The sequence below is a fragment of the Triticum urartu genome, chromosome 2A (assembly GCF_056163025.1).
Source record: "Triticum urartu cultivar PI428250 chromosome 2A, HENAU_Tu73, whole genome shotgun sequence".
NCBI classification, from domain to species: domain Eukaryota; kingdom Viridiplantae; phylum Streptophyta; class Magnoliopsida; order Poales; family Poaceae; genus Triticum; species Triticum urartu.
Window position 1 is genome coordinate 47,530,772 of NC_141874.1, and position 72,089 is coordinate 47,602,860.

Here is a 72,089-nt window from a genome sequence, read left to right on the forward strand (position 1 = left end):
TCCCCAAGCAGTTTTGCGAGAGGTGCTTTGAGCAAGGAGATCGAAAATGGTAGCAAAGTGGGCTAGAACTCGTGCTTGAGCTGGTTTTTCATGTTTGTGGGAGGAAGAAGAAGAGGATGGGTGCAGGAATAAGTGGAGGAGGGCCACCATGGGCCCACGAGGCAGGGGGGCGCGCCCTCCACCCTCGTGACCATGTGGCAGCTCCCCCCGCGGTGATTTTTGCACTATAAATCCTCAAATATTCCCGAAAAAACCATATTAAATTGGCATGGCAATTGGAGGACTTTTATTTTCGGGGTATTTTTATATTGCACGGATAAATCAGGAAACAGACAGAAAAATACTATTTTTACTTTATTTCCACTAAATAACAGAAAGTATAAAGAGGGTACAAAAGGTTGTGCTTCTAGTTTCATCCGTCTCATGCTCATCAAAAGGAATCCACTAACAAGGTTGATCAGGTCTGGTTAATAAACTCATTCCGAATAACATGAAACCAGAGAAATTTCGAATAACACTATGTTACCTCAACGGGGATATGCACATCCCCTATAATAAGAATATCATATTTCTTCTTAACAGTAGGAGGAGTAAATTCAAAACCTCCAAATATAATCGATGGAATTTTTCCAATAGAGTTGATACTATGAACTTGAGGTTGTTTCCTCGAAAAGTGTACCGTATGCTCATTACCATTAACATGAAAAGTGACATTGCCTTTGGTGCAATCAATAACAGCCCCTGCAGTATTCAGAAAAGGTCTTCCAAGAATAATAGACATACTATCGTCCTCGGGAATATCAAGAATAACAAAGTCCGTTAAAATAGTAACGTATGCAACCACAATAGGCACATCCTCACAAATACCGACTGGTATAGCAGTTGATTTATCAGCCATTTGCAAAGATATTTCAGTAGGTGTCAACTTATTCAAATCAAGTCTACGATATAAAGAGAGAGGCATAACACTAACACCGGCTCCAAGATCACATAAAGCAGTTTTAACATAATTTCTTTTGATGGAGCATGGTATAGTGGGTACTCCTGGATCTCCAAGTTTCTTTGGTATTCCACCCTTAAAAGTATAATTAGCAAGCATGGTGGAAATTTCAGCTTCCGGTATCTTTCTTTTATTAGTAATGATATCCTTCATATATTTAGCATAAGGATTAGTTTTGAGCATATCAGTCAATTGCATACGTAAAAAGATAGGTCTAATCATTCCAGCAAAGCGCTCAAAATCCTCATCATCCTTTTTCTTGGATGGTTTGGGAGGAAAAGGCATGGGTTTCTGAACCCATGGTTCTCTTTCTTTACCATGTTTCCTAGCAACAAAGTCCCCCTTATCATAACGTTGATTCTTTGATTGTGGGTTATCAAGATCAACAGCAGGTTCAATTTCTACATCATTATCATTACTAGGTTGAGCATCATCATGAACATCATCATTAACATTTTCATTAGGTTCATGTTCATTACCAGATTGTGTTTCAGCATCATACATAGATATATCATTTGGATTATCAGGTGATTCAGCAATAGGTTCACTAGAAGTTTGCAAAGTCCTATCATTTTTCTTTTTCTTCCTTTTAGAAGAACTAGGAGCATCAATATTATTTCTCTAAGAATCTTGCTCAATTCTTTTAGGGTGGCCTTCAGGATACAAAGGTTCCTGAGTCATTCTACCAGTTCTAGTAGCCACTCTAACAGCATAATCATTTTTCTTACTATTCATTTCATTGAGCAAATCATTTTGAGCCTTAAGTACTTGTTCCACTTGAGTGGTAACCATGGAAGCATGTTTGCTAACAAGTTTAAGTTCACCTCTAATATTAGCCATATAATCACCCAAGTGTTTAATCATATAAGCATTTTGTTTTAATTGTCTACCAAAATAAGCATTGAAGTCTTCTTGCTTAAACATAAAGTTATCAAAACTCATCCAAGCACTGACTAGCAATTTTAGTAGGAGGGACTTCAGCTTTATCATATCTATAGAGAGAATTTACCTTTACTACCTGTGTCGGGTTATCAAGACCTGGAGGTTCTTCAATAGGTAATGGATCAAAATCATATGTTTTTTCAATAGGCGGTAAATTAAGACCATGTATTTCTTCAATAGGAGGTAAATTCTTAACATCTTCAGCTTTAATACCTTTTTCTTTCATAGATTTCTTTGCCTCTTGCATATCTTCAGGACTGAGAAATAGAACACCTCTCTTCTTCAGAGTTGGTTTAGGAATAGGCTCAGTAATTGGAGCAGGAGCTGGCTCAGGAGCTGGCTCAGGAGGTGCCCAATTATTTTCATTTGTCAACATATTATTCAATAGAATTTCAGCTTCATCCGGTGTTTTTTCCCTGAAAAGAGAACCAGCACAACTATCCAGGTAATCTCTGGAAGCATCGGTTAGTCCATTATAAAAAATATCAAGTATTTCATTTTTCTTAAGAGGATGATTAGGCAAAGCATTAAGTAACTTGAGAAGCCTCCCCCAAGCTTGTGGGAGACTCTCTTCTTCAATTTGCACAAAGTTGTATATTTCCTTTAAAGCAGCTTGTTTCTTATGAGCAGGGAAATATTTAGCAGAGAAGTAATAAATCATATCCTGGGGACTACGCACACAACCAGGATCAAGAGAATTAAACCATATCTTAGCATCACCCTTTAATGAGAACGGAAATATTTTAAGGATATAAAAGTAGAGAGATCTCTCATCATTAGTGAACAGGGTGGCTATATCATTTAATTTAGTAAGATGTGCCACAACAGTTTCAGATTCATAGTCATGAAAACGATCAGATTCAACCTAAGTAATTATATTAGGATCAACAGAGAATTCATAATCCTTATCGGGAACACAAATAGGTGAAGTAGCAAAAGCAAGGTCAGGCCTCATTTTATCTCTAAGAGATTCTTTACTCCATTTAATTAATAGCCTCTTGAGTTCATTTCTATCTCTGCAAGCTAGAATGGCTGCAGAAGCTTCCATATCAAAAACATAACCCTCGGGAATAGCAGGCCTATCTTCATCATCACTCTCATCAATATATTCAGATTCAATAGTTTCTTTCTCTCTAGCCCTAGCAATTTGTTCATCAAGAAATTCACTAAGGGGCACAGTAGTATCAGGCACAGAAGTAGTTTCATCATAAGTATTATGCATAGCAGAAGTGGCATCATCAATAACATGCGACATATCAGAACGAATAGCAGAAGCAGGTTTAGGCATCGCAAGCTTACTCATAGCAAAAGGTGAATCAAGTGCAGAGCTAGATGGCAGTTCCTTACATCCCCTCGTAGTTGAGGGATAAATTGTTGTCTTAGTGTCTTTCAAGTTCTTCATAGTGTCCAGCAGATATAAATCCCAAGTGACTCAAAGAATAGAGCTATGCTCCTCGGCAACGGCGCCAGAAATTAGTCTTGATAACCCACAAGTGTAGGGGATCGCAACAGCTTTCGAGGGTAGAGTATTCAACCCAAATTTATTGATTCGACACAAGGGGAGCCAAAGAATATTCTTAAGTATTAGCAGTTGAGTTGTCAATTCAACCACACCTGGATAACTTAGTATCTGCAGCAAAGTATTTAGTAGCAAAGTAATATGATAGTAGTGGTAACGGTAACAAAAGAGTAATGAAAGTAAAAGCGATATTTTTGGTGTTTTGTAGTGATTGTAACAATAGCAACAAGAAAGTAAATAAGCGTAAACCAATATATGGAAAGCTCATAGGCATCGGATCAGTGATGGATAATTATGCCGGATGCGGTTCATCACGTAACAGTCATAATATAGGGTGACACAGAACTAGCTCAAATTCATCAATGTAATGTAGGCATGTATTCCGAATATAGTCATACGTGCTTATGGAAAAGAACTTGCATGACATCTTTTGTCCTACCCTCCCGTGGCAGCGGGGTCCTAATGGAAACTAAGGGATATTAAGGCCTCCTTTTAATAAAGAACCGGAACAAAGCATTAGCACATGGTGAATACATGAACTCCTCAAACTATGGTCATCACCGGGAGTGGTCCCGATTATTGTCACTTCGGGGTTGCCAGATTATAACACATAGTAGGTGACTATAGACTTGCAAGATAGGATCAAGAACACACATATATTCATGAAAACATAATAGGTTCAGATTTGAAATCATGGCACTCGGGCCCTAGTGACAAGCATTAAGCATAGCAAAGTCATAGCAACATCAATCACAGAACATAATCGATACTAGGGATCAAACCCTAACAAAACTAACTCGATTACATGATAGATCTCATCCAACCCATCACCGTCCAGCAAGCCTACGATGAAATTACTCACGCACGGCGGTGAGCATCATGAAATTGGTGATGGAGGATGGTTGATGATGACGACGGCGACGAATCCCCCTCTCCGGAGCCCCTAACGGACTCCAGATCACCCCTCCCGAGAGGTTTTAGGGCTTGGCGGCGGCTCCGTATCGTAAAACGTGATGATTTCTTCTCCTTTATTTTTTTTCTCCCCGAAAGCAAATATATAGAGTTGGAGTTGGCGTCGGAAGGTCTTCAGGGGGCCCAAGAGGTAGGGAGCGCGCCCTCCCCCATCCTCGTGGACAGGGTGTGGGCCCCCTAGTATTCATCTTTGGCGAGGATTTTTTATTATGTTTTATAAGATGTTCCGTGGAGTTTCAGGTCATTCTGAGAACTTTTGTTTTCTGCACATAAAACAACATCATGGCAATTCTGCTGAAAACAGCGTCAGTCCGGCTTAGTTCCATTCAAATCATGTAAGTTAGAGTCCAAAACAAGGGCAAAAGTGTTTGTAAAAGTAGATACGATGGAGACGTATCAGCCCCGTAGCCGGAGCGGGAGGTGTCGGTGGCGGGGATGGTCGACGGGATGAAGGCTCTGCCCCTGATGCACCCGGAGACGATGTTGTCTTACATCGACCAACGCATGGCGGAGAATGCGCTAGTAAATAGCAAAGGCACCGCCAGCCTAGCTGTTGTAGCCGAGGTAAACAACGCCTCCTATCCTTACACTTGTAGCTTTGATTCGACGAGCACTTGGTTGTGTGGTCCCTGTGGCTAGGGTTTGATTTCTATTCGTCTGCGATGCAAGTTGTGTTTGGTTTTAGTTAGCTTATAAAGCGAAAAAAACAAAGCCTTGTGATTATGGCAATTTGCATACGCATCACAGTTTAGTTTCCTTCTGCACCAGCATGTTCATTTGTGGTTTAGATTATGCTATGAGCTTTATGTTGTCTGATTTTCTTTGTTTGAGTAGGAAATTAAATCCCATTAAAATTGGTCGAATGCCCAACTACCTCGTAAATGTTATATCTAGAAAGTATATTAAACAACTAGGGTGAAGAATAAGAATAGAGTTAATGACACTTTTGATACATAAACTTACACTCGATGTACAACTTCATACATAATCTTGAAAAATGGCAAAAATCGATCCTACAACTTGTGTTTCGGATATTTGAGTACATTTCCGTTAACTCTTCCTCTTCGTTAAACACTACACCCCAGGAGGCCTACGCTCCATACCTGCATGTGGGTCCCACCCCAGGTGGCCCATGCTCCATACCTGTATGCGAGTCCCACCTGTCAATAGCAAAGAAGGAAACAGAACATGAAGCCTTGTGATAATGTATGAGATAGACTATATTTATACTGTTGAGCAAAATAATTGTTTTTTATGAGTGAGCAAAATAATTGATTTGAAGCCACTAGATACTGCACGGGAATTTTAAAATGTTTTTTTCTTGATTTCAAATTTTGCATGAAGGACCGACAAACCTAGTCTCTGGAAAATTTAGAAATTTTCGTTATTTTTTGTTCAAATTTTTTAAACAAATTCTGAATTCAAAAAACTTATAAGTTTATGTACGATGGAGCATCAACATTTTTTTTCGGTTTGCATCAACGTATATTTTTTGTTTTGTAATTCAAAATTGGCATGGGGGTTTGCAACTTTGCATTAACGTATTTTTTCAGTTTTTAAATTCAGAATTTGTTTGAAATTTTTGAAAGAAAAAATGCTGAAAACTTTAAGATTTCATGACCCCTTTGGAAAAAAACCGAAACCGAAAAAGAAAACTTGTTGAAATCCCGTGTAGTGTGTATTTTTCTCAAATACGCATAAGCACGTTTATCATGCATCAGAGAAGAAGCGGCAAAGAAGCCGGGTACAACACTTTTCGGCCGGCACAACGCTAATCATGAGGATTAGCAACCACACGCACCACCCAAACTACAAAACATGCATTACCTAGATCAAGCCCAAGCCGATGGCCATGAGGCAAATCACAGAGCTACCAAGCCGCGTCATAACCAACGTCTAAGACCTCTACAACATGACAAAGACCCGAAGCCAACACAAACCAACGTACCCAGTGGGGAGTCCAATAGGGGGGCTTCAACAGGCTCTAGCCTATCCTCCAAAAATACAATTTTTTTACTACTACACTTCTTCCAACCCAGTAACCCAATCTCTTGGTCTCATGCTCTCAGCAAACAACACCAAATTAGCGGAAAACACATCGAGTAGGCACACATGAGAGCGAGATGACGCACACTCACACTCACGCGATGCCCGATGGCTGGCCGGTCGAGCAAAGCCGGCAATTCCAAATTTTGTCTGTTTAAATGGGCAGTACCAAATATAAAGTCTAATTTGATTAAAAAAATTCAGAACAATTACAGTAAATACTATGTACATGTTTTCAGTAGCAAGCTGATTTTTTTAGCTTATTTGAAGAAAAGGTATTCTGAGATAGTGGCTGTATTTTGCTAAACAATTTCAAAATTTGGTTCAAAATTTGATATTTAAAAAAACATCCAGCAAATACTACATGTTTCCAATAGTAATCTAGGAAAGTTTGAGCTTGTTTGAAAAAAAGGGAATGGGAGATAACGACTATTTGGCTAGACAGATTTAAATTTACATCCAGCATTTGATATTTTTTTTAAAATGCCAATAAACAATCCATATTTCTAGTAGTATTCTGGCAAAATCTTAGCTTATACAACAAAGGATTAGGAGATAATATTTTTTTCTCTTCATAATGAGTCATTTTCTCGCCGTTAACTTTGAGCCCACCCTTCATTTTCTTCCTGGATTCGCCACTGAACGTATACCCCCACCCATTTGCACCAAGTGGAGGTCGGCAGGTGGAAGGCAAGGCCTGGACAGACCTAGAGAAGGCATCATCGAGAGAGAGCACCAGCGATGATGTACATTGCACCTCAGAGGCTCCAGATGTCGTCGTCGTTTGTATGCTTTTGTATGGATCTAATGTTTATAGTATGAGATATCCAAATGCAGAGTAGCAAATTTGAGACATGACCGATCACTGTCCGCGAACGTACCGATAGGCGTTTGACGGGCCGAATTCGCTGTCCGTGGTCGTAATTATCGAAAAAGAAATAAGAATCACATCGTGCCTCGTGGAGTAAATTACACGCACGGTCCTGGAACTCGCCGGCCTGCTCCAAAACACTCCCGCAACTTGTGGATCACTCCAAAACGGTCCTCATACTTGCCATTACGCTACACATACGGTCCTGCATACGTTTCAGCATACGCTGGGTGCAGAGACGGGTGCCACGTCATCCTCGTGAGCGGGTCCAGCCGGACCGCTTAAATCAGATCGTAGCCACTCGGGATAGTCAAATTTCCCCTCCAACCCGAAAATCCCTAACCCTTAATCCCAAATCCTCTCCGACGCCGGTGGCAGCGTGGGCTCTCTCCACGGTCGCGGCGTGGTTGTGCGCCGCACGCACCGCGTCCCCGATTTAATCGTACACTAATCATGCATCAGGAGCTGCTGCTTTGTTTGCCATGGTTTTCCATCCCATCTTCCCATCCCCTTCCCTTCCCTCCCCTTCCCTTGCCTTGCTTGGGTTTTCCTTTCCGGTCGGCGGCTCCCCTCATCATCTCCTTCCTCCTCCTCACCTCGCACTCGCACTCCCACTCTGCCTCCCTGCTTCCTACTCTACTCTACTATAATGTAGGTCTGTAGCCCACCAACCACGCCCCCATCCATCCATCCATCCCCCACCGGACCGGACTGGTGGAAAGGGAAGGGAGGGGAGGGGAAATCGGCGGGAGGATGAGATGAGAATCTCCTTTTCTCTTCCCTTCTTCTTCTTCTTCTTCTTCTTCTTCTTTGGATCCACCGCCCGCTAATGCCGCCTAGCCGCCCCGATTCGATCCATCACCACCGCGCACACACACCAAGGCAGTGGTAGCGCTCGTGCCACAGAGGCCGGAGATTCGCCTGCCCTCCCTCCCGGCCTCCTCCTCCTCCGCCTCCTCCGCTTAATAAGGAATGTAATTTGTGGCTGGACGGGCGGACGGCGCAGGTCCGTAGCTTTTATTTCTTATATTTTTATATTATACTGCTATACACACTAGTATAAGTTCGTACTAGCTTTTATTTACTCGGATTTCGTTCCTGACTTAATTCATGGAATTAGCTATCCTGTCCTATCCTATGCCTCCCTCTCCCTTCCTATGCGTCCATACTGTCTGTATCTAGATTTTGGATTCTGCTCTAGCTGCTCAATAGTACCATTCGAGCAAATAATCGGCAAGCACCATACCACCTGCTGCTAATTTGCTAATCTGCTATGCTACCTTGTACCATCTGTTCTGAATTCTAAACTGAATCTCTTTTCTTATCCGGTTATCGCCAACCAGTTGAGCAAGCTGTAGTCCCCGATTCAATCGTACACTAATCATGCACGCAAACGTGTACGATCAAGATCAGGGACTTACGGGAAGATATCACAACACAACTCTAAAAACATAAATAAGTCATACAAGCATCATAATACAAGACAGGGGCCTCGAGGGCTCGAATACAAGTGCTCGATCATAGATGAGTCAACGGAAGCAACAATATCTGAGTACAGACATAAGTTAAACAAGGTTCCATAAGATGGCTAGCACAAATTGGGATACAGATTGAAAGAGGCGCATGCCTCCTGCTTGGGATCCTCCTAAACTACTCCTGGTTGTCAGCGACCTACACATCGTAGTAGGCACCATATGAAGGAAATATGCCCTAGAAGCAATAATAAATTTATTATTTTATTTCCTTATATCATGATAAATGTTTATTATTTATGCTAGAATTGTATTAACCGGAAACTTGATACATGTGTGGATACATCGACAAAACACTGTGTCCCTAGTAAGCCTCTACTAGACTAGCTCGTTAATCAAAGATGGTTAAGTTTCCTAACCATAGACATGTGTTGTCATTTGATGAACGGGATCACATCATTAGGAGAATAATGTGATGGACAAGACTCATCCGTTAGCTTAGCATAATGGTCGTTAAGTTTTATTGTTATTAATTGCTTTCTTCATGACTTATACGTATTCCTCTGGCTATGAGATTATGCAACTCCCGAATACCAGAGGAACACCTTGTGTGCTATCAAACGTCACAACGTAACTGAGTGATTATAAAGATACTCTATAGGTGTCTTCGAAGGTGTTTGTTGGGTTGGCATAGATCAAGATTAGGATTTGTCACTCTGTGTATCAGAGAGGTATCTCTGGGCCCTCTCGGTAATGCACATCACTATAAGCCTTGCAAGCAACGTGACCAATGAGTTAGTTACGGGATGATGCATTACGGAACGAGTAAAGAAACTTGCCAATAACGAGATTGAACTAGGTATGAGGATACCAACGATCGAATCTCGGGCAAGTAACATACCGATGACAAAGGGAATAATGTATGTTGTCATTACGGTTTGACCGATAAAGATCTTCGTAGAATATGTAGGAACCAATATGAGCATCCAGGTTCCGCTATTGGTTATTGACCAGAGATGTGTCTCAGTCATGTCTACATAGTTCTTGAACCCGTAGGGTCCGCACGCTTAACGTTCGATGATGATTTGTATTATGAGTTGTGTGTTTTTGGTGAATGAAGATTGTTCGGAGTCTCGGATGAGATCACGAACATGACGAGGAGTCTCGAAATGGCCGAGAGGTAAAGATTGATATATTGGACGATGGTATTCAGACACCGGAATAGTTTCAGAGCGTTTCAGATATTTTTCGGAGTACCGGGAGGTTACCGGAACCCCCCGGGAGAGTAATGGGCCAACATGGACCATAGGGGAGAGAGAGGGGAGCCCACAAGGGGTGGTGCACGCCCCCCCCCCCCCCCCCCCCCCCCCCCGCCCATGGGATGTCTGAATTGGAAAAGGGGAAGGGAGCGCGGCCCCCCTTTCCTTCTCCCTCTCCCTCTCTCCTTCCCCTTTCCCACTTTGGCAAAGGAAGGGGGAATCCTACTAGGACACTCCCCCCTTGGCGCGCCCCTCTAGGCCGGCCGCCTCGTCCCCTCCTCCATTATATACGGGGGCAGGGGGCACCCCATAACACAGGAGTTATTCTCTTAGCCGTGTGCGGTGTCCTCCTCCACAGTTTACTCCTCCGGTCATAGCGCCGTAGTGCTTAGGCGAAGCCCTGCGTGGATCACATCATCATCACCGTCACCACGCTGTTGTGCTGACGAAGCTCTCCCTTGACCCTCTGCTGGATCAAGAGTTCGAGGGACGTCATCGAGCTGAACATGTGCAGAACTTGAAGATGCCGTACGTTTGGTACTAGATCGGTTGGATCGTGAAGACGTTCGACTACATCAACCGCCTTAACCTAACGCTTCTGCTTTCGGTCTATGAGGGTACGTAGACACACTCTCCCCCTCTCGTTGCTATGCATCTCCTAGATAGATCTTGCGTGAGCGTAGGAAATTTTTGAAATTGCATGCTACGTTCCTCAACAGTGGCATCCGAGCCAGGTCTATGCGTAGATGATATGCACGAGTAGAACACAAAGAGTTATGGGCGATAATAGTCATACTACTTACCACCAATGTCTTATTTTGATTCGGCGGTATTGTTGGATGAAGCGGCCCGGACCAACATTACATGACCACGTTCATGAGGCCGGTTCTACCGACGTGCTTTTGCACACAGGTGGCTGGCGGGTGTCTGTTTCTCCAACTTTAGTTGAATCGAATTTGACTGCGGCCGGTCCTTGTTGAAGGTTAAAACAGCACACTTGACGAAATTGCCAATAAACAATCCATATTTCTAGTAGTATTCTGGCAAAATCTTAGCTTATTCAACAAAGGATTAGGAGATAATATTTTTTCTCTTCAAAATGAGTCATTTTCTCGCTGTTAACTTTGAGCCCACTCTTCATTTTCTTCCTGGATTCGCCACTGAACGTACCCTCACCCATTTGTGCCAAGTGGAGGTCGGCAGGTGGAAGGCAGGGCCTGAACAGACCTAGAGAAGGTGTCATCGAGAGAGCACCAGCGATGATGTACATTGCACCTCGGAGGCTCACCCAGATGGCATCGTCGTCGTCGTCATTTGTATGCTTTTGTATGGATCTAATGTTTATAGTATGAGATATCCAAATGCAGAGTAGCAAATTTGAGATGTGACCAATCACTATCCGCGAACGTATTGATAGGCGTTTGAGGGGCCGAATTCGCTGTCCGTGGTCGTAGATCGAAAAATAAACATGAATCACATCGTGCCTTGCGGAGTAAATTACACGCACGGTCCTGGAACTCGTCGGCCTGCTCCAAAACAGTCACGCGACTTGTGAATCGCTCCAAAACAGTCCCCATACTTGCCATTACGCTACACATATGGTCCTGCATACGTTTCAGCATACGCTGGGCGCAGAGATGGGTGCCACGTCATCCTCACGAGCGGGTCCAGCCAGATCGCATCGCTGCGTTATTCTGCAACTGCCCCGCTGATTGTGTGCTGTTTCCAGTTCGAGCCTTCACCTTCGTCGCTCTCTGTTATTCCTCGATGATGACAACCATGGCTCGCGGAGGTTGGTGGTGATCGACGTGATCGCGGATACGAGAGGCGGTTGTTCCCGAGGATTTTGCCAGCTGGCGACTACATCGTCGTCTGCCGCTGTGAATGGCACCGATGTCACCTATTCAACGACACAGTGGCGGCCATGTGCCCACATATGGTAAGACTCAACCACCCTCCATAATCTCTCGCATTTTCTTCATAAGTACCTGTATTATGACCGTGTCAATCATTTTGGCCAGATATGTTATACAATTTAGGTACTTTAGGCGCAGGTTTAGTTACGGTTTAGGCAAATTCTTAGGGTTCTTTGTTGGATGCTAAAATTGGTGTTTTTCTTTTCGTCTTACAGAAGAAGGCACTGATTTTTACACCATTGAGTTCATCCATGGAGGAGTTTTCTCTGGCGCTGGATACAGTAGGTCTTATATGAATGGTCGCAAGGTCTGCTATGACTACTGTGATGCCAGTGTTGCCTGCATGGATACGTTGTATGAATTAATAGAGGCATTGGGTTATGAGACTGCAGGCAGAATAGACATACTATTGCTGCTACCTGGAATGCAAATAAATGAGGATGGACTGAAATTAATATCGACGAACAATGACACATATTGCATTGGGAAGTTTGTTAGGGAGGGGCACAAATACCTTATGTTCTATCTAGATCATGATGGCTCTTATGGTGAGGTGGATGGGATGATGATGTAGCAAATCCTTGTACACATGTTCCTCCTGTGATCGGTCCAACGAAGAGCAAAACAATTGACTATACTAGTCGTCAACCCGTGCATTCGCACGGGCTAGTTTAGTAACCTACAATTGGATGAAGTTTTGGGACTAAATTTCATTTAGTGGGAGTAAGGTAATCAAGAATTCCCAAATTTCTATTGGAACAACTCCATCTTGTGCAATGACCACATATGTTTAATATTCAAATCTAATCTTTGTCAAAATTTATTACTTAAATATAGAATGTGAAATGATGCGTATACTCCAATGTTCTCTATCTACATCAAATAATCAAATTATTGAATCACCTCTAATCTTGGTATATAATGCCTTTAATACACTAAAAGTAAAACTTCTGATTGTTCATTCACTTGACATCTACTCGGACCAGTCTCTAGAGTAATTAAGAAGTTTACTTTAGATATAAGATGAAAGAGCCTCACAGAATGAACAACAAAAAATAGTTAGATCTTTTATAGAGAAAAGGAATAGATGCACACATCACAGACCATTTTTTAGAACTTTTTATCTTGTTCCGAAATTTTCTCATAAAAAGACAAAAGCCCAGTCTCCAACAGATATAATAAAATTATGTATAGACAAAATAGTCATGTGGTTGAGCTTCTGTACATGTTTCGACGATTGAACTTTTGTGCATATCCTTTGCTTCCGTCATACTATAATGTGTCAATCTAAACATGTTCCCTAATAATTAAATACGACTCTCTCCTTTCCGGTTTATAAGGCTCAATTCAAAAATCTCACCAACCTAGGTACATGGTGAGTGGTGGAATGCTTTTTGTAGTTTGCAAAAGCACCAAATTGATGCTCTTGTTTTCCTCAAAAAAGTATAATTATCAATGCATTAATTGCAATGCATGCATGCATAAATTACATGCATTGGTCAATTTTCTCTTAATACTTGCATGCAATGATTTAATGCACCTTGAAATCTGAACATGTGACGGGGAACAACCAAATTGAGCCTTATAAAATGGAAAAACTAAAATTTTGAGATAAGCCCTATAAACTGGAAAGGAGGGAGTAATATATTAGCATAAAGTAAACTGTTTTCGTCTCTATTTTGAATTCACATGAACTTTGGTTAATATGGTATATACAAAAACCTTCCTTATATTGTATGATACCAAAACAAATTATAAATCCATATTGTATTTACCGAAATACTTATACAATATATACCTAAAATCATATTTATGAAACCAAACAAACCGGAAGACATGTCTCATGTCCATTATCTGCCACCCTATATATGTGTTTCCAACGAATTAACATGCATATTATTCCTAACGTGGTAGTTGCCGAGTACTCATGATCTTGCCAGTTTCGTGATCTGGTTGCTTTGTGAATAAGGTAAAAAAATCGGCGTACCTGCCCAGTCTATTGCATGGAACATGAGCATTTTCTGTCTTGCAGATAATAAGCCGTGCCCAACAATTATGCTAGCCTAGGAAACAATTAACTGGTCGTCCTCGTCAGAAATTACACAAAACAAATAGGACATACCTGATCAAAATTAGAATCTCTGGAGAAAATAAAATAAATTGCATATTATCCTTAGAACCTGAAAAAAGAAGTCGAATCGGTTAGTATTCTTATAAAACCATCAAATTAGGCCCAAGATAGAACATGAGAAACAAAATGCACATATAAGATAGGCGTCAGAAGCACAATCCAAGTATAAGGCATCACAAAAAACGAACTGGATTGAAAGATAGCTTTTTCTTTACTCGTACCATGGGTCACACCATAAAAAAATGAGTTCAGCATATAACAATAGGCTTCAGAAATGAAACATCACGGTATACATTTACTCTCAGCAATACTCACAGCTCACAATGCTACTGTTATGCATACCAGAAACCTTGGTTACCACCTGTTGCAAATGGCAATGAAATTTTTGAGAGTGAACAACTGTATCGTTTAGTGGACCAACATTATTCATAGAAGTGAAGCTGAATAAAGAGGACACATGATAGATTAAACTGTGGGTTTTATTGTTTTATCGAGGACAAACTGATTGTAAACCACACATGGTTTCTTAAGAGATTAAGCTACACAGCACATGAAGACTCCTGGTTACTTGTGTCAACATTATTGGTTTCATGCATTTGAAAGTTGCAACAAAAGGCATGCGTAATCAGGAAAAAAGATGCCACTGTATACCAGAAAACATTGGTGCACCTAATTCACAAATAAAATTATCTTTAGTAGATTTTTATGATTTCAAAAGGCACTATGACACCATCTAGAAGATGCATATACTTCAGCTGGCACCTTTGTTTTATATCATTTAGAATGTCCTGTGAAATCTCAATCACTTGTCTCACCAATATTTATCTATGACAAAGAGTATGAGGCAACTTGTTCAAACCAATCATATGGAATTCAACTATTGGAATCTCCTACGGGTCTATCACATCAAAACCAACGAACACGAAAACTTTCTCAAAGACACGTGTCATGCTCCCCTCTTTTTTCTTTATTTCTACTGAAGTCCCGCTGTTACAAAATTCAGGACCAGCTGCACATATACATGCAGCGAGCCAGACCAGTGAATATCCTACCCAACGGCCAAAGCAACCTAAACCTGCTCGCAGAGAACTCTAATCCAACCTGGACATAGCCTGCTACTAACACAACTACATGGCCAAAGTGCAATACCTAGCTGGACATCACCTAGCTCAATATGACACAATTTAGCAACACGTATACATAGGCAAGTAATAATCCTAGCCGGACTATTATACTGGACTGATCAATAGAGGCCAGGGGTTTCAACCTCCTTTCTGGAAAAAAAAAATCAAATAACAGTAGAAATATAAACCTAGCTAACAACTAATCAAGATTATGCTAACATCGACCATGGAGTTGCATATATAAAATATAATCAGGCCAAATCGAGTAGGCAATTAAGGCCGGGCAATAGACAACATCGGAAAAATTAAAGAATATACCTAATTTCAACATCCTCTATCATGCATATTCAGATCTTTCTTCATAGTTGAGTCGACATGAAAGCAACCACTGCAAGGCTGAACACCTGCATCAAACTTTATTTCACTTAGGACTGAAATTTTCATCTGCCATGGATATTTTTGTAGAGTACTACATTGAATAAGAACGGCAAGCTAGAGGAGCACTACTTTAAAGCATCAAAACAAATCACGGTTCAAAATTTCTACGTACAGTGATCTGCAACACGCATGTGTGGTAGCATGTCTTCAAGTAATCGATCGCATCAGCGTGTAATAATTTATCCATCTCCATGGTTCTATATGATTAACTATAACATTAGAGACAACACAAAATAGATCCGTAAGAAAGTAGGAAACCTATAAACCAAACATTACTCTGAACTTCGCCCAAACTTCAGGTTTTGCCACCCGGATCATGTCATGCGAGCTAGGGCAGCAGAGCAAGACGTAGCCATAATCAAATTCGCTAGGATGATCTTACTTTTGGAGTCAAGAAAGAGCAAAATATTCCTGGTCCTTCAGCCATGTCAGAGAGAGAGAGAGAGAGAGAGAGGAGGAGGAGGAGGAGGAGGAGGAGGATGGTAGCAGGAGGAAGAGGTGAAAGCCTATCCGCCATGACCTGGTGCAATTAGATTTGCTGCTGGATCTAACATACTGTGGATGAAAAGAACTAAAGGAGAAAAGAGATGCCAGCGGGGGGAGAACACACCAGGGTTTTGTCCAATGGGTAGAATAGAACGCATGGACTCTGTATATTGTAATTATGTACAGGCTTGGTCAGGTACGTGTGCCGGCTGTTGTATTAGATCTTTTTTTGTGAGGGGGCTGTTGTATTAGATCTTAACCATTAGACTTATTTTTAGGATCTAAAGGGATTAGTTTTTTTCCATTTGGTTTACAACCGAGAAAATTATCTTTTTCTGGCTGAGGATTTTATGATTAGATCTACACCGTAATAATTCGGTCCCACCAGATGAACGTCTCGTAAAATCTAATTAATGTGGTAATTACTTGGGAGTCTGTAATTAGTATAGGTATAGACTTCAGAGCAAAGCATTGTTGTTCAAGACAACACTGCTGATATGATGTATGCATGTGAGAGGAATGTTCAAGGATCAAGCAGGAGCACTAGAAGAGGAACAACTAAGGAGAGCGGAGAATGAAGTAGTGAATCAGATTCTGATGACTCGGATTATGACCCAGAGCTTGTTGATAGTGACTATGACCTGGAGGTTGGTGATGTTGATTTGGTCAATGAAGATGCTTATGGTAATGATGAGAAGAAAGGGAGAACGAAAGGAAACAGCTAGCAGAAGAGCCCAATTCTGAAGATGATAGTCTAGAATTGCCAGATTCAGATGACAAAGAAATGAAGTTCAACTTCAAACATTTCACTAAAGAGGATTTGAACGAGCCCAAGTTTCATGTGGGGCAGGTTTTCTCATCTGTTGCACTGCTAAGACATGCAATTAGGGAGTATAGTTGCAAGGAGAGACTGCAAATCACATTTCCCAAAAATGACAAAACAAGAATTGGAGCAAAGTGCAATGATGGATGCCCATGGTATTTATATGCTTCTTATGATAATAGAACAAGGGGTATAATGGTTAAAACATTTAAAGATGAGCACACATGCAGTAAGAAGTGGCATGTTAAGCTTTCACTGCCAAATACATAGCTAGCAAATTTGTTGATAAGATAAGGGCAGGTGAGAAGATTTCTCTTAAGGGTGTAGGGTCGATGGTTCAGCAAGACTGGAACATGAAGGTGCACAGGCAAAAGCTTTGGAGGGCAAGGAAAATAGCATTCAACATTATCTATGGAGATGACATAAAGCAATACAACTTGTTGTGGGATTATGCAGCAGAATTAAGGAGATCAAACCCTGGCAGTTCATTCTTTTTGGAAGTTGCTGATGATGGCCAATTCCAGAAGTGTTATTTTTCATTTGAGGCATGTAAGAGGGGTTTTCTTTCAGCTTGTAGGCCTGTTATTTTCTTAGATGGTTGTCACCTGAAAACTCATTTTGGAGGCATTATATTGACTGCAATAGGAATGGATCCTAATGACTGTATCTATCCCGTGGCCTTTGCTGTTGTAGAAATTGAAAACACAAAATCTTGGAGATGGTTCTTGAGTGCTCTAAAAGTAGACCTTGGCATTGTCAACACCTCACGTTGGACAGTCATGTCTGACAAGCAAAAGGTAAGCAACTATAAATAATGCTTATGAATGTTTTTTATATATGACATTGATTATGAACATTTGTTCTTTTCTATGACAATGCCTATGAACAATTGTTCTTTTACATGACAATGTTTAGGAATTTTATTTTTGTTTTACTATAGTGCTTGCAAATAGTTGTTCTCATTTCTAAAATGGTTATTAATATTTGTTCACATAACAGGGTTTAATTAAGGCAGTTAGAGAACACTTGAGTGATTCTGAGCATAGATATTGTGTGAGACATATCTGGCAGAATTTCACTAAAACTTTTAAAGGAGAAATATCGAAGAACCAATTATGGAGATGTGCTAGAAGTACAACTCATGGTCAGTGGAGAGAGAACATGGATAGAATGCCACTTCTTAATAAAGATGCTCATGATTGGTTAGAGGAATTAGACCCTAAAACATGGGTGAGGGGATTTCAAAGTGATTTCCCCAACTGCGATGTGCTATTGAACAATAATTGTGAAGTGTTCAATAAGTATATTTTGGAAGCAAGAGAACTCCCCCTTTTGAGCATGATTCAGAGGGTAAAAAGGCAGTTGATGGGCAGAATCTATAGTAAGAAGATGGAGTCAGAAACTTGGCCTGGAACCATATGTCCCAAAATCAGGAAAAGATTGCAAAGGCATATTGATGCTGCAAACACTTGCCATGCAGATCCTGCTGATTTGGGTGTGTTTGAAGTGCAAGACAGAAATAGGTAGTTCAGTGTGGACATCAGGTTGAGGAAATGTAGTTGCAAAAGGTGGGATTTAACTGGAATTCCTTGCTGTCATGGAGTGGCAGCTATGAGACATGAAAAAATTCCACCAGAATCAATGGTCCACCAATGTTACTCTATTGAGACTTACCGCAAGGCCTGTGAGCGCATTATATTGCCATGCAAAGATGCAAGTGAGTGGCAGAAAATGTATGGAAGATAAGTGCTTCCTCCATAAAACAAAGAATGGCAGGAGGAGAAAGAATAGAAGACAACAACCTGAAGAGAAAGAGGGCGGGGCGGGGAGGAAAGTTGGTAGAGGTGGAGCTATTATGCATTGCGGTTATTATGGACTTGCAGGACATAATATAGGTGGATGCAAAGATTTTAAATTGGGCTTAAAACCGAAAAGGAAATTGGCAAAGAAGAAAGTAAGAGCAGAGCCTGAAATTTCCTCCTCGGACTAAGAATATGTGGCCATGACACAGATAATTAACATGAGCAAAACATTTACCTATTTATGCAAATTACTGTACATGAGCAAGATTTACCTATTTGTGCAAATGTGCATGAGCAGGAGGAGAACATGCAAACTATGGGTTTTTCTCAGCAAGAAGCACCTAATTATGAGGCAGAGATCATTACTACCTTACTGGAAGAGGTACAATTACTTTCACACTATCATGCACTTACTATTTCATTCTTTTCTTATGGCAATGCAATGCACTCGTTATTTCATTTTTTTTTCACTGCCATGTAATGAGCATTTCATTTGGTTTTAATGTTGTCAGAGTGTTGCAAGCCGGACCATGGATCCACCTGATGCAGGACCTTTACCATCTTCTTCATTTATTGAAGAAAATGTCCCGAGCCACCCCCCTCAGCAGCAAACGACTGTAACAAAAGAGGTTAATGTTCATAGAAAAGGAGAGGTTCTAGCTCTTGCAAAACTAAGAGCGGCAACTGAAAAAGAGAGATTGTAGATAAAGCAAAGTTTGAAGCAGCTATGGCCAAGATAAGAGAAGAAGAGCAAAAGATTTTGCATGCTGCGGAGAAAAGGAGAGAAGAGGTTGTAGCAAAAAAGCTAGAACTAGAGGAGAAGAAGAAAGCTGTGTTGAGAGAGAAACAGTTGGCAGCTGAAGAAAAAAGAAAACAAATTGAAGAAAGGAAAATAAAAAAATAGCCGTGCAACAAGAGAATAGAGCACTTGCAGATGCCAAAAGGAATGCTCTACAAGCTAGAAAGAAGGAAGCAGACGAAGCAAAAATTAAGAGGGCTGTTGTTGATGAGAAGAGACAACAAGTTGAAGTTGCACGAAGAGAAGAAGAAATGGATTTTTTAATATTCCAGGCAGAGGAGCAAGAAAGGATCAGAGGTTTTCATGAGAGAGAGGATCACTCAAGGGAGCAGTCCTGGTAGGGTCAAGTTCAAATGCAAGGCACATACAAGGACGGAGCCAGGAATTTGATATAGGGGGGGGGGGCGAGTTCCTAACTTGAGCTCTTACATACTAATGAGCTTTGACCCAGCCCAAAAATATTAACACCGTGTAAATGGCCAAAACTGAAACTATGTTTTCATTGATGTAAACACTAGAAGACTACCAAATTGTCCATCTTCGACTAGACAACTTCATTTTGTATTAAATTTATACGGAAAAATCGGTACGATGTACTACAAATTATTGATTCCAATCTGATTTTCATGTCCATCAATCAACGATCATTTATTTTAGACAAAATTAATTAAAATATTTGAAGTTGATGAGAGGGGTCGTACCATGGAGGCAGAGGAAGTCATGCATCTTTAGGTCCATGGTGGCTCCTTGTGATAGTGCTTCCCCTAATCCACTTTATGCTGGCTAAAACAATGATCATGCTGATAATCACCTTCAGCAGAACGAGGGTTGTTCTCTTGGATAGGTTGCACATCGTTTGCGTTTGCATCATGTTCACATGGCTGACAGCTTGAACCAATTGGCATAAAAGACTATGAATTGATTCATCTCTCTTCATCTTCATGTCTACACGAACACAATTAGAGAATCAAAAATTTCCTAATTAGTTTTCCTTGTATGTAGTTCTACGATCACATAAGTATATTATAAGACACAAACTCATCTAATCCTAAAAAATAAACTAACCCTTTTCCTCGCTTGGTTGCTGTCGGCCGGCCGGAATGTGCCTATGGATCTGCGCGACGGCGCTTGCCTGTCGCCTTCCCTTCTTGGCGGTAGATGATCTACTAGGCGGCGGCAATAGCGGTGGCGGCGGCAGCATCAGCGAGTAGGTTTTTCCGATCGCAGGAAGCCAGGAACTAGCATATTGGAAACAAGCGACCAGAGGAAACTACCGTGTACGTGCGACGTGCGTGAGCGTGGGTCCTTCTGTTTCACAGTATATTTGGGCCTTTGACTAGTCTAGCCCCCCCCCCCCCTCCCCCCTTGGAATCATTCTTGGGCACATACATGGTAAAAGATTGGCAAGAGAGAAGTCAACAAGCGGAAGAACGAAACAAGAGATAAGCTGAGGAGGCAAATAGACAAGCCATGCATGACACATCAGCATTCCAGGGAACGGAAAGCACTTCGGATCAGACGCATCAGCCAAAAAGACCATATTTCAGTCTGCCAAGAACTGGTTTTAAGAAACCAAGGAGAACAAGCATGTTCGATATATTTAGGGATGAGAGATGAGCATGCGAAATGATGTGTGGTGTCTTAACTAGCAGCACTATCTTTTACTTTGCTTTCATGCATTTATGATATGGTCGTGTCATGAACCTCTAGTTTACATACTGTTGTCTTTGGTGTGCAAACTGTTGTCTTTTGTGTCATGTATGCAAAACATGTATGATATGTTGAAGAACATGTTGTGTTCTGTTTTTTCCTGTGTATTTTGTGTCATTTCTGCTAGGCGAGTGAACTGATGTTAAATTGGTGCACAGCATGTATTCAACTACTGAACTGGAGTTAAATTGGTACAGATCACATACTGAAATGGTCTGTGTTGTCCTTCTCAGGCACGCCATTTTATTATAGTAGTCAATAAAACAAATCTGAATTATACATGGTCCAAATTCAAAGGATTGCTCAAAGCAATTGTTTTGTGTGTGTAAACTTGGACACACTGATTGTTTATGTTCTTCTGATAGATCAGCCAACTGATCAGCTGTGAATTGCCGGTTGAAACGAGTGCTGCAAAAGATCGTTTACAATTGAACTACCAGCATACAGAAGCTGCAAAAGATCGTTCATAAGCTATAAAAGTTCATCCAGAACCCGCCAGATAGAATAAAAATGCATACCATTCAGAACATCTTACATTGCATAGCATTCTGGCACAAGGTAACATCACATTGTATGACATCTCAGTTCATCAGCAGAACATAGCAAATAAACTGACAATTTCCAATGTCAAAGGATCAACTACTGAACTCCAGTGCCACAGCAAACCATCTTCTTCAGTACACATCAGAGCCGCCGGCGTCGCCGACTCGCCGAAAGCACAAAAGCCTGCTGTGGAGAGCCTCCAGCACGTCCATCCCTGGAGTGCACGAGGATCACACGCGTGGTCTCCGAGCTCCGGCGCCGTGCTTGTGTCTGTGCCTGAGGCGCACAACCTCGAGCCACCGGCGTCGTGCGTGCGTGCGGTGCACAACGTCCAGCCGCTGCTCCGAGCCGCCGGCGTCGTGCGTGCGTGCGGCGCACATCGTCCAGCCGCTGCTCCCAACCACCAGCGTTGTGCGTGCGTGCGGCCCGCAGCCTCGCCCTGCTCGACCGGCGCGGTGCGTGCGGCGCACAACCACGCCGCGACCGTGGAGAGACCCACGCTGCCACCGGCGTCGGAGAGGATTTGGGATTAAGGGTTAGGGATTTTCGGGTTGGAGGGGAAATTTGACTTTCCCGAGCAGCCACGATCTGATTTAAGCGGTCCGGCTGGACCCGCTCGCGAGGATGACGTGGCACCCGTCTCTGCGCCTAGCGTATGCTGAAACGTATGCAGGACCGTATGTATAGCATAATGGCAAGTATGAGGACCGTTTTAAAGCGATCCACAAGTCGCGGGACTGTTTTGGAGATTAATTTGCCACGGCTTCATCCCAGCACTTGGGGCACGTGATATACTTTGTGATATGCAATTCACAGACAAGGATCGTGCCACAATCATTACTATCATGTGGGATATCTGGGTGTCTCACAACAGAAGGACTCATGATCAGGAGATCATTGATCCAGCTACCTCGGTTCGGCGTATTCGTGAGGACCTGGCATTGCTGGACATTCCCCGACAGAGTTTCATACCGCTGCCGGGTCATGGTTGGCGGCCCCCTGAAGGAAACCTTGTAAAGATCAACACTCAACACTGATGTTGCAATACACCGCGATGCTAGCAATGCCGACATGGGGGGAGTAGCCCGCGCTTCCTCGACATTCCTGGGCGCATGGTGCAAACCCCATCTTGGGGTCACGGATCCTTTCATTGCTGAAGTGCTCTCCTTACACGCAGGCGTCATCTTCGCGAAGCTTCGAGGCTACACGCACGTGCGACTGGAATCCGACTGTCTGGCAAGTATGAGGACCGTTTTGGAGCGATCCACAAGTCACGGGACTGTTTTGGAGCAGGCCGACGAGTTCCAGGACCGTGCGTGTAATTTACTCCCAATAGGACGTATGGGTATTCAAGTTACATGAAAAAGTGATGTGAATAACCATTTAAAGTCCCTCTTGCTTTTGCAATGTTGAGAGTTACAGCAAAACAGTGCGGTCTCAAGAACATTACGGTGAGCCAACAGTCAGATAAACCAGAAGTCAAGGCGGTTGGGCACAATCGGTTTTATAATAACGTGGTTTATTCATCGATTAACTACGAATGTCCGATCCTTACAGCAGACACTATCACCCTTGAGTTGATCGAGAACATGGGCTGGGCATTCGAACAAAAAGGCAGCGCGCAACAGTCCGTGAAAGTGAAACCAGAGGAGATGAGCAGAGAAGAAGGCTTACATGAGAAAGGCAAGCACAGCTATGGTTCCTGCCAGCCATGCCTTGAAATTGCAGTAGCACTCTAGGGCAATTCATTGCTCTGCGTAAATCACCGCCAACCAATCACATCATATATACATGCAGCTAAACCCAGACAAATTAAAGAAAACAGCCGTCGGTTTTGGCAGCAACAGGTCAAGTCCGCAGCATGTGTGTGTGCAGCAACTAAGCCTAGTAACATGCATATAACGAGTGAATCTATCTATGCACAGTAGAGACACCCGGATGTACTGTGCGGGTTCATAAGATACGACGCCGACATTGATATGCCATTCTCTGCAAATACTGGCACGAGGCCAGGTCTCATCATTAACCATCCTTTTCCTTCAATATGAACTGAAACACTTCAAAATTGTTATTGTGTATAACATGACTGAATTAATTGAAACATACGTGCAATTAACTAGTTTAGACTGTAAAGTATGGAATACAATTCCTGCAATCAAATAATACGAACTTGGCGCAGGTAGCTATCAAGGTCCTGTCGAACAGTAGGTATGTCGCTCCTCCATGCAAAGCTAAGTTGAGCTTCTGACGAAGCTTTGCCACCTTTCAGTATTAAACTTTTCATGGTGTTGATACGCTCATCCCTCAATTTACTACCGTGCAATATTTGCATGGCCCTCAGAGCTTTTGCTCCAGCCATAAGGAAACTTGCAAATTGCACCTCCCCTATAGTTCCATAATACCCATGAAGTTCCACATATTTGAGATGCTCGTTTAGGCAGATAATTGTATCAGCTGCTGGTTGCCACTGTCCAAACGCATGTTTATCCGTCCATTCAAAGGCGAGGCACTGTGACCATTAAGACAAATGATCAATTAAGCTATTCTAAAATCTAATAAAAAATGAGGTAAAAATTTATATGCTACAATGAACCAACTAACAGTAATAAGTAGAAAACATTCATATTCTAGATGCCAGTTTAACTTAGGTAACCGGCTAAAAATTTGGAACGGCATGACATTACAGCTGTAAAGCCTTAGAACCATATATTTTTTGTCCTATAAACAAGGTAACTCCAAAATCAACAATTACCCAGCCAAAAATCAGTCAGTGGAACAACCCTTGTAACAGATTTTCAGTTCGCACTAAAGCACTCTTTAATTTACTCCCTCCTTCCCAAAACAATAGGAGCCTAAGCTTTTCCAGAAAATCCCAAGATGTAAGGCGTGTTACTACCTCCATCCGGGTTTATTAGCTAGGCCCCCTTGTATTTTGGTTCGAACTTTGACCATCAACAAAACTAACAAAATAAAAATTATATATGATACAAAAAGCATATTGTTGGTTTTGTATTTGCTAGCTCTTAGCCCGCACTAGTTTCTCTCTTACGACTAGTCGGAAATGATCACTAATCATGGGTTCCAGTTAGAACTAGCGCTTGGTGCGCTAGATGGACCTGGCCATCTACTGTTTTCATGGATCAGTCAACCACGTCTGGTAGGATATCATGGAGGGATCGTTAATAACCATGCGCCTGAGTAACAACCAGCCATGCTCTAATTTCCGTGCCAAAATCTTACACGCCTTAGATAATGGGAAAGGAGTAATATTTCAAGAAAATAGCACATTTGTGGCGAACAATCCTGGTAAAAAAACAATTTGTAATCTTAACTCTCTAACTAATAATAAAGCGGCTATTGCTTCTGGCGGTACGTCATCGAAATTGACCCAAAAGTTGCAATATATTACCCACCAATGTCACTTATAAGTGATAAAAAATGTTTCACACAGGAAATCCCTGCATGGGCCGGTCCATGTCTGAGCAGCCTGTTATTTAATTTTTTTTGTCGTTTTCCTTTTTCGCCTTTCTTCTTTCTACTTTAAATAATTTCGGACTTAAAAAAGTTCCAAAAATTAAAAGAAATGTGAATTTAGGATAAATGTTTTGTCAATTCAGAAGATGTTTGGGAATTTTTTTAAAAATTGCATATTCAAAAAAATGTTCGCCATTTTGGAAAAAAATGTTCATGATTTTTTTTAAGTTCACGTATTAAAAAATATTAATGAAATTGAACAAAATTTTGAATTTCAAAAAATGTTCGCGAATTGAAAAATATCCTAAAAATTAACAAACTGTTCATGACTTGCAAAATAGTTTATTGATTCAAAAAATGTTCGATAAATCAAAAAAATGTTTGTGAATTACAAAAATTGTTCCACTAACTTCCAAAATAATGTTCATTGATTCTAGAAATGTTCGCCCCTTCAAGAAAAATGTTCATAATTTTTTTCTATTTTTCAAATAGTATAAAATGTTCATGAATTCAAAAAATGTTCATGATTTTAGAAAATGTTCACAATCTGTAAAAATGTTCAAGAATTGGAACAATTCTCACAATTTCAGATATGTTCACGAGTTTAAAAAAATGTTCAGGATTTTCAAAATTGTTCGCAATTTCGCAAAAATGAGAGTGATAGTGTATCTCAGTGATGTAGCGAAATGTGGTCATGGCCATTGAAGATTATAACTTTTTTTCTCCCATCGCAAAGCACGCTAAGAAAATACGAATTTGTAAAAAAATAAACGGTTATGTTTGTCCGTTTATGGTCATAGCAAAACTGATAAGGTTAAGTAGTTTCAACAGACCACTTGTGCACTGAATTTTCTTTCCAAAAATATCAGAAAAATGGATTTTAAAAAAAGAAAGGAAGTGAACACAGGAATGTAATGTGTGTGAAAGATAAAGGAAGGAAAAATCCTATCGCGAGCTTGTGCACCATGCATATTAAGTTTACCTAGCATTTTTAAGACATATTTGAGCTAAACTCTGATGCCGTACTTGCCAACTAATATTAGTAAGGGGCCCCTCTAAAACTTGCCTACAGCAATCAAATGATCAGATCTACAGTTAGTTCTCCAAACTTAGAATGAAAACAAAATATCTAGTGGTGATTTCAGTAAACCTAGATACCGATTATGGAGCAGTATACTTTGCCCAGATAGAAAATAGATTTTCGAGACAAACATGCAAATAAATGAAAACAAAATGTCTAGTGGTGATTTAAGGAAAACTTAATATGTTGGTAAATACACAGAGAGAATTTGGCAAATGATTTAAGCCAGGCTCTTTTAGTCTAGAAAAATAGACGCCGAAACTTGAGAAGGGCATTGCATACCCAAATCTGAAGAACTTGCAAACAGGGGAACAAGCTTAACATGTTGGTAGCCTTCCTCAGTTCTTCACCATCACTAAATTTCATGTTGAGGATCAGTGTTGTAATGATGGATACTGACATCTGCATAAAAAAAAGAACACTTGCATGAATTTTATATACACATGGAACCCCACAAATCAAAGCTAAGCATGTAGGTATCTATACCTTAGGCGTAATCACAAAGTTGGGCGAGTGCAGCATTGGAAGTGTGAGAGCAACCTTCCGGACCTTAGGAGGAAGGGCATCTTTTACAAAGATGTCGGGACATAGCCGCCATATGTCCGCATATAAGAGCACAATGCTTTCAAGATTAGGTGTTCCGCTGAAAGAGACCTTTTCAAGTGGGACGTGTGGCCTGATGTACACCTCGACGAGATTACGTGAGCAAGGGACGAGGCGGCGAAGGTTATGGACTCTGAAGAGCTGTAGCTTCCGCAGGGCTAGACAGCCGGCGATCATAGAGTGCAACGATGTCTCGGGAATCACCACATTGGACAAGTGTAGATAATGCAGGCTATGCAAAGGCAGGGTTACTCCAAGTTGAGGGTCAAGGCAACAGCAATGCAATTCCAAATGTCGGAGAACATTAGCACTGAACCTTAGGAGGTCGCGAGGGAGCGGCGGGTGCGCGGCATGCGGCACGAACTTGAGCACGAGGATGTCGTTGATGCGCTGGTTGGATAGGATTTGCAGCCAGCTGGAGGTCGCCTTGTGCGCGGAGATGGTGGCGTGGAAGCGGTGGATAGGCCCATCGCTGTGGGAGGAAAGGATGCGCAAGATTGACTGGCCGTCAGAGCCAAGATTCCTATTGCTGCCGTCAAGGTCTAGGTCGAGCGGCACCGACTGATGAAGCTATGTACCTGGGGTAGAAGCACGGGCCCGTTCCAAAGAGTCCTACCCAAGGACATTCCTAAAAAAGATCACCCATCAATCGACTTGAAGGTACTTCACTTGACGGGTTTAAGACACTCGACCAAGAAGCTACCACTCGACCAAGAAGCTATCACTCGACCATGAAGCTATTCATTCGACTGCCAGGAGATCTACAGTCACTCCGTAGGCAAACGGTCAGCTGTTAAGTAGTCTTCATGGTCATTATAGCACTTTATTAGAAGCGTTACCAGTAACGCCCCATCTTAAATGTACTTTAAAACCCTGCATTACTGAGGGCAGGAGGGGGTCGGCGAACTCTATATAAGCCACCCCCCTCCTCAATAGGAAAGGTTCGTACCCCTGTAATCCATACACGCATAATCCAGTCGACCGCCTCCGGGCTCCGAGACGTAGGGCTATTACTTCCTCCGAGAAGGGTCTGAACTCGTAAACCTCGCGTGTAACAACTTCCCAATAGGTAGGATCTAGCCTCTCCATACTCACCCCCCTACATCACTGTCAGAGTTAGAACCACGACAGTTGGCGCCCACCGTGGGGCCGGAATCTTAGCGCTTAGTTGGAGAAGTTGTGATCTTTCCCGATCCTTTTGATCATGTTTTCTTGCGGAGTTTTGGTGGAGGACCGCGAGATCCGTCTCGGCGCGCTCACCTTCATCATCGACGACTCCGCCTGGCTTCAGGAGGCACCACTCGACATCGACGCGCTCCCCGTCCGCGATGCGACGCATTTCCGCACATGCGTTCGTGGCGTCCTCCTGCGGCAACCGTCGACCCAATATGGGTCGGCCCCCGTATCGTCTCCCCGCCCTGTCTCCCACCAGCGCAAGCGCTCCGGTCGGTCAAGACTTCAGAGGTGGGTGAGGCACGCCGTGGCCCGCCAATCGGCAGCCCCACAAGTCGCGACAATCGAGCCCGTCGAATCCCTCCACGGCCTGTTCGACCTGTCGACTGGCTCCGCGGAGACCGCATCCGAGTGCGACAGCAGCGATCCAGCGGCTGAGGTCCTGGCGGTCGATGGAACACGCAGTCCCCCCGGTTTCCCTCGCACTGATGGAGGCGCGGGTGAGGGCGATCCGTCGCATCCCCACGACGAGTATCTCCCCGAACCTCTCACGTCATTGCAGCGAGAGGAGCTTCGCCGCCGGAACATGGACGCGCTCCGCACTCCTATCGTCGGAGAGACCCCCAAGGCCCAGGCCTTAGAGGACGCGCGTTTGGCCAACTTGGCCGAGCGCACTCGACTGGAGAATCTTCAGCGAGCACTCGACGAGCAAGCGCGTCAGCGGGCTCCCGAGTCTAGTCGACGCCAGCTCTTCCCGCCGACGCAGGTATACCGAACCCCAGTTCAGAATTTAGCCGCTGCGGCCCGTATAGCAGAATCAATTCAGCCCTCCCAGTCGGAGGCGGGCAGGGGCTTGTTGCAGATCAGAGCGCTGCTCCGGGCGGCGGGAAACCAGAATTCTGCTGTCTCTCAGTCGCAGAACAGGATCCACAGTCGATCCGTTGCGACGGATACAGTCGAGTCGGCTCACAGCCCAAGATCGCCCCCGAGGCGTGAGGGACGTGGCGACCAGCATGATCAGTACAGGAGGAATGAGCAGTACGATCGCCGGTTCGACCGTGATGATCGACGTCGAGTGCCAACCCCTCCCCCGAGGAGTGGGTCATATGCGCCTCGACGGCAAGATGATAGACACCCTCATAGTGTTGGGCAGAGGATTCCAGTCGACCCCAGGGACCCAGGCTTTGATGCGAGATCCATCCTCGTTCAAGGTTTGGTTGACAGGAACAGAGCTCATCGAGAAGGCCACAACAGAGATGCGCCTGCCAGCAGCAGAGTACGCGCTTCAGAGCCAGAGTGCTTCAGTCGAGCCATCAGAGCCGCAGTGATACCTCCCAATTTCAGGTTGGCGACTGGAATCGACAAGTTCACCGGTGAATCTAAGCCTGACACCTGGCTCGAAGATTACCGGGTGGCTGTACAGATTGGCGGTGGCAATGACGAGGTGGCCATGAAGCATTTGCCTCTCATGTTAGAGGGCTCGGCCAGAGCATGGCTAAATCAGTTGGCACCTAGCAGCATTTACACTTGGGAGGACCTCTCCCGAGTGTTTATCACAACCTTTGAAGGAACATGCAAGCGACCTGCAGGCCTAACAGAGTTACGGTCTTGTGTGTAGAAGCCGAATGAAACTCTGAGGGAATACATCCAGAGGTGGATCACGCTGCATCACTCGGTTGAGAACGTGCCGGACCATCAAGCAGTTTGTGCCTTCAAGGAAGGTGTTAAATACAGAGAGTTGAATCTGAAGTTCAGTCGAACTGGAGAGATGTCTCTGAATCGGATGATGGAGATTGCCACCAAGTATGCTAACGGAGAAGACGAAGATCGACTCCGGAGTGGCAAGCAGAAAGCAGTCGCCCAGGAAACTGGAGGCAATTCCAGTCGGAAGCAGAAGCGGAAGGCCGAGCCAGCCGCTCCTGGGGAGGCCCTGGCCGTAGCCCAGGGAAACTTCAAGGGAAAACCCAAGGGCACCTGGAAGCCCAAAAAAGTCAAGGATCAAGACGGAAATGATGTTTTGGATCTGCCATGTCACATCCACACCAAGAAGGATGAAGAGGGTAATTTTATTTACCCAAAGCATACCACTCGACAGTGCCGACTCCTGATCCAGCAGTTCCAAGGAAAGCAGTCCAGGGATAAGGAAAAAGAGTCGGACAGGGTCGAGGACAAGGAAGACAGCGACGATGGATACCCCCAAGTCAATTCCACCCTGATGATTTTTGCCGATGTCGAGAGCAAAAGTCGACTGAAAGTCATTAACCGAGAGGTGAACCTGGTTGCCCCGGCAACACCCAGTTACCTGAAGTGGTCTCAGATTGCCATCACATTCGACCAGTCTGATCACCCAACGCACATTGCCACCCCTGGGAGGCAAGCTTTGGTGGTCGACCCAATTGTTGAAGGCACTCGACTGACTAAAGTCCTGATGGATGGCGGCAGTGGCCTGAACATACTATATGCTGAAACATTTAAAGGAATGGGCATTCCGATGTCCAGACTCAGCACCAGTAACATGAGTTTCCATGGAGTAATTCCTGGGAAGAAAGCCCAATCACTCGGCCAGATCGCTCTTGATGTGGTTTTCGGTGATTCAAAGAATTACCGCAAGGAAAAGTTGACATTCGAGGTCGTGGACTTCCAAAGTGCTTATCACACCATTTTGGGCAGGCCAGCTTACGCACGCTTCATGGCCCGGCCATGTTACGTGTACCTCAAACTGAAGATGCCTGGCCCCAAAGGTGTGATCACTGTCACAGGCAATCGGAAGAAGGCGGAAAAGTGCTTTCAGAAAGGCTCAAAGATTGCAGATGCTTAGATGGCAGTGGTCGAGCTGCAAGAGTACCAAAAGACTGCCGACCCAAGCGAGTTGCTACGAGCCAAGAAGCCTGCTTCAGAATCAGCTTTTCAGTCGTCCGGTGAAACAAAAACAGTCGACATTCACCCGACCGACCCCGACGCTGCCCCGACTCACATCTCAACGACGCTTGACTCCAAATAGGAAGAAACGCTCATCCAGCTCCTCCGTGAGAACTGGGACATCTTCGCATGGAAACCCTCCGACATGCCTGGAGTTCCCAGGGGGCTGGCTGAGCACCGTCTACGAGTCGACCCAAAATTCAAGCCTGTGAAGGAACATCTTCGACGGTCCGCCGTCCAGAAGAAGCAAGCCATTGGCGAGGAGGTGGCTCGGCTCTTAGCAGCAGGGTTCATCCGAGAAATTTACCACTCCGAGTGGCTCGCCAATGTCGTCATGGTCCCCAAGAAGGACAAGTCACTTCGCATGTGCATTGATTTCAAACATATCAATCGGGCCTGCCCGAAAGATCATTTTCCTCTCCCTCGCATCGACCAAATAGTCGACTCGACTGCGGGGTGCGAGAGATTGTCTTTTCTAGATGCTTATTCCGGGTACCATCAGATCCGTCTGTATGGACCCGACGAAATCAAAACAGCTTTCATCACCCCATTCGGATGCTTCTGTTATGTCACCATGCCGTTCGGCCTCAAGAACGCCGGAGCCACGTTCATGAGAGTGATTCAGAAGTGTTTACTCACTCAAATCAGTCGGAATGTGGAGGCATACATGGATGATATTGTGGTCAAGTCACGGAAAGGTTCCGACCTGCGAGCTGACCTTGCCGAAACTTTTGCCAACCTCAGGAGGTATGATATCAAGCTCAATCCATCAAAGTGCACATTCGGAGTTCCAGGCGGAAAGTTACTCGGTTTTCTCGTTTCCGAACGAGGGATCGACGCCAATCCTGAGAAAATTGGCACCATACTCCGGATGAAGCGTCCTGTACGCGTGCACGATGTCCAAAAGCTTACAGGCTGCTTGGCCGCTTTAAGTCGATCCATTTCTCGTCTCGGTGAAAAGGCGTTGCCTCTCTACCGACTGATGAAGAAGTCTGACAAGTTCGAGTGGACTCCAGAAGCTGACGCAGCGTTTGCAGAACTCAAAGCTCTGCTCTCCACCCAGCCGGTGCTTGCTGCCCCAATCAGCAAAGAGTCTCTGCTGCTGTACATTGCGGCCACGGGACAAGTTGTCAGTACAGTACTCACGGTCGAGCGGGAAGAAGAAGGAAAGGCCTTCAGAGTTCAGCGCCCAGTCTATTATCTGTCTGAAGTTTTGACCCCTTCAAAACAAAGATACCCTCACTACCAGAAACTTGTATATGGGATTTACATGACCACGAAGAAGGTTGCACACTACTTCTCTGACCATTCCATTACAGTCGTCAGCGACGCCCCACTGTCAGAGATTCTGCATAACAGAGATGCAACTGGTCGAGTGGCCAAGTGGGCGATTGAACTCCTTCCCTTAGATATCAAGTTTGAAGCAAAGAAGGCTATCAAGTCCCAAGCAATCGCAGATTTCATCGCCGAGTGGATTGAACAGCAACTTCCGACTCAAGTTCACTCGGAGCACTGGACCATGTTTTTCGACGGATCTAAGATGCTGAATGGTTCCGGTGCTGGGGTAGTTCTAGTCTCCCCCCGAGGAGATAAGCTCAGATATGTTCTCCAGATTCACTTCGATTCCTCCAACAATGAAGCAGAGTATGAAGCACTTTTGTATGGGTTGCGCATGGCCATTTCACTCGGCGTCCGTCGCCTCATGGTCTATGGCGACTCAGATTTGGTGGTTAATCAGGTGATGAAGGAGTGGGACGTCAGAAGTCCAGCTATGACTGGTTATTGCAATGCAGTGAGAAAGCTAGAAAAGAAATTCGAGGGGTTAGAGCTTCATCACATCCCCCGACTGAAAAACCAAGCAGCTGATGACCTGGCAAAGATAGGCTCCAAGCGAGAAGCCATTCCCAGCAATGTGTTTTTGGAGCACATCCGCTCGCCGTTAGTCCAGGAAGATCCTTTCACAGAAGAAGCCTCACAACCAAAAAGTGCCACAGATCCGACTGAAGTCGAAGTTCCTGCTATGGTCGACCTAATCATGGAAGTCTTGGCAATAACTCCCGACTGGACGATACCGTACATCGCGTATATCCTAAGGAAAGAGCTCCCAGAAGACGAGGAAGAGACTCGACAGATCGTCCGCCGATCTAAGGCCTTGACAGTCATAAAGGGGCAATTGTATAGAGAAAGCGCGACTGGAATCGGTCAGAATGCATAACACCAGAAGAAGGTCGGATAATCCTTGATGATATCCACTCAAGAACCTGTGGCCACCATGCGTCCTCTCGGACCATTGTGGCTAAAGCATACCGCGCGGGATTCCTCTGGCCTAGAGCAAATGAGATGGCAAAAGAGATAGTCGACAAGTGCGGAGGCTGCCAGTTCTACTCCAACATGTCACACAAGCCTGCATCAGCCCTGAAGACCATTCCTCTCGTCTGGCCATTTGCTGTCTGGGGACTGGACATGGTTGGTCCACTGAGAACAGGCAGGAGCGGGTTCACGCATGTGCTTGTGGCAGTCGACAAGTTCACCAAATGGATCAAAGCCAAGCCTATCAAGAACCTCGATGCTGGCACTGCTATCAGTTTCGTCAAAGGACTAACATTCAGATATGGAGTCCCTCATAGCATCATCACCGACAATGGGTCAAACTTCGATTCAGACCAGTTCACAGCTTTTTGCGCCTCTCAAGGCACACGAGTCGACTACGCGTCGGTCGCGCATCCTCAGTCGAATGGGCAAGCTGAAAGAGCAAATGGTCTGATTCTTAAAGGACTGAAACCTCGGCTGATGCGTGATCTCAAGCACGCGGCAGGTGCTTGGGTTGACGAGCTTCCGTCAGTTCTGTGGGGATTGAGGACCACCCCTAACCGGTCAACTGGAAGAACTCCATTCTTTCTGGTTTATGGAGCCGAAGCGGTTCTGCCGAGTGATCTTCTTCACAACGCGCCCCGAGTCGAGCTTTACACCGAAGATGAAGCAGAACAGGCCCGGCAAGACGCAGTCGACCTCCTCGAAGAAGAGAGGGAGATGGCCATGATCAGATCGACCATTTATCAGCAAGACTTGCGTCGATTCCACGCCCGGAATGTGAAGAGTCGAGCCTTCCAAGAAGGAGATTTGGTCCTCCGAGTGGATCAACAGAAACCACACAAGCTTGCTCCCACTTGGGAAGGTCCCTTCATCATCATCAGAGTCCTCCACAATGGAGCGTATCACCTCTTCAATGTTGATCGCCAGATCGACGAGCCTCGAGCTTGGAATGCGGAACTACTCTGCCCCTTTTACACTTGAGCTCAACCTTGGACGAGATGTAATAAGAAAAATTCCTACAGTTCGTTTTTATCAAAGGCAAGAGTGTTCCATTAATTGTTGTCACTTTTGTTTACATACGAAATCCCCCAGTGGGTGACTTAGCTGCGAATCCGTCTCGCCTAAGTTTGAAAAATCCTACCGAGTGGAGAGCGATCCTCCCACTCGGGGGCTTAGCTGCAGTCCAGCACTCGCCTAAGTTCTCTCATTTAGAGACTTAGCTGCAGTCCGGCACTCGCCTAAGTTTGAAAAAATCCTACCGAGTGGAGAGCGATCCTCCCACTCGGGGGCTTAGCTGCAATCCAGCACTCGCCTAAGTTCTCTCATTTAGAGACTTAGCTGCAGTCCGGCGCTCGCCTAAGTTTGAAAAAATCCTACCGAGTGGAGAGCAAACCTCCCACTCGGGGGCTTAGCTGCAGTCCAGTACTCGCCTAAGCTCTCCTACAAAGAGACTTAGCTGCGGTCAGCACTCGCCTAAGTTTGAAAAATCCTACCGAGTGGAGAGCAAACCTCCCACTCGGGGGCTTAGCTGCAGTCCAGCACTCGCCTAAGGTCTCCTACGAAGAGACTTAGCTGCGGTCAGCACTCGCCTAAGTTTGAAAAATTCTACCGAGTGGAGAGCAAACCTCCCACTCGGAGGCTTAGCTGCAGTCCAGTACTCGCCTAAGCTCTCCTACGAAGAGACTTAGCTGCGGTCAGCACTCGCCTAAGTTTGAAAAATCCTACCGAGTGGAGAGCAAACCTCCCACTCGGGGGCTTAGCTGCAGTCCAGCACTCGCCTAAGGTCTCCTACGAAGAGACTTAGCTGCGGTCAGCACTCGCCTAAGTTTGAAAAATCCTACCGAGTGGAGAGCAAACCTCCCACTCGGAGGCTTAGCTGCAGTCCAGTACTCGCCTAAGCTCTCCTACGAAGAGACTTAGCTGCGGTCAGCACTCGCCTAAGTTTGAAAAATCCTACCAAGTGGAGAGCAAACCCCCCACTCGGGGGCTTAGCTGCAGTCCAACACTCGCATAAGTTCTACGAAGAGACTTAGCTGCAGTCAGCACTCGCCTAAGTTTGAAAAATCCTACCGAGTGGAGAGCAATCCTCCCACTCAGGAGCTTAGCTGCAGTCCAGCGCTCGCCTAAGTATGAAACGCTTCTCATTTCCCAAGGACGACGAGAGGCAGGTCGACCGCCACCTTCTCCTTTGGAGCTGCACCACAGACACAAAGTTATTTCGAGTGTAGATCAAATCCCACTCGACGGGTCATCCACAAAGAGATTCAACGACAAATCAAGTTCAAATAAAGCCTAAAATATCCGAGAGACCTCAGATCGAAGTACTCGAGCCCACAGCTCGGCAGAGTTTAACTGTTACACTTCCACTCGGCATTCCGAGGCAAATTTAAGGCAGAGTTTAACGGATTACAAAATACACTCGGCATCCCGAGGCAAGTTTTTTCATTCCTCAGGAGGAGGAGGCCTGGCAGGGGCGACAAACTCATCCAAGTCGATCCCATCTGCGATGCGGGTAGCAGCAGCAATAAATGTCTCCATGAAGTCCTGGAAGTTGTGCTTCCTCGTGTTGGCAACTTGGATGGCGGCCAGCTTCTCCTCCCGCACCTCCTTGCAATGGACGCGGACCAGAGACAGAGCCACGTCGGCACCACACCGAGTTGAAGACTTCTTCCACTCTTGCACTCGGTCAGGGATTCCGTTGAGTCGAGTCATCAGAGACTCGAGATCGTTCTGGAGCGTGGACTCTGGCCAAAGCGTCGGGTCGATCCGCGTCATGGAGACCTTCAGTCGATCCAAGTAATCCACGACGCCGTCAACGCGGGATTCCAGTCGGAGCAGGTTCATGGCAGCTTCATCTTGCACCGGAGAGTTGATTGGATCCAAACCTGTTTCGATCCGCCCGGTCTCCTCTTCGAAGTTCTGGCAAAGTTCTGCATGCATGACCCAAGGATAAGTCAAATTTCATAAAACTGAGTCGACACAAAAAGAACCAGTCGGAACTGATTGTGCACCTTCGAGCTTGATGTACAGCTTCTTGGCAAAGCTCCTCAAGTAGCTCTCCAGGTCGTCTCTCCTGTGAGCGATGCTTTCCATCTTCTCGCTCAGGGTGAGGTGCTCCTTCTTCCAACGCGAACACTCCCTGTTGGCTTCCTTCAGAGCGGTCTTCAACTTGGTGTTCTCCCCTTCTAATTGGTCGACCGAAGCCAGCTTCTGCGCGGCCAGAGCGGTCTTGTCATCAGCCTCCTTACGGGCAGCAGCCAAGTCCTGATCCTTCTTCGCCAGAGCTTCTTTCAGTTTTTCTGCAAAAATGATGATTGAGTCGGAGAAAGCGAAGAGATACTCAAGCCTGAAAACTAACCAGTCGACAAAGGCGTCTTACCTGCGGCGCCGTCTCTGACCTTCTGCAGCTCCGTCCTGGCCAGCTCCAGATCGAGGTTCATTTGAATTTGCTGCTTCTCCAGGTCAGCCAAGCGGGTTCCAAGATCACAAGACTTCTGAAGTCGAAGGGGAGGAGTTGCAATCTCAGTAAAAAAAGAAGAAGAGCAACAAAGACAATAAATACTAAGACTACGGTCGACTGCCAGCAGTCCACCATAGTCTCGGGGACTACACCCAGTGGGTGCACTTAGCGTGCCCCCACCGGTTCCTATCCCACCCGACCGACCCCTGAAGTCGAGTCAAAGGACACCCGACCGACCCCTGAAGTCGAGTCAAAGACAAGTTGCTTCCGAGCAGCTGAGAGACAATAAGCCTACACCCAGTAAAAAAAAGAGAGAAAGACGTCGACTGCCCGCAGTCGACTTCCATTCGACATGGCCCGATCAGACAGAGCGAAGAAACTCAACTATGACTCAATTTAAAGACTACAGCCGACCGCCAGCAGTCGACCGTAGTCTCGGGGACTACACCCAGTGGGTGCACTTAGCGTGCCCCCACTCGTCAAAAAAACCCAATGGGTGTACAAACGTAAAGATCTTCGGAAAAGAGATTCTTCAAAGAACATACCAAAACAGACCAAGTGTTGAAGTCGACTGACCTGGACATTGCTCTGAAGAGCCGAGCTTGCGTCGTAAGCCGCCTGGCAAGCCTCCTGAGCCACTTTTACCTGCTCCATCATGACTCCAGCCTGGCATACAGCCTCCTTCGCAGCAGCCGCTTGGTCCTCAGGGACGGGGTACGCAGCAAAAAGCGAAGACGGATCTGCAGTCGACGCTGAAGGCTGCACACTCATCAAAGGAACAGCGAAATTCACGGAAGCCCGAGTGGGTTCGCCATCATCCCGAACTGCAGCCTCAGGCGCGGGAGTGGATTGCGGAGCCTTGCCAGCCAACACCTTCTTCTTCCTCTTCACCCTCAGTGGTGTGTTGTCGTCGTCGTCCGGGAGGTCGATAACATGAGGAGGAGCTGCAAGGAAAACATTCAATCGACCAACGCTTCAGTCGACTCGTAAGCAGGACGGCAGTGATCGTACCAGGGTTGGAGGTGACAGCGTCCTCCATCTCTTGGTCGTCGTTCCTGGCGGAGACCTCAGAAGTTGCACCACTGCAAATCTCGAAAGTTAGTTAGTTGGCCCAGTGAATCGACCAAGGATCCGTCCACAGTCGACAAAGGAAAGCAAGTGTTGTTGTTACCCCGAAATGGTGGGAACAGCTATCTTCATTTTGGGCAAGGCCTTGGGCGGCTTAGATGGCGCCGTTCGTGGGTGCTTGGGAGCCTTCCCGGTCGGCGGAGGAGAAGAAGTCCGAGGGTGTTTCGACGACTGCCCAACAGGAGCGGCCGCCTTGCCATGTTCCTGCGCTGGATCATGGGCGAGCTTGGACCGTCCCTCCGGGCGGGAGGGTTCAGCCTCCTCCTCCTCCTCACTGGAGAAGATGTCGTCGCCCTCCTCTCCCTCACTGTCGGACTCCCACTCGACCTGGTCGTCCCCGCTCTCGCCTCCGCTCCCCTCACCTTCCTCGGTCGGCCCTTGTGCCCCGTTGGGCATCGAGTACATCTCAGTGGTAGCCTGGAGGACAACGGACAGGACGAAAGTCAGTCGACTTACACAAAGAAGACTAATACAGAAGGCCAGATATCCGACACGAAGACATACCTGATCCACTTCATATGAGTTGTCGAGTGGAATCACCCTTCTGGCTCCTCGGGGGTTGTCTTTGTTCCCCGTGATGCTTGACAGCCACCCCTCCAGCATCTCATCGGTGACCTCCTCCGGGTGGATCCGAGTGGTGTCGTCAAGGCCAGAATACAGCCACATCGGATGGTCTCGCGCCTGGAGCGGTTGGATGCGCCTCTGGAGAAAGACCTCTAACAGGTCCATCCCAGTCACCCCCTCACGGACAAGTTCAACCACTCGACCCGCCAATACCTTGACTTGGGCACTTTCCTCCGGCGTGACCTTCAGAGAGATAGGCTTCTCGGCTCGATCGAGTGAAAAAGGAGGAAGACCGGTCGACTGCCCAGGGGTCGCCTGGTCCTGGCAGTAGAACCAGGTCGACTGCCAGCCACGGACCGACTCCGGGAAGGTGATAGAGGGGAAACAGCTCTTCCCCCTCGTCTGGATCGCCAGACCCCCGCACAACTGGATGACTTGCGTCTTCTCGTCACTCGACTTGGCCTTCTTCACCGACTGGGAGCGGCAAGTAAAGATATGCTTGAAAAGCCCCCAATGCGGACGGCAACCCAGGAAGGCCTCGCACATGGAAATGAACGCGGCAAGGTAGACTATGGAATTGGGGGTAAAGTGATGGAGCTGCGCTCCGAAGAAATTCAAGAAGCTCCGGCAGAATGGATGGGGAGGCAGAGAAAACCCTCGGTCGATGTGGGTGGCGAGGAGCACGCACTCACCGTTGCGGGGTTGCGGCTCAATCTCCCTCCCCGGGAGACGCGCAGCCTCATGGGGAATGGCTCCTCCCTCGACCATGTCGTCGAGATCTTCCTGCCGGAGCACCGATGGCATCCAATCGCCCTGAATCCAACCCTTGGGCAGGGTGGTCCGGGAGGAAGATCCACCTCGCGAAGACTTCTTTCCTTTCCCCGCCGCCGCCGCCTTCTTCGCGCGCTCCAAAGCAATGGTCTTGCCCTTCACCATCGTCGCCGGCGAGGTCTCGCATGGGCTAACGGCGCTAGGGTACGGCCGAGGGTCGCAGGAGAGCTGGCGAAGGGAGAGAGGAAGAAAGAAAGAAGGAAGCAGAAGAGAAGCGCGCGGCTTGGAAACCCTGAGCCGGCAACTTATAAGGGGCTGCTCCCAGGCAGCCCAGTCAAATCCCGCAACAGACGCGCGCGCAGTACGTGGCGAAAAAGGCAACGCGAGGATCGAGGAGTTTCCGCTTTTTCACTTCCGATTACTGTGGCTACTCCTGTCCCGCGCGCTTCCCAAAATCCAAATCCCGTGAGATCCGCGGGCCGCAGAACCGCTTGCCAAAAACAGAGTATCCCGCTCGTACCAACACTCGGCATGTCGCAAGCAAGGATATTCACTCGACGAAGGGCCTGGAATGGATCAAGGCGACTGAAAGAGGTTGGTGACGTCGTCCGCGACAACTGGCCCTAAGCGAGGCACTCTTACAACCCCGAAGAACCGGTCGGAAAGGATCCCCAACTCTTCCCCCACTCTAACCTCGATCCATTCGGGGGCTAATGATGAAGCTATGTACCTGGGGTAGGAGCACGGGCCCGTCCCAAAGAGTCCTACCCAAGGACATCCCTAGAAGAAATCACCCATCAATCGACTTGAAGGTACTTCACTCGACGGGTTCAAGACACTCGACCAAGAAGCTACCACTCGACCAAGAAGCTACCACTCGACCATGAAGCTATTCACTCGACTGCTAGGAGATCTACAGTCACTCCGTAGGCAAACGGTCAGCTGTTAAGTAGTCTTCATGGTCATTACAGCACTTTATTAGAGGCGTTACCAGTAACGCCCCATCTTAAATGTACTTTAAAACCCTGCATTACTGAGGGCAGGAGGGGGTCGGCGAACTCTATATAAGCCACCCCCCTCCTCAGTAGGAAAGGTTCGCACCCCTGTAATCCATACACGCATAATCCAGTCGACCGCCTCCGGGCTCCGAGACGTAGGGCTATTACTTCCTCCGAGAAGGGCCTGAACTCGTAAACCTCGCGTGTAACAACTTCCCAATAGCTAGGATCTAGCCTCTCCATACTCACCCCCCTACATCACTGTCAGAGTTAGAACCACGACACCGACGGCCAGATGCGTCGCCAGCGGCGGGAGAGAACCATGGTGCAGGCTGCGTTCTTGACAGGGAGGAGGGAGACGATGTTGCCCAGCAGGCAGTCAGGGAGAAGGCTAATGCGGTCACCCTCCTCTGCCTCCATCGTCGTTGGCCCCAAAGGGGTTGGGGTGTCAGGCAGGGGGAACAAAACAGATCTAATTCTGCCTTGGATCGTTGTGGACGCGGTTCGATCTTGATGAAACGGTGAAAATCCAAGAAATCGAACAAAGGCTGACTGCCTTTTTATTACTGCTATATACAGTATAATATAGTCCGGCTACTGCTCCAATCCTGGAATACTTCGGATTAGAAACCGTATCCGCTCCGTCCACCGCTACATATCATTCTTGGAAGTGATAGCTCATACCAATTAAAAGACACGGATCCAACTCCAGGGAGGGCATCCGCAGCAGCAGCCACCTCAACGCCTCCGCTACTCCGCCAATGCAATCACTGGAACACCAGATCCGCCGCCTCCGTCGTCGGAGACGCGGCTTCGGCTTCGGCTTCGGCTTCAGGTCAGAAGCCGCCGCCGATACGTCTCCGTGTAGATCTAAAGACAGAGTGTGGGTTGGGGGATGCGACCTCGAAAAGGCCGGCCAAGTGAAGGTGGTGACGAAAGGGGCGCAGAGGTGGGGGAGCGGCGGAGGAGTCGGGTTAGATCTCCTTGCCTTAGAGCATCTCCAACAGCCGCGATATGCGTCGCGCGCAAAAAACATGTTTGCCGCGCGCGCTTCGGCTGGTTTGGCACGCCCGCCTGTGCTGGCTCCAGCAGCCGCGCTATAATGCAGCGCGCGCGCGCCGCTCCAGCAGAGCGCAAAAATACAGCGCGCGCGCCGCACAAACCACATATACATAGCAAAAATGATCAAACAAACAAAATAAATCAACAATAAATAGTTCAATTTCGTTATCATTACAACTCAAACAAATAGTTTATCATTCAGTACAACAAATGCAATAAACACAACAAATAGTTCATGAACAATACAATGTCGAATGCAGATATCATCATGCTCTTTGTCGTCCATGTCATGCCCACCACTCTTCAATCAAATCATTCTGAAGTTCATTGTGCGTTGATTGACGCCGAATGGCATGATAGCAGGCAATAAAACGGGCTACCCTTTCAGTCCTCCGTCGCACTTGCACGGGATTTCCCAGGAGCTCATACTGTGAGTAGTCTAAATCTTGGCCACGCTCATTCTCAATGATCGTGTTGTGCATGATCACACAAGCGTGCATGATGTACCAAAGCATTTTTTGATCCCAAAATCTAGCCGGTCCTCTCACAATAGCAAATTGGGCTTGCAAAATCCCAAATGCTCTCTCCACATCTTTTCTAGCCGCTGCATGAGCATTGTGGAAGTCAAGATATTTCTTACCTTCCGGCTTTTTCAACGGCTTCACGAAGGTTTGCCACTTTGGATAGATGCCATCCGCTAGATAATAGCCATAGTTGTACGTACGGCCATTTGCTACAAACTGCACCGGTGGCAACTCACCGTTTGCAATCTTATTCATCAGTGGTGACCGGTTGACAACATTGATGTCATTCAAAGATCCAGGCATTCCAAAGAATGCATGCCAAATCCAAGTCTCCTGATCGGCCACCGCTTCAAGGATTATAGTGGAACCCTTTTTTTGGCCGTGGAATTGCCCATGCCATGCCTTTGGACAATTCTTCCAACTCCAATGCATGCAATCTATTGAGCCAAGCATGCCAGGAAAACCGCGAGCTTTGTTCATCGCCAATAGCCTTGCGACGTCTTCAGCATTGGGAGATCTCAAATACTCCTCGCCAAACAGTTGCACAATTCCCACTGCAAAGCGCTTGACACACATGATGGCTTGGCTCTCACCCATAGCCAAGTGATCATCAACAAGATCAGCCGGTATACCGTATGCCAACATACGCAAAGCGGCTGTCACCTTCTGAAAGGTGCTATGCCCGAGCTCTCCGGCGGCATTCCTCCTTTGTTGAAAAAAACGGTCATGGCTCGCTAGTTTCTCTGCAATGCGCCTGAACAACTCTGTGCTCATCCTAAACCGGCGACGAAAATATGACTCGGGGTATATGGGATTCTCCGCAAAATAATGCCTGATCAATCTGTTGTGGGCATCGATCCTGTCCCTCCAAATTTTCTGCCGACCCATAACCGAACCACCGTGCTTCGGTTTTTTTATATGCATAGCTAGGATCATTGCAAGATCTTCTTCCTCTTCAATATCAAATTCTTCTTCGGAAGAATCATACGACGAACTCATCTACAATGTTCAATACTATACTATAAAAACTACAATTCAAAACATGCATCAAATTCATGAAGTTTGAGCAATACATACCTTGTAGGCGTTTTGTCAAACACCTTGCGGGCGCGGCGCGGCAGCGAGTGCTCGGGCGCAGTTCCTCGGACGACGGAGGCGCGCGAGGGCCGGCGGGACTAGGAGGGGAAGGGGCGGAAGCGCGGGCGCGCGGGGATAGGCCGGGGAAGCCTGAACGGTCGCCGGGGGCGCGGGCGGCGGCGGCGGCGCGACCGGACGGGGGGTGGAAGTGGGAGAGGAAGTGCGGGCGCGAGCGCTGGAGTGTGCCGCGCGCTGCAGCTGGCACCCCAAATACACCACGCGGCTAAGTGTTTTTGTCCGCGCGCCCAACCCGTTACAGCGCGCGCGCCGTTTTTGCGCGCCCGCTGGAGCGACCCGCCGCGTTGCGCGCACGCTAAAACAGCCTATTTTGCGGCGCGGCGCTAATTTAGCGCGGCTGTTGGAGATGCTCTTATGTCTCGGCGGTTATTTGGGGATTTTGGGCGTGAATGCCTCACGGCGCACGCGCGAGGTAGAGTAAATTACACGCACGGTCCAGGAACTTGTCGGCCTGCTACAAAACAGTCCCGCGACTTGTGGATCGCTCCAAAACGGTGCTCATACTTGCCATTACGCTACACATACGGTTCAGCATAGGCTGGACGCAGAGACGGGTGCCACGTCATCCTCGCGAGCGGGTCCAGCCGGACCGCTTAAATCAGATCATGGCCGCTCGGGATAGTCAAATTTCACCTCCAACCCGAAAATCCCTAACCCTTAATCCCAAATCCTCTCCGACGCCGGTGGCAGCATGGGCTCTCTCCACGGTCGCGGCGTGGTTGTGCGCCGCACGCACCGCGCCGGTCGAGCAGGGCGAGGCTGCGGGCCGCACGCATGCACAACGCCAGCGGTTGGGAGCAGCGGCGGGACGATGTGCGCCGCACGCACGCACGACGCTGGTGGCTCGGAGCAGCGGCTGGACGTTGTGCGTTGCACGCACGCATGACGTCGGTGGCTTGAGGTTGTGCGCCTCAGGCACAGACACCAGCACGGCGCCGGAGCTCGGAGACCACGCGTGTGATCCTCGTGCACTCCAGGGATGGATGTGCTGGAGGCTATGATGTGTACTCAAGAATCCGATTTGTCAAATGGATAGGATTGGTGACTTACCCATTCCGTGACTTTGGCACTGGACGTTCCGAAAACAGGTTTGCTGTGGCACTGGAGTTCAGTAGTTGATCTTTGACAGTGGAAATTGTCTGTTTATTTGCTATGCTCTGCTGATGAACTGATATGTCATACAAGGTGATGTTAGCTTGTGCCAGAATGCTATGCAATGTAAGATGTTCTGAATGGTTATCAATGATATGCATTTTTATTCTATCTGGCATGTTCTGGATGAACTTTTATAGCTTATGAACGATCTTTTGCAGCTTCTGAATGCTAGTAGTTCAATTGTAAACTTGTGACGTCCCCGATTTAATCATACACTAATCATGCACGCAAACGTGTACAATCAAAATCAGAGACTCACGGGAAGATATCACAACACAACTCTAAAAACATAAATAAGTCATGCAAGCATCATAATACAAGCCAGGGGCCTCGAGGGCTCGAATACAAGTGCTCGGTCATAGACGAGTCAGCAGAAGCAACAATATCTGAGTACAGACATAAATTAAAGAAGGTGTCATAAGATGGCTAGCACAAACTGAGATACATATCGAAAGAGGCGCAGGCCTCCTGACTGGGATCCTCCTAAACTACTCCTGGTCGTCGGCGGCCTGCACGTAGTAGTAGGCACCCTCGGTGTAGTAGGGGTCATCATTGACGGTGGCGTCGGGCTCCTGCGCTCCAACATCTGGTTGCGACATCCAAGAAGAATGAAAAAGAGGGAGCAATGCAATCGTGAGTACTCATCTAAAGTACTCGCAAACAAGGATCTACACTACATATGCATTGATATCTGCATAAAAGAGGTAATATCTGTGGGCTAAACTGCAGAATGCCAGAATATTAGGGGGGAAAGCTAGTCCTATCAAAGACTACGCTTCTGGCCGTCTCCATCTTGAAGCATGTAGAAGAGAATAGATGGTAAGTTAACCAAGTATCATCGTATAGCATACTCCTACCCGGCAATCCTCCCCCCGTCGCCCTGTGTGAAAGCGATCGCCGGGTTGTCTCTGGAACTTGTCTGGGTGTGATTTATTAAGTATCCGGTTCTAGTTTTCATAAGGTCGAAGTACAACTTCGGGTCGTCCTTTTACCGAGGGACACGGCTATTCGAATAGATCTACTTCCCTGCAGGGGTGCACCACATAGCCCAACACGCTCGATTCCTCTGGCCGGACACACTTTCCTGGGTCATGCCTGGCCTCGAAAGATCAACACGTCGCAGCCCCACCTAGACTCAACAGAGAGGTCAGCACGCCGGTATAAATCCTAAGCGCGCAGGGGTCTGGGCCCATCGCTCATTGCACACTTGCACGTTGCGAACGCGGCCGGTGAGCAGACCTAGCAACCTCCATTACAAAGGAAGTTGCGTTACGCGGTCCAACCCGGCGTGCGCCGCTCAGTCGCTGACGTCAAAAAAAGCTTCGCCTGATACCACGACGTCGAGAGCCCATAATTGTTTCCACGTAGTTGGTTAGTGCGTATAGGCTCGTAGCCAGACTCAAATCAAATACCAAGATCTCGTTAAGTGTGTTATTATGAAATAACTGCGGACGCCGACCAAGGCCAGGCCCACCTGTCTCCTAGGTGGTCTCAACCTGTTATGTGAACAAATATTAATAACCATTTTAGAAATGAGAACAACTATTTGCAAGCACTATAGTAAAACAAAACTAAAATTCCTAAACATTGTCATGTAAAAGAACAATTGTTCATAGGCATTGTCATAGAAAAGAACAAATGTTCATAATCAATGTCATATATAAAAAAAATTCATAAGCATTATTTATAGTTGCTTACCTTTTGTGTGTCAGACATGACTGTCCAACGTGAGGTGTTGACAATGCCAAGGTCTACTTGTAGAGCACTCAAGAACCATCTCCAAGATTTTGTGTTTTCAATTTCAACAACAGCAAAGGCCACGGGATAGATATAGTCATTAGGATCCATTCCTATTGCAGTCAACATAATGCCTCCAAATTGAGTTTTCAGGTGACAACCATCTAAGAAAACAACAGGCCTGCAAGCTGAAAGAAAACCCCTCTTACATGCATCAAATGAAAAATAACACTTCTGGAATTGGCCATCATTAGCAACTTCCAAAAAGAATGAACTGCCAGGGTTTGATCTCCTTAATTCTGCTGCATAATCCCACAACATGTTGTATTGTTTTATATCACCTCCATAGATAATGTTGAATAATATTTTCCTTGCCCTCCAAAGCTTTTGCCTGTGCACCATCATGTTCCAGTCTTGCTGAGCCATCGACCCTAAACCCTTAAGAGAAATCTTCTCATCTGCCCTTATCTTATCAACAAATTTGCTAGCTATGTATTTGGCAGTGAAAGCTTTAACATGCCACTTCTTACTGCATGTGTGCTCATCTTTAAATGTTTTAACCATTATACCCTTTGTTCTATTATCATAAGAAGCATATAAATACCATGGGCATCCATCATTGCACTTTGCTCCAATTCTTGTTTTGTCATTTTTGGGAAATGTGATTTGCAGTCTCTCCTTGCAACTATACTCCCTAATTGCCTGTCTTAGCAGTACAACAGATGAGAAAACCTGCCCCACATGAAACTTGGGCTCATTCAAATCCTCTTTAGTGAAAAGTTTGAAGTTGAACTTCATTTCTTCGTCATCTGAATCTGGCAATTCTAGACTATCATCTTCAGAATTGGGCTCTTCTGCTAGTTGTTTCCCTTTCGTTCTCCCTTTCTTCTCATCATTACCATCTGCATCTTTATTGACAAAATCAACATCACCATCCTCCAGGTCATAGTCACTATCAACAAGCTCTGGGTCATAATCCGAGTCATCAGAATCTGATTCACTACTTGATTCTCCGTTCTCCTTTGTTGTTCCTCTTCTAGTGCTCCTGCTTGATCCTTGAACATTCCTCTCACATGCATACATCATATCAGCAGCGTTGTCTTGAACAACAATGCTTTGCTCTGAAGTACTGTCAATTGTTTTGCTCTTCGTTGGACCGATCACAGGAGGAACATGTGTACAAGGATTTGCTACATCATCATCTCATCCACCTCCACCATAAGAGCCATCATGATCTAGATAGAACATAAGGTATTTGTGCCCCTCCCTAACAAACTTCCCAATGCAATTTGTGTCATTGTTCGTCGATATTAATTTCAGTCCATCCTCATTTATTTGCATTCCAGGTAGCAGCAACAGTATGTCTATTCTGCCTGCAGTCTCATAACCCAATACCTCTATTAATACATACAATGTGTCCATGCAGGCAACACTGGCATTACAGTAGTCATAGCAGACCTTGCGACCATTCATATAAGACCTGTTGTATCCAGTGCCAGTGGAAACTCCTCCATGGATGAACTCAATGGTGTAAAAATCAATGCCTTCTTTTGTAAGACGAAAAGAAAAACACCAATTTTAGCATCCGACAAAGAACCCTAAGAATTTGCCTAAACCGTAACTAAACTTGCGCCTAAAGTACCTAAATTGTATAACATATTCGGCAAAAACGATTGACATGGTCATAATACAGGTACTTACGAAGCAAATGCGAGAGATTATGGAGGGTGGTTGAATCTTACCGTACGTGGGCACAGGGCCGCCACCGTGTCATTCAATAGGTGACATCGGCGCCATTCACAGCGGCAGACGACGATGTAGTCGCCGGCTCGCAAAATCCCTCGGGAACAACCGCCTCCCGTATCCACGATCACGTCGATCACCACCCACCACTGCCAGCCATGGTCATCATCATCGAGGAATAACAGAGAGCGACGAAGGTGAAGGCTCGAACTGGAAACGATCTGATTTAAGCGGTCCGGCTGGACCCACTCACGAGGATGACGTGGCACCCGTCTCTGCGCCCAGCGTATGCTGAAACGTATGCAGGACTGTATGTGTAGCGTAATGGCAAGTATGAGGACCGTTTTGGAGCAATCCACAAGTCGCGGGACTATTTTGGAGCAGGCCGGCGAGCTCCATGACCGTGCGTGTAATTTACTCCGTGAGGCATGATGTGATTCATGTTTCTTTTTCGATATACGACCACGGACAGCGAATTCGGCCCCTCAAACGCCTATCAATACGTTCGCGGATAGTGATTGGTCGCGTCTCAAATTTGCTACTCTGCATTTGGATATCTCATACTATAAACATTAGATCCATACAAAAGCATACAAATGACGACATCTGGGTGAGCCTCCGAGGTGCAATGTACATCATCGCTGGTGCTCTCTCGATGACGCCTTCTCTAGGTCTATCCAGAACCTGCCTTCCACCTGCCGACCTCCACTTGGCGCAAATGGGTGGGGGTACGTTCGGTGGTGAATCCAGGAAGAAAATGAAGAGTGGGCTCAAAGTTAACGGCGAGAAAATGACTCATTTTGAAGAGAAAAAAATATTATCTCCTAATCCTTTGTTGAATAAGCTAAGATTTTGCCAGAATACTACATTGCGTTTGAGCCCTTACTGTTGTGGTGTTTTCCTGTTGTAAGACTCTGTAACAAATGGAAAGTGTTTTAAGCCAAGAAGTACCGACTAATGGTTCCCCGCTATCTTATCGCTACTTGTTAGACCTAGACATAGCAGAAACATTCACAAGAAATAAGAAATTTATTTACATAGCTCATGTGTTGCTTTGCTGTACAGAAACAGTGCAGTCCATGTGTGTTTATCGATGAAACCGCACTACAATGCTGTATTGCATCTGGACTGTTCTTCTCGATCACTAGCGTTTGAGCTCGTGCCTGTAAATTTGTTATTTTTTCGATGTGATGGGCAGCTTTTCAACGTTCTGTCTGAATGAGTTGGTGAACTCACCGACCTTGAGAGAAACTCTGCAGAAATTGGTGCACTGGTTTAGAAGTGTGTTCATCTCCTCCTTCCCAGTCTTCCTCTATGCTCTGGGCTCCTCTTCTTGGAGTTGCCTTGCATCAACCTTGCGTAGTCCTGCGCAACTAGAGTGGATCAGCATAGATCGATAGATTACTAAACACAAGCATGGAAAATAGAATTGTGTCTGAAACTATGTGGCAGCAACATGCAGCAATACAATTTCTTTCGCTTGCTGCTAAGTTGATAGTTTAATTGTATCATTTCTGCAGAGAGGATTCTTACGAGATGGAAAAGAAGGTGCAACAAACAGAGAGAAATTACATATGAGAGAGACGAGGTTTTGTGCAGTGTAAACCGTACTGCTTTTCTGTTCTTCTCTATTTATTCATCGGTTACAGACTAACTTTACCTAAGAACGGGCGTTGGACCGAGTTTAACAATCATGCCATCCCATAGCCATTCTTCCTCCTTCCCTACATAGCCGCCACGATTAGCTTGATCCGTGCAATCCCACAGAGTGAACCAGTAGTAGCAGCCCGACTTCTAACGAAACAAAGCAAGGACTTGGCCAAGATGTATTCAGGTAACAGAAAATCAAACAAGCTAAGGGAATTTGCATGGGATTATATGGGCCAACAAATTATGGAGATGGGGAACGATGAATGTTTGTTTGTATGTCCACAAGTACACGAGTTACCTGTGAAATGCTGACCGGTGAGATGGAAATTTAAGTCTCCTCTATTTGCCGTTGATGACTCTGACAGCAGGCTGGTGGACTTGCAGCCTGATGAGGTTGTTGTTGCGAAGAGTCGCACCCATGCCAAGAAGAACATCCAGCCGAGTCCGAGAGGGCGACCGTGACACGGAGAAGCCAATGCAAGCAGTTACTATTGTTGTTGTTGAAACGTACACATATGTGATCTACTATTGAATCCCACGTCAAGACAAAGCTGAGCACGAAGACAAATTATAAACAAAGAGCAAAACATTTTGCATTCTGAATTATATCATTTATTTAAAGTGCTGATGACTCGGCCCTATTTTAAAATAGCCAATCACCACAAAACTGAATTACTGGCTCCAACGTTTTTATCCTTTTCGAATGTACAATCAGGAATATGCTGGATGAAACACCGGCTTCCATTTCTGTAATTCTTCTACAGATACTGCTTATACAAACTGGCTCTTGATGTTTTGAAATCAATCCTTGATAACAGGTATTGAGAAACGGTGCTAATGTGCAATTAATCAGATATCCAGTTACTGCCAATGTAATTCCTGCTCAGACCTCAAAACAGGACAAAGAAAATGATAAACATCCAGTCAAATGATGAAGAAGGCAGCAAAATATGTGTTCGCAACCAAAAAAACGTGATGGAGACTGCCATGACAGGACACAAGGACATTTCCTGTGATGGCGACAACGCCATTGATGTAAGCTTTTGCCCCCTTTTACAATCACAGTTTTTCTTCATTTTTCATCAGTTGTTGGCTACAAATCATCGCAAGAACACATGGGGTAACATCTACTTATTATGTCATATTAAATTACAAAACCATGCCAAATAGCTCGTCTGGCCATAAAGTGAAACGCAGTGATCTGGTGGGACAAGCCTTGATGCCTTGGTTTCTAGCCAGTTCAAATAAATATGTGACAAATTTGATCTCAAAACCGTTTCAACCAAGCAGGCTCGCGTTCAACCAGTCCCTACAAATACGCAAGGGGAATAATGTAAACAGAGGAAAGGAAGCACTCAATATGGTTATTAAAAAGAAGTACAACTTCTTTGTGGGGTAATAGAAACTATAGCTTCATGACACTTGTAGACTCTTTGACTTACTTGCTGATATCATCGAGGTGGTCGTCGAAATCAACAACTTGCTGCCATTTCTTCGTGGTAACATGATCAGCTAAGACCACATTGGTAGATGGCTCTTTCAGTTTGAGCTGACTGCTTCCATCTGATCCAGCCTGACGCCAGCTTTTTGATGAATCCCTGGTGTATAGCTGCATGTGCCATGAAACAATGTGTCATGAATCATACAAGCTAAAGAAACAGAATAGTGTTGGCGTTTTATCATTACTCTTAGCCAGGGAATTTAGTCCCTCGCATTTTTCTGTTTTTTCTCACAACTGAATGTAAGTGGTAACAAGTTCGATTATTTCCATAGTATAGTTCAGGGCCTGGTTAGTGTTTTTCCCCATAATGCAGGATGCAAAATGTAACCACATATTGAGTAAGCTTTACTAGTCTAGTCAAGGATTGTAACCCTGCCTCGTGGATCCTAGTTGATATTTATGCTATAAATGCACAATGATCAAAATAATTACTACATTGGAATTTCTGAAAAAATAGTACTCTCCAGGGAAGTTATCTAAAATTCATCCACAGTGCATTTCAGAATATGCAGACTGAGCAAAACCCATTCAAATATGCAGATTGAAACAAATCTCAGTCAGTTGCCACTTAGACATATGAGATAGAACTACAAGAACTACAATTTACAAGTCAGTAATTGATGAGCATTTGGAGATATAAGCTACTAGCATAGCCCTTTGATGAAAAGTAACACTTTGCGATGCTTAATCTGATGCTCTACTCATCACCAGATTTATCAGCTTGCAGAGAGATTTCAAGGTCTGCAGTCGAGCATCCAAAAATCTTAACCTAACAAGTTAATATGACAACTTCAGAACTGATTCTTAAGTTATAAGGTAATGAAATAACAGTGTAACACTGCTATCTCTGTTGATAGATATAGAACACATATGCCCAAACATATTGCTGCCACTCTCCTTAAAAAAAAGCATATTGCTGCTACTCCTGCTTTTGCACTCAAGGTGAACAGATTGCACCAGTGATTCATAAACCCAAGCATAATGCTTCTACTCTCACTTTTGCACTGAAAGGTGACAAATTGCATAAATAATTATTTCATGCAAAAGATGGCTGCTTGCATTTCATGGCATTTAGATGGGCATACGATAGTTTGCATGTTGGTTCAGCAACTTTTCAAATTAAGTTGTGATAAATTAAAATATATGCATTGCTCATAGTGGTTAAGACGCTAAGTTCAACGAATATGTTAGTGTTCAGTTAATTCTTAGGTAACTTACTGATTTGTGAGATGAAACGTGGTTACCATGTGGAGGCAGTGCATATTAGTTGAAAGTTATAATTCTAGAATGATGATTCAGAAAGTATAAACTTAGCAGTTGCAAAGCAAACTTTCTCTTCCCGAAGCCACCGCCACAAACTAGTTCAATGCATGAAAAATGAAAGAAAACAAGGACTCGAGAGAGAAAAGAATGCTCATGTACGACCATTCATCATTCGAACATATTGATTAGAGGGCTGGGGGTGCATGAGAGGATTTCTTAAGAATTAGTTCAAACTTAACCAAAAAATAACCGAGCATTCGAACAATTAAGCAATTAACTTGCAAGGCAGCATACTATCTCTAGCAAGAAGTGAATTATCTAGTGGGAGTCTCACAAGTCAATAATATTGCTGCAAGATCTATTCCATCACTAGGTAGAAGTCAACACATGGTCTAATTTTCGTCGTTACCAGTAAAAACTCACTTAGAAGATATCTCAGGAAACATACTCATCCGCTGATACCAATTCAAAAGCAATGAAGGGATACTGATTCTCATGGGCGAGTACCTGAACAACTGCGTCGCGGCTGTTCCCCTTGACCACCTCCTCGAGCTTCACGTTGTCCAGCTGATCAGATCAAACCAACACAAAATCAGAAAGGAGAAACCCAATCAGCACCCAAGCGAGATCTCCACACCCCCATAACCGCGCAAGACAGGGGGAACAGAGGAAAGGACAGCACCCACCAGCAGCACGGCGGCGCGGGGGAAGTAGCGGAAGATGTGGTCCCCGACGCGCTTGGCGACGGCGGGGAGGTCGGCGTCGTCGCGGCGCGCGTTGGCGTGGTAGTAGCCGACGACGGCGAGGCCCTGCGCCTGGAAGTGGTCCTCGACGAGGGTGAGCGCGAGCTCGAGCGTGGGGAGCAGCGGGAGGTGGTGCGGCTGGTGGGAGAGCGGCACGGCGTCGGCGACCGAGACGACGGCCGGGGAGGCGGCCGGGTCCGCCAGAGTTCCGACGAGGAGCCCGTTGACGGCCGCCGCCGGGTGCTTGAGCGCGTGCAGCGCCAGCTTCACGTACGCCGCCTGCGCGAGCTCGTACCGGCACTCCACGCCCATCGCGATCCGCTTCCGGTCGGGGATGGCCGAGCTCGGGTTTTCGCTGCCTCTCTCGTGCGCGGCGGCGGCGGCAGATCTGGGTCGTGGGGATCGGAGTGAGTATCAGATCGGCTTTGGAGCTTTGGGAGGGGAGAGGAGAGGCTCCCGTTGCTGGCCGCCCGATTGGTTATGGACGACCACGACAAGTGAGTTGGGACCTGAAAAATCAGGCCTTGGGACCTGAAAAATCAGGCCCAAGGGCTTATCTGGTCTTACTTTTTGAGAGAAACGCACTGCGCGCACGCTATACTTAAAATTAAATTACGCACACACATGTCCTGCATCTATGAGCATCTTTGAATAATTGAACGGACGAATCTTGAGATTGGCAAAGTCACTGCGACACCCACTAAAGAACATCGTCGGGAAGTCTAGAACAAAACTTGAACTTGACAGACATGTTTCACCACAAGGAACCTGCACTTAGTCTGCGGGTGTGTCTTATTCTTGGACTTGCTACACATCCTACACTACCTCTAGGTGCCAAAGACGTAAAGTAGACATGTTCGATAAGGAGAAAACATGAATATCGCCACGCTAGGGTTTCCCTGAAGAGTCGTGTCGGTTGTTGGCAATCTTTCCAAAGGCCCCTTCTCCCCGATCCAGCCAGTAATTCTCACCTCCCGTAGTCTCCCGAGGAATAATCTTCAGTGTTGGTGCATCATCCCTGGTTCAAATCGTAGAAACTATCGCTCCAGCGATTGCGATCTGATCTAGGTAGCCTCTCAGTCCAACTCCTTCATGTCCACCTCGTAGCCATTCATGCTTTGGCGTGCGGAAATGATGACGGGGCTCGTCGGGGCGGATGATCCATGAGCGGTCGCAAAAATGATGTCAGACAAGTCAACATCAACAGAGATCTCAACAAATGCGCTAAGTAGGGTCTGGTGCCCCTATCAATGGATTATTAGGGTGTGTTTGGTTTCTGTCATGAAGTGGTATGGCATGGGTCGGTTCCATCCCTAGGGCCTATTTCCATGTTAGGATTGTCAAAGGAACCAGAACACATCGATTCCAGAGAACGGTATATTATGTGGTTGGGCAGAACCGAGTCGTCTCTCCAAATCGAGCGGACGACGCGGAACGACTCCCTCAGCGTCCACATATATCTCTCTCTTTCTCGTGTCTCCCTCACATCCCACAGGCATCGGGAGGCGTCCGGAAGGAGGCAAGCGGCGGTGGATCTGTTCCAAGCCATGCTCCCAGCCTCACTACCGGCACACTCATCGCTAATGCCGGCGTGACGATCGGATCGTGGTCGTCCTCCCCCCTTTTCGTCCCATCCTTCAAGGTCCAGCGATGGCGGTGGCCATTCCCGGTAGCTCGTAGGTCCTCTCTCTCTCCCACTCACCTTCCCCACTGCCCCCATCATGACGCTGCACTTTGGCTTGCCAGACCCGCGCCATGGTGGTGTTGCTTTCTCTTGCCGGCGGCGGCACCGTGTGTGTCGTGCTTGTGGACGGCTCTTGCATGCGTCTTGCTCGTGGCCGACCCTTGCTGCTATTTTTGTTGTGCCGCTCCTGCTGTTGCTTGTTGTGCTCCAATAGAATTTTATATCTTGTGTGCAGATGGCAGAACATTGATGAAGTTTTGTGGCTACGCGTTGATGATCGCTGACAGGGCAATATATGTCATTTGTTCTGGACATATACCATCATTTACAATAGGAAGAATTGCTATGTTGATGATTTTTTACCTCTATATATGTGTCTTGTTTGTGTTTGAAGTCAAGGTTCAATATATTGCACATAATCATAAGAAAATAAATGGAGAGATGAACAATCCATTCCATTCTAGTCTCGAAAACCAAATACCAAAATGTAACCATTCCATTCCTTCAAACTGCCCCTACCAAACACAAGGATGGAACCAAATCCATTATAGTGGAATGGAACCATGACATTCCATTCCACTTCGTTCCCAAACCAAACACACCCTTAGTGTAAGGACCTAACATAATGTGTTTACGTTCACATTTCGGCAACCAATGGGGATGCATAAGGTGCTGAATGAAAGACCTTGGGCATTCAAAAAAGAGCATTGCTTGTTGTGCCAAACCTTGGGTGAGATTGAGTTCAAGTTGGTCCCAGTTGTTTTAAAGTTTGAAACTTACCAATTGGGGTAATGATTGTGGAAAATGTGGGCAAGTGGGAATGAAGTTGGGGATGCCGTGGTGGCGGATGTGGAAGAAGATGGTGCGTCCTTTGGGCAATACCTAAGAGTACATGTTAGAATTTATATTGCTCAACCGCTTCGTTGAGGCATGTTGCCACATAAAAGACGATGAGCAAGATGGAAAGGAGGAGGAGAATGAGAACACATACTAGTGTCCATGAGAGTATGAGTTCTCTTGGATTCGATTATGTTCGCGAAGTGATAGGGTGCCCGAGAAAGAATGTAACATCAAGATCAAACCAGGGGAAGTGTGCTAGTACTACTAAGCTCAACGTTATATCATCTCAAAGCAGAGAATAGGACAGGAGCAATGTCTCATGGAGAAGGCAAGGTGGCGGCGGCTCTCTGCAGATGGAACAAGGTCCTCCCATGCTTGTCCCCATCCCGGTGGTGTCTCTAGCATCGTCGGAGGGCGTGTTGAAGTTTGTCCCCGACGGATCATGCGAGATTCGGTCGGTGTTTGTATTCGGTGGATCTACGTGGATCTTGTCTTCGTTCGTTTGTGTCTATGTGTCTATAGGTTGGGTCCTTTCGATCTATGCTTCTCTTCATCGGCAGCGGATGCTGTTCTGGTGCGTTGGTTCTATGGAGCCTTAGCACGATGACTTCCTGAATGTCTAATACCATAAGGTTTGCCCGGTACCAATAAGGGAGGGGGCGAAGACGGCGGCGCGCCTTCGGCTCGCTCCAGTGCTAGTAGTCGTCGCTAGGTGGTCTATATTTTTACTTCTAGTGTTCTTTGTACTACCATGACCGTTGATGAATAGATCGGAAATTATTCTTGCAAAAAATAATGCAATAATAGTTCCCTCCCTCTGGCACTATGATCAGCTAAAGCACAAAGTCAAACCACTGCCAAAAATATCACTTTGATCATTTAGTAGCACAAATGCCCGTGCGTTGCAGGAGACATAATTGATGTGTATTTACATTTAATAAGAATTATATGCGCAAAACACAATGATAGTTCATGCGAAATTTAACGCTCGCTGAGGGAGTCCTGGATTAGGGGGTGTCCGGATAGCCGGACTATAACCTTTGGCCGGACTCTTGGACTATGAAGATACAAGATTGAAGACTTCGTCCCGTGTCCGGATGGGACTTTCCTTGGCGTGGAGGGCAAGCTTGGCGATATGGATATGAAGATCTCCTTCCGTTGTAACCGACTCTGTGTAACCCTAACCCTCTCCGGTGTCTATATAAACCGGAGAGTTTTAGTCCATAGGACAGAAGAACAACAATCATACCATAGGCTAGCTTCTAGGGTTTAGCCTCTCTGATCTCGTGGTAGATCTACTCTTGTACTACCCATATCATCAATATTAATCAAGCAGGAGTAGGGTTTTACCTCCATCGAGAGGGCCCGAACCTGGGTAAAAACATCGTGTCCCTTGTCTCTTGTTACCATCCGCCTAGACGCACAGTTCGGGACCCCCTACCCGAGATCCGCCGGTTTTGACACCGACATTGGTGCTTTCATTGTGAGTTCCTCTGTGTCGTCACTATTAGGCCCGATGGCTCCTCCGATCACCAACAACGATGCGGTCCAGGGTGAGACTTTTCTCCCCGGACAGATCTTCGTATTCGGCGGCTTTGCACTGCAGGCCAACTCGCTTGGCCATCTGGAGCAGATCGAAAACTACGCCCCTGGCCATCAGGTCATATTTGGAAGTTTGAACTACACGGCTGATATTCGCGGGGACTTGATCTTCGACGAATTCGAGCCACAGCCGAGCGCGCCGCACTTTCATGATGGGCATGATCTAGCTCTGCCGTCGAACAGTGCCCTGGAGGCCGCACCCATGTCCGCTCCGACCCTTAGCTCGGAGCCGACTGCGCCAATCGAGGACGGGTGGCTGGACCCTGCCTCGGGGGCTGCAATCTCTACGGCGATTGAGCCGAACACCAGCCTTGTCCTTTGCGAAGCCCGTGACTCTAAGGTGCCGGACTCCTCTTCGGACTCCGAACCCTCCGCGCCCCTGCCAATCGAATCCGATTGGGCGACATTCTGAATTCACTAAAGTCTCTCTCTTTGTCAGGAGAGTCCTGGCCGGATTATGGCCAACAGGATTGGGATGCGGATGATGAAGAAATTCGATGCCCACCCACCACCCACTTCGTAGCCACTGTCGATGATTTAAGCGACATGCTAGACTTCGACTCCGAAGACATCGACGGTATGGACGACAATGTAGGAGACGAACAGGAACCAGCGCCTATAGGGCACTGGAAAGCCACCTCGTCATATGACATATATATGGTGGATACACCAAAAGAAGGCAATGGCGAGGGAACAGCGGAGGATGACCCCTCCAAGAGGCAGCCCAAGCGCCGGGGTCAGCGGCGCCGCTCTAAATCCCGCCAAAGCAAAAACGGTGATTCCGGCACGGGAGATAATAGCACCCTGGACAGTGCCGAAGACAACCCCCTCCAGCAGGATTCAACATTGCAGGATGGAGAAGCCAGCCCTCATGAGAGAGCGGCAGACAAAGAGGTAGAGGACGATAATTACATGCCTCCCTCCGAAGACGAGGCAAGCCTCGGCGACGACGAATTTGTCATGCCTGAGGATCCCGCCGAACAAGAGCGCTTTAAGCACAGGCTTATGGCCACAACGAGTAGCCTTAAGAAAAAGCAGCAACAGCTTAGAGCTGATCAAGATTTGCTAGCCGATAGATGGACTGAAATCCTTGCGGCCGAGGAATACGAACTCGAACGCCCCTCCAAGAGCTACCCAAAGCGCAGGTTGCTACCCCGATTGGAGGAGGAAACACTTAAACCTACATCACCAGCGCATGAGGCGGCTGATCGGCCACCTCGCGGCCGCGACAGAGAGGCCTCTCGGCCCTCCACTCAAGCCGCACCCCGGCGTCGCTCAAAAAATACTAAGGCACGGGGACATGCCAGACCTGCGCGATATGTTGGAGGATAAGGCAAGGCAAACAAGATCGATCTACGGATCGCGTGGGCGCCCCACGACATGTGACGATAACCGCCACACCGGATACAGTAAATCCGGTCGGGCCGAACATAGCAGACAAAGCTCATTTGAGCTACGTCGCGATATAGCCCAATACAGAGGTGCCGCACACCCGCTACGCTTCACAGATGAAGTAATGGATCATCAAATCCCAGAGGGTTTCAAACCCGTAAACATCGAATCATACGATGGCACAACAGACCCTGCGGTATGGATCGAGGACTATCTCCTTCACATCCACATGGCCCGCGGTGATGATCTACACGTCATCAAATACCTCCCACTCAAGCTTAAAGGACCAGCTCGGCATTGGCTTAATAGCTTGCCAGCAGAATCAATTGGTTGTTGGGAGGACCTGGAAGCCGCATTCCTCAACAATTTCCAGGGCACCTATGTGCGACCACCAGACGCTGATGACCTGAGCCACATAATTCAACAGCCAGAAGAATCGGCCAGACAATTCTGGACACGGTTCCTAACCAAGAAAAACCAAATCGTCGACTGTCCGGACGCAGAGGCTCTAGCAGCCTTCAAGCATAACATCCGCGACGAGTGGCTAGCCCGGCACCTAGGACAGGAAAAGCCGAAATCTATGGCAGCTCTCACGACACTCATGACCCGCTTTTGTGCGGGAGAAGACAGTTGGCTAGCTCATAGTAATAACATGACCAAGAGCCCTGGTAATTCGGATACCAAGGACAGCAATGGCAGGTCACGTCGTAACAAGCACAAGCGCCGCATTAAGGGCGACAATGCTGAGGATACGACAGTTAATGCCGGATTCAGAGGCTCTAAACCCGGTCAACGGAAAAAGCCATTCAAGAGAAATACTCCGGGCCCGTCCAGTTTGGACCGAATACTCGATCGCTCGTGCCAGATACACGGCACCCCCGAAAAACCAGCCAATCACACCAACAGGGATTGTTGGGTGTTCAAGCAGGCAGGCAAGTTACATGCAGAAAACAGAGACAAGGGGCTGCATAGCGATGACGAGGAGGAGCCCCGGCCGCTGAACAATAGTGGACAGAAGGGTTTCCCCCTACAAGTGCGGACGGTGAACATGATATACGCAACCCACATCCCCAAGAGGGAGCGGAAGCGCGCGCTAAGGGACGTATACGCGTTGGAGCCAATCGCCCCAAAGTTCAACCCATGGTCTTCCTGTCTGATCACTTTTGACCGAAGGGACCACCCCACTAGCATCTGTCATGGCGGGTTCGCCGCATTGGTTCTAGACCCAATCATCGACGGGTTTCACCTAACTAGAGTCCTTATGGACGGCGGCAGCAGCCTGAACCTGCTTTATCAGGATACAGTGCGAAAAATGGGCATAGATCCCTCAAGGATTAAACCCACAAAGACGACCTTTAAAGGTATCATACCAGGTGTAGAGGCCAACTATAAAGGCTCAGTCACACATGAGGTGGTCTTCGGATCTCCAGATAACTTCCGAAGCGAGGAGTTAATCTTCGACATAGTCCCGTTCCGCAGTGGCTATCACGCACTGCTCGGACGAACCGCATTTGCAAAGTTCAATGCAGTGCCGCACTACGCATACCTCAAGCTCAAGATGCTAGACCCTCGAGGAGTAATTATGGTCAATGGAAACACCGAACGCTCTCTCCGAACGGAGGAGCATACGGCGGCCCTCGCGGCGGAGGTACAAAGTAGCCTTTCAAGGCAATTCTCCAGTCTGGCTAACAAAGGTCCGGACACCGTCAAGCGCGCCCGGAGTAACCTACAGCAAGACCGTCTGGCACGTTTCAAGCAAGCGTAGCAATGCGGCCCCAACCCCAGCCCTCACGGAATCGCGAAACCAGTACTACGCGTACATAATTACGTTCTGGAAATACCATGGGCGTAGGGGAGGGGCATGACCACGACATGCCCAAAAAGCGGCTCAACCGCACTAGGGGCTCCCAATTTTGTCATTTTTTCTTTTCTTACTTTCAGGACTCCACTCTCCGGAAGGCCTGTCCGGCAGTACAATCGCCGAACACAGATGCAACAGCCAGGGAGGCAGAAAGCTATGCCGCAATATGGAACTCCCAGGTGGTCTCTATAACGAGCAATATACCTGTCTTACATATCGTCTCGTAGCTCGCCCCTGGAGGGGGACATATCAAATAGTCCCATCTCTTGCTTATCGCACTATTTGTATCATTCTGCTTTTGCAACAGCATTTTAAAATAAACAATGCTTAGCTTCGGCTCATTACTGCATTCTCTATTCATTTCTTTTCTAATATATATGTTCAGTTATGACATTTAGCACCCATACACTTTGGTACGACCAATACGCCAGGGGCTCAAGCACCCCATAATACGGTGTGAGAAGTCCGAACACTTTCACAAGTGCGGCCCTCCGAACTTATAGCATTATATGCATCAGCTCCAAATCATGTCTTTGGTCAATAGTTGGGTTTGCCCGGCTCCCATGTTTTGGTACCTTACGTTCCGCTATATCGGCTAAGGTAGCGCTGGGAGAACTACTGCGATTGTGCCCCAGTTGAGCTGGGCCTAAGCACCTCAGTAGAGAAAGCTAAAACTGACTGTCATGATAGTGCGAGAGCTGGTCGCTGTTCGGTAGGTTTCGAGTCCCTAAAGACTTATGCCGCTTAGAGCGAGGAGTCGGCTTTGTCTGGCCTAGGCGTGTATAGCGCCCCGAACTCGGTCTTCCGAACACTAGGGGCTTCGCCGAAATTTAAAATTATAGAATTCTCTGGCTAAGTGAGAGTGATAACGCATTATAGTCCGATTGCCTTGTTCGTTGTGCTGAGCACCTCCCTCGAAGGACCCAAGAATGGGAAAAAGAGTGCTCAGGTTTATCCCGAACACCCCAGCACTCGTGGCATGGGGGAAGAAGCCGACGACTCGCCATCTCTCAAATTTAATAAACGGCCGCATAGAAGGTAATATTTTAAATTAAACAAGCGTTGCATAGCGCATATGAACAAGTTTTCAGCGCACAGGATAAAACGAATAAGTTTCACTCAAAAATTACATCTTTCGAGCTTTCATCCGCCACAAGGCGGGCACCCTTCAGGACGCCCTCGTAATACATCTCAGGGTGGCGATGCTCCTTGCCCTGCGGCGGCCCGTCCTTCACAAGCTTCACTGCATCCAATTTTCCCCAGTGCACCTTAGCACGGGCAAGGGCCCTACGGGCACCCTCGATGCAGACAGAGCGCTTGACGACTTCAAGCCTCGGACATGCGTCCACCAGCCGCCTCACCAGCCCGAAGTAGCTCCCAGGCAGGGCCTCTCCAGGCCACAGCCGAACTATAAAGCCCTTCAGGGCCTGTTCGGCCACCTTGTGGAGCTCGACCAGTTGCTTCAACTGGTCGCTCAAAGGCACCGGGTGTCCGGCCTCAGCATACTGAGACCAGAACACCTTCTCTGTCGAGCTTCCCTCCTCGGCTCGGTAGAAGGCGGCGGCATCGGACACGCTGCGGGGCAAATCTGTGAATGCTCCTGGAGAGCTCCGGATTCGGGTAGTAACAAGTAATTCACTTTCACATGCTTGCTTTGCATAAAGAAAGCCTTACCCGCCGCTATCTTCTTCATCGCCTCAACTTTCTGGAGGGCTTTCTGGGCTTCGGCCTTGGCAGATTTGGCGCTTTCAAGGGCCACCGCGAGCTCGGACTCTCGCGTCTTTGAGTCAAGCTCCAAACTCTCATGTTTTTTCACGAGAGCCTGGAGCTCTTGCTGCACCTCGCCAACCCGCGCCTCATGCTTCTCCCGCTCGGTGCGCTCCGTGGCCGCCCTCTTTTCGGCCTCGGACAACGCTTGCCTAAGCGTCGCCACCTCAGTCGTGGCCCCTATGACACTAATAGCGATCCTGTCATTGTTTGCAACTGCATCTTTTTATATTATACTCCACAAGGTATTACTTACCTTCTTTTTCCCCGAGCTCCTTCTTGGCAAGGCCGAGCTCCTTCTCGGACCGCTCAAGGCTCTGCTTCAGCGCATCCACCTCCGCAGTCAGTGCGGCGGAGGCTAGCAGCGAAGCCTGCATACGCATATTGACTTAATTTTGTTAGACTCCTGCGAATGTTATTAGATCCTCTATTCGGCTTTTCTTTCCGAACGCCAAACAGAGCATCAGGGGATACTGTCTATGCGGTAATATTTTTACATATTTTTTACATACCTCAAAGCCTGTCAGCAGGCTGGCACAGGCTTCGGTCAGCCCGCTCTTGGCGGACTAAACCTTCTGAATCACCGCACTCATAATAGTGCGGTGCTCCTCGTCGATGGAGGTGCCGTTAAGCACCTCCAGCAAGTTATCCGGTGCCTCCGGTTGGGCGGAGGTCACCGGCGTCGTAGGCTTGCCCTTCTTCTTAGGGGGCCGCCTGCCAGACTCCGGAACCTTTGACGGTTCCGGTGCGGTGTCCGGCCTGGGGCCGGACTTGGAGCCCTCGGGGTTTTTGTCCCCTTGGCGCCTGGAGTCCGGGAGGTCGCCTTGCGGCGCCTCCAGGACCACCTCCTCCTGGCCTGGAGCCTCCTGGGACAACACCTTGGCATTATCCGTAGGGTGAGGGGAGGAGGCGGCCGGAAGTGAAGTGTTGTTCACATCCGATGAATCCAAGGAACCGCTCGACGACACGTCGAGCCGGTCTTTGGGCGGGCTGCATAAATATGTTCGGCGTCAGGAAAAGCTATGCGATAAAGGAACGCCATGAGTCATTCTGGTATCCGAACACTTACGATTTTTCCAGGGGCTTGGCCCTATGCGGCCACTCCCCTTCGCCGTCGTTGGCGTTGGTGGAGTAGTCCGGAGGGAGGGTCCTTCCTTTCTTGGACCCTCCGGCCTCCCCAGTTGGGGTGGCCTTCCTTTTCTTCTCCCCCCCGCTGGGGGAGAGACCTCTCTTTCCTCCTCCTCGTCTTCGTGGGAGGAGTCCGCCTCGGAGTCATCGAACGACGAGTCCGACTCCACCGGGCGTCGGGAACTCTTCCGGGTTCCCGTGGCCTTCTTCTTGGCCTTCTTCTCCGGCACCACGTATGGTACCGAAACCAGCAACCCGGTCAAGCGGGCGTCCACTGGGTCTTCGGGCAAAGGAGCCGGACAGTTGATCTGTCCGGACGTCTCCTGCCAATCCTGTCAAAGGTAAGGGAGTTTAGATCCCGCATAGAATCAAACTATGAAAGGCAAATATCCTGTAAGAGGTAAAAACAGCTTACCGCGTTGGCTTGACGCTGCGCGCTGAATCCGCGATCCTCGGTAGCGGATGCGGGAGCCTCGGCGCCCTTGAACAGCACCTTCCACGCATCTTCGTACGTAGTGTCGAAGAGCCTGCTCAAGGTTCGGTGCTGTGCCGGATTGAACTCCCACAAGCTGAAAGCCTGTTGTTGGCACGGGAGGATCCGGCGGATGAGCATGACCTGGACTACATTGACGAGTTTGAGCTTCTTGCTCACCAAGCTTTGGACGCATGTTTGGAGTCCAGTCAGCTCTCCTTTTTTACCCCAAGACAGGCCCGTCTCCTTCCAGGAGGTGAGTCGCGTAGGGGCTCCGGATCGGAACTCGGGGGCTGCGACCCATTCAGGGTCACACGGCTCGGTGATGTAGAACCACCCCGATTGCCACCCCTTTAGGGTCTCTATGAAAGAGCCCTCGAGCCATAGGACGTTGGGCATCTTCCCCACCATGGCACCTCCGCACTCCGCCTGGCAGCTGCGCACTACCTTCGGCTTGACGTTAAAGGTCTTCATCCATAAACCGAAGTGGGGTGGGATGCAGAGGAAGGCCTCGCACACGACGAGAAACGCCGAGATGTTGAGGATGAAGTTCGGAGCCAGATCGTGGAAATACAGGCCGTAGTAGAACATGAGCCCCCGGACAAATGGGTGGAGAGGAAAGCCCAGTCCGTGGAGGAAGTGGGTGAGGAACACCACCCTCTCATGGGGCCTGGGGGTGGGGATGAGCTGCCCCTCTTCGGGGAGCCGGTGCGCGATGTCGTCAGACAAGTATCCGGCCTTCCTCAGCTTTTTGATGTGTCCCTCCGTGACGGAGGAGACCATCCACTTGCCTCCCGCTCCGGACATGGCTGGAGAAGGTTGAGGTGGGGAATGCGGACTTGGGCGCTGGAGCTCGAGTACGCGAAAATGGATGAGCAAAGGAGGAGGAAGGCGTAGGTGAAAAGGTGGATCCTTATCCCCTTATATGGGCGTACGAAACTGCGTGTCCCCACCAGCCTGGTAAAACTCGCTTATCTCCCAAGCACCGTAATCAATGGCGCGGTTGGGTTACCCACGCCTGTATTGATGAGAATCCCGGAATAAGGGGACACGATCTCTGCTTTTACAAGACGTGCCAAGGAAGCCGCCTCGCTGAACGCGCTGAGGTGGGACAGTAAAACGATTCAAATAAAGACTTGACCGTGGTGTGATGTCACACTACGGAGTACGTTAGCAGATTAGATTTGTGTAAATATTATTCTCTCTCTGGCAATATGTGGAACTTATTTTGCAGAGCCGGTCACTATCCTTGTGTTCAAAATCTTCTACGAAGTATTCGGAGGAGGAACCCGCCTTGCAATGCCGAAGACAATTTGCGCGCCGGACTCGTCGTCATTGAAGCCTGGTTCAGGGGCTACTGAGGGAGTCCTGGATTAGGGGGTGTCCGGATAGCCGGACTATAACCTTTGGCCGGACTCTTGGACTATGAAGATACAAGATTGAAGACTTCGTCCCGTGTCCGGATGGGACTTTCCTTGGCGTGGAGGGCAAGCTTGGCGATATGGATATGAAGATCTCCTTCCGTTGTAACCGACTCTGTGTAACCCTAGCCCTCTCCGGTGTCTATATAAACCGGAGAGTTTTAGTCCATAGGACAGAAGAACAACAATCATACCATAGGCTAGCTTCTAGGGTTTAGCCTCTCTGATCTCGTGGTAGATCTACTCTTGTACTACCCATATCATCAATATTAATCAAGCAGGAGTAGGGTTTTACCTCCATCGAGAGGGCCCGAACCTGGGTAAAAATATCGTGTCCCTTGTCTCCTGTTACCATCCGCCTAGACGCACAGTTCGGACCCCCCCTACCCGAGATCCGCCGGTTTTGACACCGACACTCACCAAAATCCGTAGACCCATACAATAAGAAGTTATATACTGATTCCAAATGGATTTATAATTTGTTTATATGGAGCTATAATTCATCATCATATTCGAAGTTAAAATAGAACTAGTTATCTTCGATCCCAACTAGAAATATATTCCATGATGGTTGTAGAGGTGGTATTGGCATGTGTTGGGTGGCTCGTGAGCACCAAATTGTCATTGATCTGTGCCGTTGTCACACAACATTAACAAAATAAAAATAATAAAATAGAAATCCTAACATTTTACACAAACAATTTCACGAAACAAAAATAGTAGGTAGCAAGCTCTAGAGGTCCTAAAAATAGGTGTTTAAATTGTGAAAGGATGATACATATGTCATCAACTTTTAAGGAGAAGATGTACCGACTTTACTTGACTCAGTAGCATGAGATTAATATTAATAAAATCAATATTAGTAAAAAACATAAATAATGGGATCACATGGTTGATTGCCATATCAATATTATTTATGGAAGAATATAATGAATATACCTGGGGCTCATTGACTTTAGTTGACTCAGTAGCATGAGATTTGCTTTTCATTGTTGTTGCTAATTCTTTCTTTCCATCTCCATTGTTGATGGTGGTCGTGTTTGTCCACCTATTCATGACGAACGTAATTAATCCCACAACAATGTGTTTTACCGGGAAAACATCTGATGCTACCATACCTTAAATGCTACCATGATAAGGGGTACCAGGTCCATTAGATTTGTGATCCAACGGACAACATCTCAGGATGTGGACCAAAGTGCCATTTCAAAAATGTTTGGGAATATTCTGCAAAACTCGCACTGACCGATGCTAACCACTCGATCCACGATCCAATGGCTCAGAATCTTGTATCACGGTAGCATCTAAAGGGGTGATAGCACCAGATATGCACTCGTGTTTTACCATCATACTGTACCACACGCTTAGCGAGTCTCCCTTGCCCACCTACTTATAATTCCGTGTATTCACGAAAAAAACTTATAATTTCATGGACTTGTAATGCTTCTAGTACTAATTGACATTTCAAACAGGCAAGGGCAATCATAAATCTAAGCTATTAAAGAAATAAACTCATTAATTAATATACAAATACAACATAAAAAAGGATGCTAGTATTTTAGCCACGTCTATATTTTGGTTCACTTCAAAGGCACGTTCGTATAATGTTGTGTGCACCCTTAACCGTCTAAATATTCAAGCAACAATCAAATCCTTCCTTTTTAATTAGTAGCCTCAGGCAATCCTTCCTTATTAAGCACCCCACCTGTTTAAATCGTTCCTTATTAAGGATCACACGATCATCCTCAACCGTCTTCAAGTTTCAGCCCACAATCAAATCATTCCTTGTCAGGACCTAGATTCCAAGTCACATCGATCTAGCCGGTAACACCTCATATCACTTTGCGGACTCACGCACGGTATTCCCACGGGTGTCGCCTTACCATGGCCCGGGACCGTTTGCACCTTTTGGCTCACGTATATGATAGTGTTGCTAGCATCCATATGACAGAGAACCTGGGCTGACATGACTAGTCGTGAACCCAAAGTGGCACTAACTTATGGGGATAGGCATGCATGAATCAACATCGAGCATGCCGGTCAGCAGCGTGCGAATCCGGGCTGTAGCACTGGGCTAACAGGACTCTAGTGAACCGGGCTGTAGCAGGCTAGGCAGGACTCCGGATGTCACCGCATGACATTTCCCCGAAGGGACAGACACAGGAACGAAGTGAATCACATGCCGGCCAGTCAAGTGTTCCGGAGCAGTAGTGCTAGGCTAGCAGGACTCCGATGAACCGGGCTATAGCGGACTACTATGGCTTATGGAAGCACAAGACTACATTTCCCCATAAGAGAGGCTACCAAGGATAAACAACTAGGTTATCGGATCCCACACATACCAAGCATTTCAATCATACACACAATATGCTCGATATGTGTCAAGACAACATGGCATCACAACATAACTCTACGACTCAAGTATTTATTCATTAGGCTCCGAGGGGCCAAGTATTACAAACACGGGTCTCATGACCCCACATACAGAGCATACAAGCAACAAGCGAAAGAAATACTTGTCTTAGTACAGACAACTACAAATGAAGAAGGCTGAAAAGCCTGACTATCTACAAGACCCCCCCCCCCCAAGGGTACAAGATCGTAGATGAGGTAACAAGCTAAACGTCGGGGTCCACGCGGAACTACTAGTGAAATTGAAGTCTCTCTACAAAACATAAAATAAGCAAACGTGAGTACAAATGTGTCCAGCAAGACTTACATCAGAACTAGCTACATATGCATCGGTATCAATAAAGGGGGTGGTGGAGTTTAACTGCAACAAGCCAGCTTTGACTCGGTGGCTATACTAAACTACGACTGCTGGTAACTCTTTTGAGGTGGCGCACACGAGTCCACATATTCACCATATCAATACACCACTATGGATCCGCTCCCGTCTCCCTACGAGAAGGCCATCCGTAGCACTCATACTTATCTTGCGCATTTTAGAGTATCCACTTTGCTTGTCTATGAACTGTACAGGCAACACAGAAGTCTTTTACCGCGGACATGGCTATTCGTATAGATCATGCTAACCCTGCAGGGGTGTACTTCACACACGCTCTCGCCACTTACCACCATGTACACGTCGTGTATCTCGGCAACCTTCAAGCGGAAGCCTGGCGAGGGAGTCGGCCACGACCTGACTAACCACACAAGTCTCTAGTCCAGGTTTATCGCCTATTCGGGTTCCATCCGCAAGGAGATCCGGCCGAGGTGTCGCTCACGGCCCCAAACGATGTGAGCAGGGTTCCCAAGCCCACCATCCGGGTGCCACTTGGTACACCGTGCCACTGTGCCTAGTCTGCCCCAAGCCCACCTAGCGAATCGACGGCGGCGGTCATCAGTGCCGAAGCTTGAAGATGACGAAGATGCCAGCGATGAGGGGCTCCCGAGGTCGTGGCCGTTGGCTTGTCGACGTGTGGTGATGAGGTGGAGCCGATGGGCACGCTAGCTTTGTGAGGGAGGCTCTGTGGGCGAGGCGGCAGTGGACGGCGGCGACGAGCTCCGCTCGGGCGCGTGCGGGGAGAGAGCAGAGGGCCGGGGGAGGTGCGTGTCGACGTCCCGAGAGACCAGAGCATCAAGGGGGGGGGGCAGGGGCAGGCAGGCAGGTGGCGTGGCGCCCTCGCGCGCGCGCCGTGCTCTCCCTCTCCTCTGCCTTCTGGCAGAGGTTGGGATGACTGGCACGGGCCAGCAGTGCTGGGCCGCCAGTTGGGCCGCCAGGTAAGCTCCAGGTAAAAACTCTCTCTGTTCTAAATTTGTTTCTGTTTTTCTATTTTCTGCTGTTGTTTTTGATTTAGTAAAAATACTAAACCACTTTGTAAATCCTGAAAATATTTTTGGATGCTAACTGAATAATTCCAGAGCCCCAATAAAAGTTTCAGAATTATTGGAGATGTTGAAAATATATATAGCATTTACAAGCCCCAATTCAAATACAATATGGGTTAATTCAAAAATCCATAAATGGCCAAGAAATATGCTCATCATTTTTGGTAGAGGTATTCACCTTAACCAGAAATCATGAACTTTTCTTAGGGACATTTTGGGTTCATTGATGATTATTTTAGGTTGAACCTATTGGATTTGATCTGGTGCTAGGGTTTCAACAATCCCCACTTCAAGTTTCAGATAAAATTAGACATGATGCATGGATCCAGTGCCACTATTTACAAACATGAATCTAGGGCTGTGACATTCCTTTCCTTTTAGTTATTACCCTCACATAATCCTTACCTTATTATAAGAATCCTATCCATTTAAATATTCCGCTAAACCCACCACAATCCTTTCATAGTCCATAGCTAATTAAGGAAGCCATCTGCCGAGCCCACACAAGCTTTCCTTTGAATTAGTCGCATCTACTTAGCCACAATCCTTTCTTTATAATTAACTCACCCGCTTAATGAGCTCTTTTCTCTTCACGCCTGTTTGTTAATTTCTAGGGCGGCTTCTCTATTAACCGGTCAGAGTGTGTTTAAAATCGTGAGGTGGGACTATTCATCACATAACATGTTTATCTCAGTTGGTTGTCGTGGCGGAAATAATTAGAGTGAGCAATAATCGAGGAGCGCTCCTCGGAAGCCTCCCAACGATCATTTGGGGTGGGCTGAGAGCGTACCACTTGGCCGCTCTCAGTCGCCGCCATGTGTCGCGCTCTGGGCACTCCCTCCGGAATTTATTTTTATTTTCATTTTTGGCACACGTTTTCGGTTTTTTAGATGATTGTTTTGGGTTTTTTGGTTTTTCACCGGTCTTTCTTAGCTTTTTGACAAAATAATATTTCAAAAGAAAAGTTCCTTTTGCGTGAAAAAACACATTTTTTTCTTCCGTGAGTGACACAATTTAGTTCATGGTTTTGCTTCCGTGAGAGGCACCGCCGTGCCACTCTAAAACTAAAAAAACGTGTTTTTCCCTTCCTTGAGAGGCACGACCTTGTCTCTCAGAAACGGAAAAATACGTTTTTTACTTCCTTGAGATGCATGACCGTACCTCTCGAAAATGAAAAAAATGCATATTTTTCCTTCCGCGAGAGGTAGGGATTTGCTTTCGCAAGAGGCACGTCGGAAAGGAAAAAATGCTCCCGATTCATTTTTTCATCTGATTTTTTTCGTGAGCAATTTTTGCGGTCAAGACCTATCAATATGGGATCTAGTTTTAAAGTTTTCGACATGAGGAATTGAACGGTGAAAACAGTTTGAGATTTGAACACACGATTTAATATATAAAATGTTTTGAATAAACGGATCAACGAAAAAGGGAAAACTTCCAGGTCGCAATCTAGAGAGATATGAATGATCTTGGGTAGGAGTACTCTCCACTATAACGAATTTTTTCTTTCTCTAAGATCTAAGATAAGAGAGCCCACTCGCGTGCATGCAGCACATAAGGGAAGGCCCGTGTTTTTCGCTGCCAGTTAGATGGGCTAGCGTAGCTGCGTGGTTACGTAAGAAATTTCAAGCCCAGCTAATCTACCTGTTATCGTGGAAAGAAGGATCGAGGCGGAGCGACATACGAATGGGCAGGCGTAAAAACGACGTACCAAATTAAACAGACAAAAAACAAAACAAAAGAAGAAGCATTGTTCAGGAAATCGGTAACTGGTAGCTGCTAGGTCGGCTTGGGAGCAGTGATTAGTCGATGAATCAACCTATTAACTAGATTAATCGGTCGACCATTAATCGGTAGATTAAATAGGAATTGCCAACATATATCTAGTTTTCTATATATTATATCATACTCTCATGTTCTCAGCTATTGAGGACTGAGAGGGGATGGGAGGGGTTACCGGGATTAATCAGACAAATTCTTGAATAGTGGGAAGAAGCAATATCCCCTTTATTATTACTAGCAAAATGGCCCGAGCATTGCAATGGGAGAAAACAAATATCAGAATCTTCAATGACCATGACCACATTTTGCTGCATCACCGAGATATACTATCACTCTCATTTTCATGTAATTGTGAACAATTTTAAAAATCATGATTTTTTTTAAACTCGTGAACATATCTGAAATCATTAACATTTTTCAAATTCTTGAATATTTTCACAGATTTTTGAACATTTTCTAAAATTATGAACATTTAATACTATTTACAAACATTTTTAAAAAATTGTCACCATTTTTAAAAACATTTTTCATGAATAGACGAACATTTCTAGAATCAGGGAACATTTCTTTTGGAAATTGTTTGGTGGAACAATTTTGGAAATTCACGATTTTTTTGGTTTAACGAACATTTTTTGAAATGCATGATCCTTTTTTGAATAAGAGAACATTTTATAAATCAATAAATTATTTTGTTAGTCACAAACAGTTTTTGAATTTTTAGAATATTTTTCAATTCATTAATATTTTTGAATTAGCAAAGTTTTGTTCAATTTCATAAACATTTTTTAATACATTGGTTTATCTTGCCATGGAAGAGGTGTTTTGTGATAGTTTCGATCTTGTGGTGCTAAATCTCAGTGACAGAAAGGGACATGACACGTATGTATCGTTGCTATTAAGGGTAACAAGATGTGATTTATTCATACGTTAGTTTATCTTGTCTACATCATATCATCTTTCTTAAAGCATTACTCCGTTTTCCCATGAACTTAATACACTAGATGCATGCTGGATAGCGGACGATGTGTGGAGTAATAGTAGTACATGCAGAATCATTTAGGTCTACTAATCTTAGACATGATGTCTATGTATGATCATTGCTGTGGATATCGTCATAATTATTTGATTGCTATCAATTGTCCAACAGTAATTTGTTTATCCACCGTATGCTATTTTCTCGAGAGAAGCCTCTAGTGAAAACTATGTCCCCCAGGTCTATCTTTTATCATATATTAAAACTAAAAATACCTTGCTGCAATTTTCTTTTATTTATTTTATTTTGTATTTTTGTCAAATTTATCTATAAAAAACTACACAGTTAATCTTGCTCATAACCGTTAATGGATTGACAACCCCTCTATGCATTGGGTTGCAAGTATTTGTTGTTTCTGTACTGGTGTTGTTTTTTTGCGGGTGTGTGTGCAGGTGTTGTTTACATA

The 72,089-nt window shown here is 46.4% G+C and overlaps 2 protein-coding genes and 1 pseudogene across 2 annotated transcripts; all 3 read right to left on the reverse strand.

Moving 5' to 3' along the window:
• Positions 1-24,008: 24,008 nt before the first annotated feature.
• LOC147983558 (putative F-box/FBD/LRR-repeat protein At4g13965) lies at positions 24,009-40,757 on the reverse strand. The gene is made up of 4 exons (XM_087539535.1): positions 40,623-40,757; positions 26,895-27,572; positions 26,691-26,810; positions 24,009-24,362 (listed from the first exon to the last, which is right to left on the reverse strand). Exons 1-4 carry the CDS (start codon positions 40,755-40,757, stop codon positions 24,009-24,011), a joined length of 1,287 nt encoding a protein of 428 aa, XP_087395661.1.
• Positions 40,758-45,714: 4,957 nt separating this feature from the next.
• Positions 45,715-47,326, reverse strand: LOC147983559 (uncharacterized; annotated as a pseudogene).
• A 2,947-nt stretch (positions 47,327-50,273) lies between these two features.
• Positions 50,274-53,372, reverse strand: EMB2731 (ER membrane protein complex subunit 8/9 homolog). The gene is made up of 4 exons (XM_048693323.2): positions 52,814-53,372; positions 52,635-52,694; positions 50,806-50,972; positions 50,274-50,672 (listed from the first exon to the last, which is right to left on the reverse strand). Exons 1-4 carry the CDS (start codon positions 53,180-53,182, stop codon positions 50,642-50,644), a joined length of 627 nt encoding a protein of 208 aa, XP_048549280.2. The 5' UTR covers positions 53,183-53,372; the 3' UTR covers positions 50,274-50,641.
• Between the last annotated feature and the right edge of the window lie 18,717 nt (positions 53,373-72,089).

What these genes read in the sequence shown, in the direction of transcription:
- LOC147983558 (XM_087539535.1), bottom strand. Translation starts at nt 40,757, where the DNA reads ATGGAGGCAGAGGAGGGTGACCGCATTAGCCTTCTCCCTGACTGCCTG. An exon ending in GGCGACGCATCTGGCCGTCG is followed by an intron (nt 27,573 to 40,622) that starts GTGTCGTGGTTC and finishes TAGCTTCATCAG; the next exon opens with TCGGTGCCGCTCGACCTAGA. An exon ending in TGCAAGTTCTTCAGATTTGG is followed by an intron (nt 24,363 to 26,690) that starts GTATGCAATGCC and finishes TAATGGTCACAG; the next exon opens with TGCCTCGCCTTTGAATGGAC.
- EMB2731 (XM_048693323.2), bottom strand. Translation starts at nt 53,182, where the DNA reads ATGGGCGTGGAGTGCCGGTACGAGCTCGCGCAGGCGGCGTACGTGAAG. An exon ending in GCCGCGACGCAGTTGTTCAG is followed by an intron (nt 50,973 to 52,634) that starts GTACTCGCCCAT and finishes TGGCACATGCAG; the next exon opens with CTATACACCAGGGATTCATC. An exon ending in CACCTCGATGATATCAGCAA is followed by an intron (nt 50,673 to 50,805) that starts GTAAGTCAAAGA and finishes GCGTATTTGTAG; the next exon opens with GGACTGGTTGAACGCGAGCC.